Genomic DNA, 72,089 nt, shown 5'->3' with positions numbered 1-72,089 from the left:
TTATAAAATTATATTTAGTATTTTTTAATCCTCACTTTAATGACACTACGGTAAGAGGTCAGTGTCTTCTCCTTACAGATGTGTGAAGTAAAGTCTGGCAATATTAGGTAATTTTTCTAATCACATTGGAGACATAGGTGAGAACTTTTCCAATTATCTTAGGAGGAACGTGAGAAGACCTATAGCTTAAGAGACCCGAAGCTCACCTCTGCCTCCTAGGGTCTTACCCATCCATGTATAAACTGTTCTCCCACCAGGTGTTAGAAAGTGGTGGATTTTTAGAGACAAGGGACTTTGGCCAGGCTCTTTCAGCAATGTAGTGGCCCCATATTTGGTTAAGTAAATCAAAACACAGCATTAATAATATAAAGGTATATACTCAATGAGTAATTTATAAACTCTGCAACTCAAATGGGAAATGAATAAACAAAAGACTGATACTATGTGAACAAGTTAATAAATAAACTGAGGAAATAATAATCAGTGAAGCAAAGCTTGTATCATAACGAATGACCCTAATGACTATACCTCTCTTTACTGAAACAATTGCGTTATGCAAATGTTAAACATACTAACACATGCACGTGTGCACAAATGCATGCCACACATTCATGTCTAATAGAACTTACTACTCCTACGTAAGCCCTGCTAAACCAGTTAGGTCGATAACATGTTTATTTTTTATAGACAACAGCATCTCATTTCTGTTCTGATGTACACTAACATACATTAATAATGTAAGCTTCATGAACACCATATGCAGCATTCTTCTTGTTGTTGTTATTGTTTTGTGTACTATTCTATCTCTAATAACTAGAACAGTGTTGGAGTCATGGCAGATACTTGATAAAATGCTTATAGAATGAGTGAAGATGTCACTTTTACTTCAGACCTTTTAATTTTCTATCAATATGAATAAGCTTTATATCTTTTCTTTCTTTTAGAATTAGCCTCCCATCACGAATACCTGCATGCATATATACATATATATGTATGTATATATATATATATATATATATATATATATATATGTGTGTGTGTGTGTGTGTGTGTATATGTATATATAGTTAAGTAAATCAAAACACAGCATTAATAATATAAAGGTAAATACTCAATGAGTACTTTGTAAACTCTGCAACTCAAATGGGAAATGAATAAACAAAAGACATATATATATATACACACACACATATATATAAGACATATATATGTACATATATATGTACATATATATGTGTGTGTGTGTGTGTATATATATATATATATGCATTTGCCTAACTTCCTGTAATACTACCTTCAAATGCATTTCCAGTTGCTCTGTGTTTTCCATACCCAGTACTCATACTGGGGGAGGAACATCCCATTAGACTAGACTAGCCTGAAAATGGCCTCTTCTCCTTGAGGTTTCTGTCATGTGAGGATTCTTACTCTTTGCAAGACTACCCACAAAGAGGGATTCCTTAAATGAGCAAATGTAGTTGGAAGCCAGATAATACCTCCAAACAAGAAATAGCCACTATAGTTTTCTCCCTTCAGCTGGTATGTTTGTTTTTTTCTGTATTGGCAATGTTATCTTCTATATGGCAAGTTTCTTCGTTTGTCAGAAATGAAGACTGCCAGCAAATTCCAAACGTACACATTCCTCACCAAAGCGCAAAGATTCAGTTTTCCCTTTTGCATCTTTATAAATTCTGAGAAGCCCTTGGATTATCAGTATTTGGGTTGCATGCCTATCTCTGTTGCCAGGAGAGTCCCTATTTAACATCTCTCATTAAAACATGGTTAAATTGGGCATAGGATTATTTATTCTAAAGATATTAGTTTTCTATAGCTACCCATATTTACATTTTACTGAGGGAAATATTGAATTTAACAGATATTGGGCAAGCTTTATATAGTTATGAACATACTAGCTTCTGGAATAGCTATTAAAATTCATTTGCATATGGCTGTCTTTCGAATGAACCATGATGCCTCACACCTTTGTTTCTGAATGGGAAGTATGGTCATACAAGCAACATGGTAAGTACTTGGTGAAATAATGGACAATTTAGATGTTTTCAAAAGTGAAATGGCAGTAAAGATTTTAGCCAAATATTGAGAAATCAGCCACTTTGAGCATTAACAAAAATATTTGATTGAAAATTTCTAGTCAAGTTTTTAAAAATAGAATTAGCCTGATCTAGCAAAATATTTCTGGGGAAAAAAATCCTCTTACTTTTTGAAATAGTGATTTAGATATCCCATGACCTTTAATTATTTAGAAGTTAATCATCAAAGATAAAATGTCAACTCAATGATTAGAGAATACTGTCTCCTTAATGGTGGTTTAGGCAACAACAACAAAAATATATCAAATTATATAATAATGTTTTTGTATTAGGGGCGCCTGGGTGGCGCAGTCGGTTAAGCATCCTACTTCAGCCAGGTCACGATCTCGCGGTCCGTGAGTTCGAGCCCCGCGTCAGGCTCTGGGCTGATGGCTCAGAGCCTGGACCCTGTTTCCGATTCTATGTCTCCCTCTCTCTCTGCCCCTCCCCCGTTCATGCTCTGTCTCTCTCTGTCCCAAAAATAAATAAACGTTGAAAAAAAAACATTAAAAACTAATGTTTTTGTATTAAATAATTATTTCCAAAATCTGGCTAATCATCAGAATATCCTTGGAACATATTAAGTACTTTTATTAATACAAATACCTAGGTATTACCTAAGAGCTTTGAATTGTAACCTCTTGGGTTATTCATTATAGAGAAATCTATGTTTTTAAAAATTTCCATACACGATTGTCATGATTAGATGATATTAGATACTACAGGGCTATATGATATATTTAACAGTAAAGTTGAAATTAAGCATTTGCGGGGCGCCTGGGTGGCGCAGTCGGTTAAGCGTCCGACTTCAGCCAGGTCACGATCTCGAGGTCCGTGAGTTCGAGCCCCACGTCAGGCTCTGGGCTGATGGCTCAGAGCCTGGAGCCTGTTTCTGATTCTGTGTCTCCCTCTCTCTCTGCCCCTCCCCCGTTCATGCTCTGTCTCTCTCTGTCCCAAAAATAAATAAACGTTGAAAAAAAAAAAGAAATTAAGCATTTGCTTGATTTTTAGCTATTATTGCAAGATTTTTAGTTATATATAAAGAGATATCTTATGATTCCAAAATGTGCAAACTAAGGAGCTATTAATTTATTTGTACTGTTATTCAATTTCTTGAGACATTTGTTGATGATGAAATATTAACACTACAGGTAAACCTATACATAGAATTTCAGAGGTAATTGCATATTCAGGGAATAACATATGACCACTGTCTTGGTTATCAACAGCCAATGAGTTAATTCTATGTATTTTATTTTTCACACAAACTTTGAGCAACTTCTATCTAAAAGACAGTATTAAACTCTATAAATGTAGGGGAGAAATACAAAGGTAAAGTTTTTTCTTAAATGTTTATTTATTTATTTTGAGAGAGAGATTGAGCAGGAGCGAGGCAGAAAGAGAGAGAGAGAATCCTAAGCAGGCTTTGCACTGTTAGCACAGAGTCCGACTAGGGGCTCAATCTTTCAAACTGTGAGATCGTGACCTGAGCTGAAATCAAGAGTCAGATACTTAACTGGCTGAGCCTCCCAGGAGCCCCAAAGGTAAAGTTTTTAAACTGGATTAATTACATCAGCATGTGTGGTAAATATAGTTAAGAAAACAGGGAGGAAAGAATTGATGGTGAACACCATAATGTAGATTTTTCTGTTTAAATAATAAGTAAGCTCTGCAATTTTGGTAGAATTAAATGCACCTGCAGAAAAACAAGGTAGAGAATAAAAGAAATGAGGATAGAAGAGTTAAAAGGACCAAATCAGGGGGCACCTGTGTGGCCTAGCTGGTTAAGTGTCCAACTTTGGCTCAGGTCATGATCTCACAGTTTGTGGATTTGAGCCCTGTGTAGAGCTCCATGTTGAGGGTGCAGAGCTTGCTTGGGATTCTCTTTCCCTCTCTTTCTCCACCCTCAACTCATGCTTTCTCTCTCTCTCAAAAATAAATGAATAAACTATGAAAAGAAAAAAAAAGGACCAAAACAGAATTGCCATTATGATAGTATTCTGGAAGCCAGGTATAAGATTGATCAGAGTAGAGAAGCTTGGAGTTTGAATACTGGCCTCATATATGCCTGCAGGTTATAGGAGTCAGGGTTTGACAGGAAGAAGGATGAGAAAGTATACTAGGGTCTCCATTTCTGCCAATGTCTAGTATCTCTGTTGGGCTATCTCTAGACTTACAGCAACCAAGTACAAATGCTTTCTCTATATAATGGTGTAGGTGGGGTTTAGCCTACATGCCCTATACTTTAATGAAAGTTCAGATCCCTGATTGCTATTTAATGGGATTATGCTTATTATCGACACATAGTGTCGCCCAAGACAGAGTGAATGGTCCACATTCTATAGGATTTGTCTCAAGCTAACACTATTTTTCACAATCAGGGGAATGACAAACTGTCAGAAATGATCAGGCTATACGACTTAAAGATCACACTCTTTGACTATGCTCCAAGAAGCATACTAAAATCAAAGCCTACTGCTTCACAATGCAGCCAGTATGGTTTGTTCCCTAAGTTTTAATTACCTCTTGGTTTCAATGGAAATGTTTCTTACACTGAATAAACACTTCTTATGCACTGTCCATTTTCTACTTTTCTACCCTTCCAATTCTGTTCCTGTCTCCACATATAGCCTGGCTTCTCTTGCCATGTCTATTGGTTATGTCTTCCTAAAGGAAGTCTTTCTGTTTCATTTTTATCTACATGTAGATGATATCATGCCTCTGAACCCCCGACTGTGCTTGAGTTGTTGGAATAAACTTATTTCATGACTGAGCACTCTCTTTCCAGAAACTAACACTCATATGGATTTTTTTTTTCTGCTAAAAGGACACGATTGTTGGAGCTGAGAATGTTTGATTATTTATTATACCTTCCACTTTTTATTCTCTTTTATTCTTGGACATGTAGCAAGACTCTATCTGTAAGCCCTTTTGCAGTGAACTTTGATCTTGGAACTAAATTCTGGCTTGGAGAATATAGGGAAAAATGGCTAATAAATAGCAGCAGCAGCAACGATAACACACTTTCTAGTCCTTCATGTTCTCTCTCTTTCCTACTCGTCTGGCCTGATGTGGTGGACCTATTTGAAGAACCCAAATCTCTTGGAGACATTGGCCCCTGCAAGAAAGAATAAACAGTGGCCCTGTTAACTTGAATTATATTGGGAAAGTGAAAAATAAATAAATTCCCAATGATTAAGCCATTAAGATGTTAGAGTTATTCAAATAATGATTTCTCTTTGAATAATATATCTAAGCATGACTTGGCCAGCAGTAGCCTCCAGCTAGACCTCCAGTTGCTAGTAAGCCTTGTACAAATAACTAAACTTGCCTGAACCTGTTTCCTTATCTACAAAAATAAGAAGAAATAAAGCAAAAACAATATTTATTTAATCTTTCAGCACAATGATGATGTACACTGAATATCTGTGTCCTCTCAAAATTTGTATGTTTAAGCCTTAACCCTCAACACAATGGAATTTAAAGATGGAGACTTTGGAAGGAAATTAGTAATGAGGTCATGAGGATGGGCCCTCTGCATGGGATTAATGACCTTGTAAGAAAAAGAGATAACAGAGTTCATTCTGTCTCTGCCATGTGAGGACACAGAGAGGAAGCAGTCAGCAAGACAGGAAGAGGATCCTCACCAGGAATCAAATCAACCAGCACTTTGATCTTGGACTTCCCAGCTTGCAGAACTGTAAAAATACCTATTATTTAAGTTACCCAGTCTGTGTTACTTTGTTATGGTAGCTGGAGGTAAGACAGGTGATAATTAAATAATATGCTACTACTAAAAAGGTCCAGCCAAGGCCAAGAACACAGTAAGCTATCAAGTAATGTTGGTTTCTTTTATCAATTCCACCTTCCTGAGTCAATATTCTAAACCTAATATTTCATGCACATTTCCCTGGAACAAGAGTCAAGCATATTCACACTTATTTTCTTTTTCAAAATTAATTCATATTTCTATCTAGTGATTCTATTTCTATCTTCTTTCTTGCCACTGCCCTATTACTTTTTTTTTAATTTTAAAAATAGACTTAGTAGTAAAATTAACATAAGAAATTGAAAATCTCTTTCAACATACCATTCATGAATAATAAAAGTTTTTTATAGTCAGCATTATAATTTTTATCAAGAAAAGGTCATTTTATTAACTATGGTACATAATCTTCCACTTTTTTTAACTATTAGGATAAGACAGGATGGTGCCTGCTAGTAACTCACCTTCTATTACCTACATTAATTATTGAAAAGGGGTAGGTCTAGAGGGTAGATATGCAGATTATATATTTGGCTAAGTATAGTGTTTGCACTTTAACAATATTGTTACTTCCCTTATTTTTTTTTATTCCATTAAAGTTTAGGAACTGTAGATCAGCACTATTCTACCAGTTTGTTAAAGGAATGATTAGATCGATCGATCGATCGATTGATCGATAGGAAGGAAGGAAGGAAGGAAGGAAGGAAGGAAGGAAGGAAGGAAGAGAAAGAAAGAAAGAAAGAAAGAAAGAAAGAAAGAAAGAAAGAAAGAAAGAAAGAAAGAAAGACAGAAAGAAAGAAAGAAAGAAAGAAAAAGTCATACTTGGTTCCTCTGACCTCCATGTAACTCCATTTTTAAAAATGCTAGTGGGCTTTATTTTTTAGAATGAATTTACAGAAAAATTGTGAAGATAGTACAAGAGTTCCCCAGACCCTATACCAAGTTTATTCTATTATTGAAATGTTGGATAATTATGGTATACTTGTCACTATTAATAAACTAATAATAATACATTATTATGAACTGATGCCCACTTTATTCAAATTTCCTGAGCTTTTCCCACTGTCTTTTCTCTGTTCAACTATCAGATCAAGGATGTCACATTACATTTAGTTATCAAGTCTCCCTGGATTTCTCTACACTGATAGTTTTCAGGCTTCCTTTGTTTTTGATGTTCACGGGACTAGTAGTTCTAGTCAGATATTTTGTGGACTATCCATCAAATAGGATTTGTCTGATGCTTTTTTCTTTGATTAGACAGGCATTATGGACTATTGGGAGAAAGACAGCGGAGATGAAGTATCATTTTATCACACTGTGAGGAGGGTACATGCTAACAACATAGGCTATTAGAATTAATGTCCAACTTGGTCACATGGCTGTGGTAGTTTTTATCAGATTTTTTTTTTACTGAAAAGTTACACTGTCACCTCCCTTTCCATAATCTGCCTTTGGGAAGGAAGTTACTATGTATAGCACACATTTGAAGAGTGGGGAATTATCTTCCACCTCCTTCAGAATACAGTGTCTACATAAATTATATCTCCTCTTCATGGGAAAGATGACTTTTTTGTCTAATTTATTTATAATTAATTATCATTCAGTTATTTATTTTTGTGTTTATTATTTGAGAGAGAGAGAGCATGAAAGAGTGTGAGCAGGGGAGAGGGGTAGAGGGAGAAAGAGAGAATCTAAAGCAGGCTCCACACTCAGTGCAGAGCCCAGTGTGGGCCTCAATCCCTGAGCTGACATCAGGAGTCGGACACTTAACCGACTGAGCCACCCAGGCACCCCTATTCCATTACTTATTTATATAAGTATTGACTCATGGATATTTATTTCATACTTCAGGTTTAATACAATTCTAATTTATTTATTGTATTTTTAAGTATGTCTTTACTTCTTGGTACTTCAAGATGCTATAGGCTCATTTTATATGTCCTGTTCTAGGCCTAGAATCAGCAGTTTCTCCAAGGAGAGCTTGTTCCTTTTATTGGACAATGGTATTTGAAACCAAGGTTAGGGTGCTAGGTGTTATTTCTTCTATGCTCTCTTAGTTGAGAGAACAAGGTAATATAGGTGTATACAGGACAAAACTAAAGTGTTTGTTTTCCTTGATAATCCTGAGATCTGAACAAGAATAGTATTTTTCTAATTTTAAGTATGGGCAAGTTGAAGTTTTGGCATGAGAAGAATAAATCTATAGTTATATATTTTGTTTTAAAGAGTTGGAATTCAATTTAATAATGCAGGGAATTTATTCTAACACTGGGGCCAAAACTCTTCCTTGTGCACAATATGGCCTCTTGTCAAATGTAAGTCATTTGATGCTCCATTGAATCCCAAAGAGTTTTTTTCCTAATATGTCAGTTTCTCATACACCAAAACAGGTAAGAACGCAGGTGTGAGCTGATGTGCTGCTGGCACATTAAAAATACCCTAGGTTTTGGTAACCTTTTGTCTTCCTAAGGGAAAATAATGCATGTGTTATAGTTAAGCAGATACTTTATCAATTGTTCAGTTACCTGAGCAAGACAGTGGGTTCTGCTTTGAATGTTTATTGCACATTGTAAATGTTTGGAAACATTCTGATTAGTTGGGGGATGTACCTGCTTTAATCTGTTTTGAGATACATAGTAAGGAAAGTGAAAGGACTAGCTGTCTAAAACCCAGAAGTGCTTGGTTTCTATAGCTCCTGTTAATGGCGGTGGTAATAATCTCTTAGACTCATCCAGGGAGAAACAAAGCCTAGCTCAGTGGCATTATCAGGAGTGCTAAAGGGCTTAAACACCAAAGGAGAGATATCTCTTCTATGGCTGTATGTGACAGAGTTATGTGTGTTAATAGTATATTGTTATTCCACTATAGGATACGGTTTTCTTTCAAAGAGTAGGAAGAATAATTGGATCTGATTGTCTACCAACTAGCAACCGTTTTATGAATGAGAGGGCAGTGGAAGAGCTACAGAAATTCTGGGAAGAGAAAAGGCCACACTGACTTTTACTGGTCCCTTAAAGGTTATCCATTAATCTGAAAGGGAAAATGCGGTAATATTTACCTTATTACCCTGACACTTATTGCCTAACAGTGTGACCATACTTATACCATTAGAATAGTGAAATCATGACTTTTCTTTGTGGCAAGAAGTGTGGCATATTGCCAAGGAAACATCTGGCTTTTGTTTCAAAGAGACATGAGTTTTGTAGCCATGTGTTCAGGCTCAAGGCACCAAACAGTCATAATAAAACATACTGCATTTTATAATTCTTGTGTATCACTTCAAAATCCTCCTGGTCACCTGGTCACTCTCATGATAACTGGTTTCAAGTAGGCCTTGACTAGCTTTAAGTCAGAGTAACATGAACAATACATTGTCTTAGTCTGTGTTGTTAATATTTTTTGTTTTATGCCCTAAGGCTTCTTTGATGCATACAGATGGGACTCTGGAAAACTGCTAGAGAAAACTGCTCTGTAATCATTTCTGTGCAAACTAGAAGGGCAGGTCTATGGAGCCACCTTTGGTGGGAGTAAAGTTGAATGGATAAATATTTCTTTCTTTTAGCCTCTAGGCAGTAAATTTTGATAATGTTATGCAAAACTTTAAAAGTTCCCATTGGAATTTATCATTAGTTACCCATCCCAATGACCAACTTGATAATTGATATTTGCATCGGCTTTCGCTCTATGTTTCGTTCACCTGCTATATACTCCCATTTCCTCATATCATATTAATAAATAGTTTCACATAAGCTCTTTTCTTGGGCCCCAGTGGAAGACACTTGCTTTAAACTCTTGTTCTTTTTTTAATACTTTTTAATGTTTTTTTTTTTTTTTAATTCTTTGAGAGAGAGGGAAAGAGGGAGAGAGAGTGAGCATGAGCAGGGGAGGGGCAGAGAGAGGGAGGCACATAATCCAAAGAGGGAGGCACAGAATCTGTGTCAGCACAGAGCCCAACATCGGGCTCGAACTCCTGAACCAGAAGATCATGACCTGAGCTGAAGTTGGACGCCCAACTGACTGAGACACTCAGGAGCCCCTAACTCTTGTTCCTTAAGGTATGGTATGTGTACCATTAGCATTGACATACCTGGGACCGTGTTAGAATTGCTAAACCTGCTGAATCTCAATCTGTATGTCAGCAAGGTCCTAGACACCCATTAAAGCTTGAGAAAGATGGTCTTAAAATTCAAGTGTCATAACAATTTATATCAGATGGATATGAATCAAATCTGATCAAAAGCATCAGAGGCCAAATTATCTAAATTATTAAATGATATAATTAGTTAAATGAGTTAAATGGTATGATTATAAGATAATATGGAATGCTGTAAACTTTGAGTTGGAAAGCATACACATTCTATGCTGTTTCTAGCAGGAAAGACATGGCATGAGTATTGGAAACTGATACTGTAGAGTACCATAGGACCTTATGCTATATAGTAACATAGGTCCTTCTTCTTGCAAATTTTTTTTAGAGCTACAGTAAAAGGAGGCTGTTAAAACACTTTGGGGGCTTAACTAAGGCATCTAAAGATTGGGATTATGTTTTATAGGCTCCTATTTGGCATCCTTCTCTATAAACACTTATAAGCTATTGTAGTTATGAGATACCAAAGAGTGAAAAGAGACTAGCAATGAACAATCCACTGATTTCACACAGGTATCATGCCAAACCGTGATCTTCCACTCTAAGCTTACTCACATCTTCTTATGCTCCTAGTTGTCAATTCCATTTGTATATATTTCTGAGATTTCTTTCTATGACTTTGAAGGTGCATTGTGGTCTCGGCCTGATCTTATTCTATCTTTTTTACTCCAAAAAGGGCACAACTATCTTTTCCTCTTTCACCTTCCTTTGAGAGGGTATGTTATCATGAAACGCAGTGAAGCCAACCATGGAAATCACACCCTCAGACTTTCTGGATTTCCTCGATGGTCAGGAATAATTTGGATCTCAGAGAATTGTTTTAGTTATTATTGTTGTTGCAAATTATCACAAGCTTTGAACATTTTCCCACTTTTAAAATTGATCAAATAAGTATAACAATTATTTTTAAATAAATGTAATGTTACGTATTAGAAAATCCTCCAAAACATGGTGCCCATGTGGAAAAAACTGCAATCAAAATGCTCCTTCTCAGGAATCAATTTTTCCCCCTCAAGAGTGAAAAAAAATCACTGGACCATGTTATCACTAAGGATTCTTTGATATTTTATTTCTTATGATTTTCTCATTCAGTACAATTTATTTTTATTGTCAATTTACAAGGTTCTGTTGAACAGAAAAATTACATGCTCCATGGTGGGATTATTTCACTTTTCCCTTTTGATTATGAATTTTGTTACCAGAATGTATGCAAATTCTGCACAGAGCCCTATGATTTGAAGATGGATAATAAGAATCTGGGAATCAATACTTAGTAAAATAATTTAGGAAAAAAAACAATAAATTTTTGCATTTGAAGATTAACTTAGTTGTTTGTCTCTCCTTATAAAATTAGGTTTGTTCAAGGCCTACTGTGTAGGGAAGCCTTAGGGAAATAAAGTGGTGCATTTTTCATTGTCTTCAAATCTATTTTCTGCTTGAACAGAGGCAGCATTAAATTTAAAGCAAGAAAATCACTCGCTGATGGAAGTCTCAGCATAAGAAGCATGGTAGAAAGGTCCACTCGTTTCTGGGTGTTGATTTTTAAGTCACTCAATTGGACATACTTCTGACCACATAAACACCAGGCAGTTAGTTGACTTAGCACAGCTTGATCACCTAACCTATATTACAACAAGATCAAATATTTTTTAAAAAATACCAATATTACTATCTATCTGTAAATAATCTGATAGAACAAAGAGCTTCACCTATTATATCTCAGAGATCTGTATGTAGATCTTCACCCTTAATCTTACTAGCCGAGTGACCTTAGCTACAATACCTCATCTCACTGAGTTGTAGTTTCCCCATCTGTCCAAATTTGTATGACTCCTATAATCCATGCTATTGCTACTACATCAGAATTTTCCTAATGTATCTGTAGCCATACAACTATTATTGCTAAAAATTTTCAATACTGTATTTTCTTTAGATCCCACTATTATGTGCTATGTCCTTACAACCCATGGTGTATCTATTCTCATCCCATAATATTCCGTTTATCACAAACAGATATCCATCATGTTTAGCACTACTAAGTCTACTTAATCCCACTAGAGTGTTATATTCATAAGTCTGTCCTACATGCCTCTATTTCCCTAAATCAAATTATCCATTGTAGTCCCTAGAAATTAATATTGCTTTTTCTCCCTCTGAGTATAAATATAAGTAATGTAAATGTCACTAAATGCAAAAAAAAAAGTTTGAATGGAGGGTTATCTCCAAATTAACTTGAGCTTTGTAGTTTTCTGCTTGAAAGAAGGACAGAGAAATAATTCAACAAGTCCAACGGCATTTCATGTTCGAAAAAGAGCTGTAAACAAGCTGGTTCTGACTAAACAGTGTCCCAATTGATGGCTCAATTTTTTTCTCCTTTTAACTGTGTTCATTTTTCAGAATAATGTGTGTTGCTGGAGAAATAGAAAGGTCACAGTAGCAGAAGATGACATATGTCACCTTCTGTGTCATTGCTAGGAGAGTCTACCTTGCCATATTCACCTCTCAGCAATCTCCTGCTTTTTTTTCCACTTTGTGCTAAAGCAAACTCATTTCAAGTATACAATTCAGGGAGCAGTGCCATAGGCAGGAAGACAGCAGCATGGCTGGTGCTCAAATAACGTTTGAAAGCTTTCCATGGACAAATATTCAGTTTTGTACCCAACATCGAAATGCAGATCATCCAGCTGGTTGACTCATTGCAAATAGGCCCTGAAAAAGGCAATTCACCTCTTGCTTAACCTAATATTCTGCTTATCAAAGTTCCTCAATAGACAATGCCTGCACAGAATATTAATTTCTTAATAATAAGACAGGAAAATATAAGGAGGAGAGAAAATAACACAACTGAGATCTATTCATTTTTTCAACCAGTATTTAATGAGCAATTATTATGTCATGCACATAAATTATTGGATTCTGGAAGCCCATGATGTGATGAATGAAATTGTCTATAGTCAAAAGAGGAAAAAGAGAGCAAGTATACAAATAACTAAAATGTGCAAAAATATTGGGATAGTGGATACAAAGGACATATGGAAGGGATATAATAGTCGGTGACATGAGGGAAGGAAGGGGAGGAAAGTTCATAGCAAGCCCTATCTGAGGTGATAAAATTTGAGCTTGAAACTGGTAGGCAATATTTCTTCTTCTGACCAAGATGAAATAGGCACTGGATTTAACTTTGACCTGAAACAATAATAAAACAAATAACATATTTGAAATAAAGGTTTTTCAAGACATTGGATAAAACACAGCAAAGGCACTAGGTCTGAGTGTTGGCAAAAAGAAAGCTCTACTACTGGCTTAGCACTACTATTGGCTTAGTTGACTGTCTAGAGAAAGTTTCCAGGCTAGTAAAGCCCAGGAAGCATGCAACTGTCTCCCTGAATTAAAGGAGGATTGAAAATGTGGAATACATTGATGGATAAAGTTCACAGGACAGAGGAACTGAGGAGAGAGTTACATACAGAGAAAAATAAAACATATCTTCCAAAGGTCCTTAGTATATATCAGTGCATGCATGAAAAACAAACAAACAAACAAACAAACAAACAAACAAACACCTGAAGCCGGGGAAATGACCACCCAGAAAGATAAATTTAACAGTTCCTGGCACTTAAACAGAGGTCCACAGTATGCCTGTTCCCAACAGCCAGACTGGGGATCCTTATGATTAACGGGGCATTGGGTACAAATACACAGGGAAATAGCTCTACATTGAACATAGGAATCATAAAAGTGAAACCCTGAAACTTGTCCCCAAGTTCTCATAACTGTGTCTAAGAATAATGCCTAAACATATCTTTTGGGAACAGAGAAACAACTAGCACTCCACATGCTAAAATTCATAATGTTTGGTATATAATAAGATTATCAGGCAAGCAAAAAAGCAGGAAAATATGGTCGTAATGAGAAGATAAATAAATTAACTGAAACTAATGCAGAAGTAACACAGGTATTAGCAGAAAAAATTAAGATGGTTATTGTAACTGTATTTTATATGAGCCCAAAAGATAAGTAGAGACATTGAAGATATAAAAAAGATATAAAAAGACAAACCAAATTTCTAGATATGAAAATTGTAGTGTCTAAGGAGAAATATACATGGATGGAAGTTATGGAAGATTAGATATTTCAGGAAAAAAAATGAATAGTGAATTTTAAGGCCTAGCAATAGCTATGAATAAAAAGAAAAAGAAACAGAATTCTTTTTGTCAGTGAGTTGTGAGACAAGCTCAAGTGACGTAATATACATGCAGTTATAATTCCAAAGGAGGATAGGATACAGAAAAATGTATTTTACAAAAATGGCTGAATAATTTCAAAATTTGATTAAATGTAAAATTCACAGATACAGAAAGCTCAATATACTTCAAGCACAACTCCAAAGCAGATCATAATCAAATTGCTCAAAACTAGTGGTAAGGAGAATGTTTAAAGTACATGTTATACACACACACACACACACACACACACACACACTGAAAATGGCAGCAGAAATCTCACTGGAAATAATGCACTTGAGAGGATAGTAGAATAATCTATGTAAAGTGCTTTAAAAAAACCCAAAACTGTCAACCTCAAATTCTTTACCCAGCAAAAATATCTATCAAATGGAGACAAAATAAATACTTCTTCCAGTATGCAAAAACAGAAAGAATTAATGACCAACAAGCTCACATTACAAGAATAAAGATGTCCTTTAGACAGAAGGAAAAGTGTACCATTTGGAAATCTACATCTGCAGAAATGAACAAAGAACACTGGAAATGGTAAGTACCTGGTTAAGTGCATAAGATACTTTTCCTTTCATTTAAATTTCTTTAAAGACAATTTCCTGTTTAAAAAAATATAATTTAGTAAGGAGGAATTTTATTGACATACATAAAAGCAAATTATATAATAACACACATTTTGAGAGGAGAGAAATTAAGCACACTACTGTACATTTCTTAGATGTGGATGAATATTTAATTTGAAGGTAAATCTTGAAAGATCATGATGGATACTGTAAACCCTACAGAGACCCCTAAAATAACAAAATAATTATAGCTAATAAGCCCCAAAACAGAGATAAAGTAGAATCATAAAAAAATATTGAATTAATACAAAAGATGGCAGAAAAAGAGAAGAAAAGGAACCATAAGCAGATAGGACTGTTACAAAGTGAGTAATAAGTTGATAAGTGTAAAACTAATTATATACAGTTCAAATTAAATACAAACACTAAATAGCCATAGGTTAAAAACATGAGATTCAGCACTATGCTGGCAGTAGAATCTACTCTTTATAAAGACACAAATAGGTTAAAATTAAAATAATTGAAAAGGATATACCATGTTAATACTAATTTTAAGAAGTTGAATATTAATATTAATTAATGTTACATAATATTAAACCAGTAGATTTCAGAGAAAACATGTTACCATAGCCAAAGGAGGTCATTTCATAATTATAAAGGAGCCAATTCTTTACTGAACTTTTATGCACCTAATAACTGAACTTCCAAATACATGAATCAAAAATTATATTACTGCACAGAGAAAGAGGCAAATTCACAATTGTAGTCAGCAAACTTACTATCTCAATAATTGATTAGAACAAGTAGAAAACCAGAAAGGATATAGAAGATTTCAACAGCCGTATTGACTACCTTGACCTCATTGATATTTATGGACTGGTCTTTTCTAAAACGTGAAGGAAGTATACTCATTAAATTCCAGGATACAATACTGAGTAATGTTTGAGAAACAGACAAAAGTTAAAGTTTGGGATTATTTTAATACCTCCCTGAATCATGATTACATGCTTGTACCTCTGTAGTGAATCTCCTAGTTGGCCTCCATGGACTTTTCACGTTTCCAAGAAATGTCTCTTAGCCTCTTTGGTTTCTGAATCCCCCCTCCATTGGCTCATATTGTCAAATATATTTGTTCTAGAGCCAAACCACTGAAATCCCTCTCACCTATCCTACCCAAGAATCTGACTGTATCTCCTAGCATTAACCTTCCAATCTTACCACATTCTACCGTATTTTTAGTAAATTATTTTCATCCTGTGCCCCCACACAGTTTCTCCTACTTCTTCTCCACATGACTCTAGCACTTCCTTAAAATCTTCACTTCTGGATTGGGCTCTATGTATATTTATGGTCATCCAATGTGATATCCCATTCTCTATGGGGTCAAAAAAGAAGAAATCTAGTTTTAAGGCAAAAGGTCATGCTAAGTTGTCAGAAGTAACTTTTAATGCTTACTGAGTAAAGAAGAAAAGAAAATAACTTTTATTTATCCTTTCCTGGGATCCTGCAATGTTATGAAATCAACTCAATTCTTCAAAATTAATATGTAAAGACACATCTGGTTGTCATGATACTCAGACAACCATACATGCATGTGTATGCATATTATATATTAGATGGATACAGTTTCTGTCACATAAAAACTATAAGCCCTTCTAGAAGCCTTTCAACCTTCCTGAGATTCAGTTATTACAGCTATAAAATGACCATCCTAACCTCTGCTGTACTGCTCATAGGGTTATGATGAGGGGTATGAGAGAACGATGACGTGAAAGTGCTTTAAAAATATGTTCAGGCGCCTGGGTGGCGCAGTCGGTTAAGCGTCCGACTTCAGCCAGGTCACGATCTCGCGGTCTGTGAGTTCGAGCCCCGCGTCGGGCTCTGGGCTGATGGCTCAGAGCCTGGAGCCCGTTTCTGATTCTGTGTCTCCCTCTCTCTCTGCCCTTCCCCCGTTCATGCTCTGTCTCTCTCTGTCCCAAAAATAAATAAACGTTAAAAAAAATTTAAAAAAAAAAAAAAAAATATGTTCAACTCTTTATGTGCACGAGAGCCTTTTATTGTGTTCAGGGTTGAAGTGGAATGAAAGTAGTAAGTTAGTGATTTTCAAAGGTTTAGTTGTAAAACTTATAAATCACAGTATATTATATTTAATCAAAATGTTCAGTTTGTCAATGGTCCATGGGGAGTACTTTTTTTCTGACCCTACCTCTAATTGTTTATGAATATTAAGCAAGTTATTTAATCTTTCTGAACCTTAGTTTTCACATGAGTTGAATGTAGGAAATAATATCTGCTTCAAGAATATTTGTGAGGATAGGGTCCCTGGGTGGCTCACTCTGTTGAGCATCTTAGTCTTGATTTAGGCTCAGGTCATGATTTCATGGCTTGTGGGATCAAGCCCCACAGTGGGCTCTGCACTGACAGCCTGTTTGGGATTTTCTCTCTCCCTCTCTCTCTCTGCCCCACCTGTGTACACACACACACACACACACACACACACACACACACACAGAGTCTCAAAAGAAAGAAAAGAAAAGAAAAGAAAAAAGAAACAGAAAGAAAAAAGAATATCTGTGAAGATTAAATGTGATAATGTAAGAATAACACCTACAAGATATACATAATACGAAATCTCATGACAATATGCAAAGGTGAATTATTTAATACATTTCTTTGTTCATGTTAGATCTTTAACTCCTTTTGTAATTTTGTGGTTTTTATGGATGCTCCCAGGGAACATTTGGCAATGAATGGCATCATTTTTTTAATTGCCACAACCAGGAGACAGAAGGGAGCTAGTGGCAACTAGTAAGTAGAGGTTAGAGTTGTTACTGTACATGCAACAATGAACAGGACAGCCACTCACAACAAATCAGCTGGCCCCAGATGTCAGGAATGCCGAGGTTGTGAAACTACATTTTAATGAATAAAGAAAGCAAAGCCCATGCAGGATTCTCTTCTTCATATATGTATAGGTTCTGACAAATGAAAAATTTGTCTGTGTTTAGAGAGAGAAACAAAGTAAAAAGATGTATTCTATGACTTTTCTTTCTTTTGCTTCTTTTTTTGCTCATATTTTTTCCATGGGCATTTCTCTAGTTTTGTCAGTTAGTGGTCAGCAGGGTCCAATAAAACAACCACATCTTGTGCAGAAGCTCTGACTATTGTCATAATAAAACTAGAACATTGTGCCCAGTATGGTGACATGATTCCTGATTCATTTCCATCTTTTTTTTTCCTTTGGAAGACACTTAAATTATTTCTAAGAGGCTTTGTGTATTTCTGCCTGTATAAATTATATGCAAGATGTGGGCAGGTTTGGGTAGAGATAAGCAGTCTTCCAAATCTTGAGTCCTATTCCTAAAGACACTAGCAGGATCATAACTCTCAATTATGATTGGCAGGATCATCCATTTCTTGAGTAGACTGATTTTACCAAAATTAAAAAGGTAATTTATTGAAGGAAAACCTTAAAAATATACCACAAAGGTATGTATCCCCCATCTAGACTAGTAATAGTTTCTCACTGAGCAAGAGAGAGATCAGATTGTCATTGGTAACCCCACATCATAAATCCTGTATACATGACCCTTCAAGAGATGCTTGATCTCTTGTTGTAAGCCAGGGAATTGTTCTTCCCATCAAGAACTCATTCACGTGTGGCAGCACTAATGCACAGAGGTTCAAAAGCACAAAGGCAAGTGATAACATTGCACTCGGGGTGCAATAAATGGCCACATGAATGACATTAACACAAGTCCATAGATGAGAGAAGTTGGAGAGTCACCCCGAGAAAGCAAATAGGAATCTGGTGCTGGAAAGACATTTTATGTTATGTTTTAGCTAGAGAAGTCACTCTGCTTTGTTATTTTAAAATATCTCATGGTTGTAGTAGAGGGTGAGAACATTAAGACTGATCCGCCATAGAGTAGACCTTCAAAATAGTCACTGAGCATTAAACCTCGGGTAGCTGAGATGAAATGAGTGACTTCCCACTGTTCTTTTTTTTTTTTTAATATGAAATCTATTGTCAAATTGGTTTCCATACAACACCCAGTGCTCACCCCAAAAAGTGCCCTCCTCAATGCTCATCACCCACTTTCTCCTCCCTCCCACCCCCCATCAATCCTCAGTTTGTTCTCACTTTTTAAGAGTCTCTTATGGTTTGGCTCCCTCCCTCTCTAACTTTTTTTTCCCTCCCATCCTCTATGGTCTTCTGTTAAGTTTCTCAGGATCCACATAAGAGTGAAAACATATGGTATCTGTCTTTCTCTGTATGACTTATTTCACTTAGCATAACACTCTCCAGTTCCATCCACGTTGCTACAAAAGGCCCTATTTCATTCTTTCTCATTGCCAAGTAGTATTCCACTGTGTATATAAACCACAATTTCTTTATCCATTCATCAGTTGATGCACATGAAAAGATGCTCAATGTCACTCCTCATCAGGGAAATACAAATCAAAACCACAATGAGATACCACCTCACACCAGTCAGAGTGGCTAAAATGAACAACTCAGGAGACTATAGATGCTGGAGAGGATGTGGAGAAATAAGAACTCTCTTGCACTGTTGGTGAAATGCAAACCAGTGCCGCCACTCTGGAAAACAGTGTGGAGGTTCCTCAAAAAATGAAAAATAGATCTACCCCTATGACCCAGCAATAGCACTGCTAGGAATTTACCCAAGGGATACAGGAGTGCTGATGCATAGGGGCAGTTGTACCCCAGTGTTTACAGCAGCACTCTCAACAATAGCCAAATTATGGAAAGAGCCCATTGTTCTTACTATAAAAGCCAAACCCTTTGCATGGTATGAAAAGCTGGCTGTTAGTGCCTCAAATCTTGTCCTCCACATCAGGCCTTTACTCAAGCTCCTCGTCAGCCCAGATTTTATGTAATCAGCTCCTGTTCTTCCTGTAGATTGTAGCTTCAAGTCCACTTCCCCAAGTACATCTTTCCTGATCCCTGGACTGCAACACACATCTCTCCTTTACATTACTTGCCATGTTTCAATCTTACATTGATTGGTGTAGTTATTTGATGACTCTCCCACAAGATTGTGAATTCTATAGTAAAGACAGGGACTGTGATCATCTTTGTACACCAATTTATCCCCAGTGCCTTTACATAGTACCTGCTATATTGAGGCCTCTTAATAAACAATTATGGAATAAAGAAAAACATAAATGAATGAATAATTGGGCCTGAATGTCCTATGTGTTTTCTCAGACCACTCCAGGCACAGAAATATGATAAAAGTATAAGGTGTACTCTCGTGGAAGTATCTCATAATCTAGTAGGGGATTTTGATATTTGAGCATACAAAGCCAAATGGATATGAAAAATGGTTTAATAATGCTATGTAAAATAATTATAAGAACACTGAAGGAGGAGTGTATATATACATATATACATATATATTTTTTACCCCCCCCCCCTTGAGCAAAGTACCAGTTTCCATTTTCTCACCCCATTCTATTTAAAATATTTTTCTTTATGGTTTTATTTGCCTATCTTTCAAAAAGGACAGACTTGGTTCCTCTTAGGTCCTTTGTATTTTATTTTGTATATTTGAACCTCTGACTATATACCCCTCTCTTACTCTCTACTCATTCAGTTTTTCTCTCACGGATCATTTCCTAAGAGACATTTTCCTAACAATCAGGTTTGTGGTATTCCTCATTTTTCCCTGGCCTTTTTAACTGTTGTCCTTTTTTTTTATAGCATATGTTACCATTTTAAAATGTACTCCTCGTTTTTTGTTTTTGTTTTTGCTTTTAGTTTTCTACTTTTCCTCTAGAAGGTAAGTGCCAAGAGAGGAGAAAAGTGTGTCATTTTCAACACGTTCTCTCTGACATTTCAAAGAGGGTTTGGGACTTAGAAAATACACTAATATATTTTGAGCGAATAGATGCCTAGAGAGAAAGGATGAATGCAAAGGTGGAGAAGACATTATAGGAAGTCTCAGTCTGAATTTAATCTCAAAAGACTGAAAAGAATTTCCTAGCCAAAAAAGAAGAAGAGACACAGTTGAGGCAAAAAGAAGTATGTGCAGAAATACTGAGACTAAGGGAATCATGGTGGATTGGGAGATTTTTTTCCAATGAGGCATCATGTGTGTTGGTCAGAGTCCAGATATAGGTTGCAGAAGTAGAAAGGTGATAGAGAGTAAGGCAGATTAGAGAAGAACTTCAAAGTTAATAAATTCATTTTCTCTTCTCTGAGCAATAAGAAGTCACAGAAGGCATTTAGACTGTTAATGAAATGGTGCATTTTGCATTTTAAGAATATCAATTCAGCAGTTGGATGGGAATGTAATGGAAGAGAACATGGCAGCTGGCCAAGAGACCAGCTAGAAGACTTGTCAAACTCCAAGGAGTATTCCTTAAACATCTCCTATAAGACTTTCAGTTTTATTTTCTTTAAAATGTGGACCTGAGCATCTTAGTGTTATAGTAAGCCTTAAAGCTATCTATTCTCCTACCATTCTGTTTCTTTTGAAAACATTTTTGGTATCCATAAAAGTTTTTTATTCATAGTTTGTAAATGTAGGGAAATGTAAAGAGAAAGAGGAATAAGAAAGATCAGAGACATTTTCTTAAGCCTGTCCTACTTAATATGCATGTTACCAAAGGTTAAACTATATAAATGCATTTATAAATAGAGGATAAAAAGAGACCAAGATTATACACATAGAAAAGCTAAGGCCGGAGCTTACGGAGGGTGAGAGAAGGTCATTATTACCATTTGTGACTCAAATAGAGATTATAGGATGACATATATAGAAGAAAACCAGTGATATTAAAATTAGAAGTACTAGCAGGTATCAGAGTGACAAAGATGGTTCTGAGGGCAAAGACATTGATATAAATGCAGTGAACCAGGGACTCAGTCCCACCCAGGCTCCTGTTCTGACTCTGATCTTCACTAGCCAAATGGCATGGAATGACTCTATTCCTTACTTCCGTGAAATTCACTTCCCTCATCTCTAAAAAGAGGGCATTGGTATCAATGTGTTATTAAAAGCAGGGGTCCCCTGCTTCCTAAAATACTTCAAAGTAGTGACAGAGCCATGAAAACTGAACTCAATATTTTAGAACTCTAAAAGAAATGATCTTTTCCCATGATAATGCTACAGCAGTTATCCACAACAACAGAATTCTTTTCTGTCTCTGAAAATGTGACTCATTGTCATTTTGTGCTGTTAATGACTCTGATTAGTGATTATATGTTTTGGGTTCACAGAAATGGAAACATTATGACTACACTGCAACTATTAAATTCCTAAACAGAAGTTGACCAAAAGTACTAACAAAGAGGAAATGGACATAACAGAAGAAATGCCTGGGAGATAGGCTCAGATTTTGGGGGTTAAATGATGACCGGAGATCATTCCATTGAATTCCTTCTGTGATCTTTTTAGGGAAGGAAAACAATACCATTTTCATTTGACAGCCTCAAAGAGGCACTTACCAGATTTCCTCAGCAGAATCATCAGCAGTTAATATTATGAAGCGTTAATTTGTGAGAGGGAAAAACACAACTGGGAATCTTGGGGCTGTGTTTTCATCCTTTCTGTTGAAGTGTCCTATGCATTGTGAGGATCTGTCTGAGATTTTGGAAGCTCTGCGTGGATTTTTCTTATGCCTTCAGAACTAATTTGTTGACTTTACGCTTGAGATAAAATATTCTATTTCTGAAACTTCTCATTCTCCCCCAGTGGTGGAGGGGGCTTGCTTTCTCATCCTAGTTATCTTGCAAGAAATCCTATTTTCCTTTTGATAGAAAATAATTTAGAGCATGTGGAAATGTTGGCCTTTGGGTAAACAAACTTTGTAAATTTGTCTAGGGCACTATTTTAGGAGTAAAAATGACCCTGAGGAACTGGCAAATAGGATGGGTACTAACTGACCTCAGAACAAATTCTGAAGCCCTCTTAAGAGTGGCCCGGTGTTTTATATGCGTGGTCAACACACTTTGGGCTCTGCTGGAACAGTTCTGGCTTATGCCTCTGCTCCAAGTTTAATTATTAATAGGATAGTCTTTAACTCTCAGAAGTGCCCACTTTAAAGGATACACTATATACTCACCCTACTTAAATGGGACTGGATACAGAACCCAGATTTCAGAAATTTCTTACAGATCTGTTCCATGACTCAGGAGTGTACATAGGTAGGGCTGTTTCTCTTTAGTTTGTAGCTTTTTGCATGGTGCTGACTTCTACCTCTCTGATTCGCCTGAAGATTGGATTTGAGTTGTACTACATTGACGTGTAAATGCATATCTTCTTTTTTTCAAGGGGAGGTGGGGAGAAGGATAGTTTCTTATCCTGCAGATATTCAAGTTCTACTCTCTGTTCTCCACACTGTTCTATGTGGATCAGCTCTGATCAGTTAGTGTGGAGTTTGGTTGGCTTCTGGGAACCAATTTCTGCTTATTTTGGTCTTATTCTTCTCATTAACACATTTCTACTTGGGAGAGTTAGACTTGAGATCTTGATTATGTAACTAATTGATTCCATCATTTATTTAACCACTGCCCTGCCATGTGATACTAGAGCATATCAATTTTAGATAATTTTCCATATCTTCAACTGTAAAAAGGAGTAGTGAGAAATGACTTGGACGGGAAAAGCAATAAACATTGGGGGGGGGGAGCATTGCCCACTACAGTATGTGACATTTAGTAGATGTTGATTAAATGTTAGTTCTTACTTTTCCTAATCTGAAAATGCCAAATAAGGAAAATGATACCAGGAAACTGACATGTAACTCCTCAGAAGTTATGATATTCTTGACTTAAAATATCAGTTTCTATGACTTTGCCTACTGTAGATACTTCATATAAGTGGAATCATACAGTATTCATCTCTTTGTGAACTGGCTTATTGTACTCAGCATAATGCCCTCAAAGATCATCCATGTTTTGGCATGTCACAGAATGTCCTTTTTAAAGAGTGATTAATATTCCATTGTATGTATATACCATATTTTATTTATCCAGTCATGCTTTAATGGGCACTTAGGTTGCTTCCTTCTTTCTCTTAGCTGTTGTGAAAAATACTGCAATGGGCATGGGTGTGAAAATATCTTTTGGACAACTTGCTTTCATTTCTTGGATGTATATCAGAATAAAATATCAGGAAATATCAAATATATGGTTGAAATCTGAATTTCTTTAAAAAAATTCTGTTTATTTATTTTTGAGAGAGAGAGACAGAGCACAAATGGGGGAGGGACAGAAAGAGAGGAAGACACAATCTGAAGCAGGCTCTAGGCTCTGAGCTGCCAGCACAAAGCTGGACATGGGGCTCGAAATTACATACTGGAGATCATGACCTTAGCTGAAGATGGACACTTAACCTACAGAGCCACCCAGGTGCCCCCGAATCTGAATTTCTCAATGGGAGCATGACCAAAATATTTTGTATTTGTGAGGCTTAGAGTATGTGTAAAAGAATATAGTTGAATTATTTGGTAAGTGAAATTTACATGTACTATCAGGCACATAACATTTGTAAAAGATACCATTTTGTATCCTGTTTCCCTTATTGCAGAAGACACATATGATTGGGAGTAAAAAACATGCTAACTTGTAAAGCAGTAAACCAGGAAATTTTTGGTCCCTACATTTTGTCCACTCTGATTAAATAAGGTGTCCTCAGGTCTTTAGGAGCTTTTAACTTTTGTTATTTAAGAAAAGTGCATTGCCGATTGTGGTAGGGGATTGTCTGAATGAAGCAGTTGTGACTTAACACTAAATTCAAAACCTTTTAATGAAAAAGCAGGGAAATCAATGGTGATGACGAGGGAGAATACAAAGTCATATCACATAAGCCTCAGCGTTTATAAACACCAAGTCCTAAATAAATAAATAAATAAATAAATAAAGGCAAAAAGGAGAGTGCAGAGAGAGGAATAACCTATCTTTTTTCTGGAAATGAAATCTGTGTGTTCACTATCCCAAATGTTATGTATGCTGTTTCCCTATTTCAAATACAGGTCAGCTGTGCCCACTCTTTGTCCTCCCATAATCATTGTGTGCCATATACAGATATATGAGAAATCCAAAATCACTGAGGGCATTTATACCTCTACTTAAAGTCTCGATAATATGAATTTATTGCAGACATGGGTTAACAGGGTGGCAGAAAATTTGAAAATATAGATTCAAAGAAGGAAATTTTATTGGAACTGGGCAATAGAAATACAGTTGGTTTCAAATTCACTGGGGGCTCTCATTCTTATCTTAGTATCACATAGGCAGTATTTTAAAATGCATTTGAGAGGCATGTACACTATGCTAATTGACCCAATTGGTAGGGACAAGGCTGAGGCAATTCGCTCAATCCCCAGGTTTCAGTGGCCACTCAGACTCAGCAAGTGTGTGTTCATTCTCTTTCTAGCCTCCTTCTGAGTTTTTCTTCCATGTGTTGATGAAATAAGGCAAGGTGGTTTTCATGAACATATGGTTTATTTAAGATGTTCATGATTATGCCAGGGGGCCAGTGATAAGCTGGTACTATTTCCCAGATACTCAGTGACATGCGTTATCAATGCTCTCCCCATAGGTAGGTGGTGAGGGAAAGGCTGGAGTTACAGCATTCCCAGGGAAGAGTTCTGTTGTTTTATTCCGTGAGTTCTGAGTCAAATAAACAGACGCACACATGCGTGTGTGTGCGCGCGCGCACACACACACACACACACACACACACACACACACACACACTTATATATTTTTGTTTAGCTTTCACTGAAGTTTTATTCCTTTAAGTGTCTCGTCGTTAACACTTGACCTTGTCTGATCCATGGTATTTTCCATTTCTCCCTTGAGGCTCATTGGATCAGAATTGACAAATGACCCCAGGGTAGAGTGTCAATGCCAGTGTGCCACTCTGATTTTCAGCTTCTGCTGAAAGTTTGGCCCTTGGGAATTCCTCTTAATTTCTTGTAAGTTCAACAGTACAGTTTTGCTATGTTTATCCAATATTTTAAAGATTCTGTAATGCTGAGTTTTCAGTAATCTCATCTGCCATATTGCTAAGAAGGAAGTCATATTATTCTGCTTCTACTAACAAACCCAATAATATTTTCTTTTAATCCTGAAAAGACATTGCCACATATAGAACTTTTTACAAAGTAAAGTTCCTGAAAAACTCATTAGTCTTTTTAGTCAAAGAAATTCTCTTTTGGTGGGTAGTACCCATCCCTCAGCATGTATTTTTTTCCTCCTATTTTCCTCACAAATTGCAAGGTCTTAACAGAATACTGAAAGGCTTCCCAGTCTGCTCTGCTTCCCATTCCTGCCTTGTTCTAATAAGGACTTGCCTCAGTCCTGGTAATAGAATATTATTTCCCACTTCTGACATGTATTTCATATCTTTATTTTTATCTTGAAACCCCTTCTTGTATTTTATTATCTTGCCACTCTTCTTTATATATGATAGCTAAAGTAATTGGCATATATCCTACAAAGACTTTTTGGGTCCCAAACACTAACCTAACCGTCCATCCTTCATCTTGGACAAATAGTGCATTTTAACAATTAGCATGCAATTATACACAGTAAAAAGTAAATCTCTTATTCCAAACTTTTTAATCCAGATACAGTCTTTCAAAAGCTTCCTGGAAATCCAAGAGAAATACTCCAAACAAATGCATTTAAGTCATGATACTTGAATTTGTTAATCAAACTCAACTGCAGATTCCTTGTTACTATTTTTATTTCCTAGTTGTTCGTATGGAGAATGTTCCACATCACACAGTACTTTAGAAAGCAAGGATCATAATTCTCACAATGCATTTAATTTATCAGCTTATACATTCATTTTGTAAGTAGGCAATTTCCTCCTTTGAGGACAGGGGATAGCTTGCTTATCTGTGGATGGGGAACAGGGCAGTAGGCACAGGAACATTCAGTACATAGTTGTTAAACAAATGAAAGTGGGCATAGTTTCTCCTCATTAATGTAGTTTTATTTCAGTGGGTAATGTTTATACTGTATCAACATTGCTCAGGAAATTCTAATAACTATTATGCTAATGTTTCAGCTTTATGGGGACAATGCTATTCACCTTAAATTGTAAAATAAATTTTATTGAACTCAATGTGGTTTAAAAAAAAAAGAGAAAGACAGGCAGATTAGAAATTTGAAGTACCTCGAACACTGGTTCATTTAAGGAGAGAAGCAATTCAGAAAGCCATCGCTGACATCCTCCCGCACAGGCAATGCATGTGTAGAATCAGATTTGCCCTTTTGAAAATTTCTAGCTGACCTTTAGAGAAAGCTGAGCTTTTGGGGCTCAGCAGTAATAACATAGCATGTTGCTGCTACTATTACCAATTTTGAACAAAGGAAAGCTCATGAAACATTAACAAAGGTGGCTTTGGTTGCTTAATTTTTATTTTTTAAGCTCATGAATAGAAATAGACTTTTAAAATCAGTGAATATTTAAATGTAGATGTGTGTGTGTGTGTGTGTGTGTGTGTGTGTGTGTGTGTGTATGTTTGGAAGTCTCAATTAGCCACTTACTAGCTGTACAGTATGATCAATTTCTATAACTCTTTTCCCTGTTTCTTTACTTGCAAATAGTCATAGTCACTGTAAGGCAAACATCACAGAATTATTTCAAAAATTGAATACTGAAAGAAACACACAGAAGTTACCAAGCACACACACTTGACAGATGAATAGTGTGGAGGAAAGACCTGGATGGTTAATCAGGAGATGGGAGCTCTAGTTATGGTTTTGCTGCTAACTCCCTTTTGATCATTCTCCCCTTGTTATCTAATGAGAGATTTGTACTCAGAGAGGCCCTTTGCATTCTTCAAGTTTACTAAGCTCTCAGCTGTGGAACCTCATCATTTATGCTTTTTTTGTGTGCATCCTCTTAGAGGTCCGGCTTCTCACTGGACTTCATTTTAACTCTTCACCACGCATTTCTTTTACATGTCATGTACAATTTTCTAGAACTTATTGAGGAGTCTCATCTTCCAAAATTAAGAAATATTCTGAGAAAAAATAATAAAAGGGGGAATGTCTGATGAGAAAACTATTGTCTGAACAGAAGTGAGAATTCTAAGATGCATGGCCAGGCTTGGGAAGCAAGTAGCGTAGCCTGGAGCAGGAGACTCTGTGTGTGTGTGTGTGTGTGTGTGTGTGTGTGTAGATGGATATCTGGAGGCCAAAGAAGAAAAGAAAAGAAACTAATAAATTATCTAACTTTTTGACCATCTAATGAGTCATATCAAAAGATGATTTTAAAGAGCCATGGAAAGTATGGAAACATTTAGATTTTCAAAGAAAATTGAGAAAAGAGAAAAAGAAGACAATTGTTATATAAGGAAAACAAAAATACACCGAGAATTAAGTCATAGTACATTTCTTGGCTCAATAAAGAACAGTATTTATATAGGTACAGCAACTACAGCAACAACAACAAAATATTTATCTGAAAATCAAGACATAATTTATTCAGTAGGAGGTAGAAAGGACAGGACTGGAAACAGCTCAGTCTCCTTCCAAAATAAAATAAATGTGATTAGTCAGAAGGTAACAGGATGTGCATATTTTTTAAATGTATGAAGGTAAATTCCATATAAAAAACTAACTGAAGTAAGAAAAAATATGTGTTGGAGAGTTGCTTCCTTCTGGTAGCAGAATAAGGATGGAAGAAGTGAATTATTAGACTATGGTTTTATGTTATAAAAATTTTATCCCTACTTTTATTTTTTAGTGTTCATTTATTTATTTTGAGAGAGAGAGAGAAGGAGAGAGCAGAAGAGGGGTGGAGAGAGTGAGAAGAGAGAGAATCCCAAGCAGGCTGCACATTGTCAGCACAGAACCCGAGGCAGGGTTCAATCCCATGAACTGTGAGATCATGACCTGAGCCAAAATAAAAAGTTAGATGCTTAACCAACCGAGCCACTCAGGCACCCCGATGACTACTTTTTAACTAAATAGGTGTTAATTTTTTAAAGTATCATCAACAAAAACAAGAGTGTAGAATAGCAGATACAAAGGAATGGCACATGTAGAATGAAATTTCCACCTCACTAAACATTGATGTTATGAAATGCATTCTTTCACCTGTTTCTTATAGACACATTGTATAGAACACTTTATTATCAATCGCTACAATAGAGGCATAGAGCAAGGTTTAAGGAAATAATGATATCAAGAGACAGTAGTGAAAAGAATCACATCTGAGTCCTTTGACTTTAGCATATAATTGTCTTTGGAGAGCACCACCACTTTAAACACTAACTAAAAACTTCTAGTCCTCATTAATTGAGATACAAGGACTTTGCTGTTGCTGTCAACCCCTTCCCCTACTATTGCTACTACTCCTACTTCCAGATAAATAGGCCCACTTCAGATACAGCGGCCTGCACCAGTCCCTGGGGTGGTCTGGTGTTAGGGATACAAGCCCTACGAGCCTTCTGCTACCTTAAAGATATGGCAATAGCCTTGCATTTCAACAGTTTAAGAAAAGCTACAAGGAAAATAGAAGAGGGCTATCATATTACAGTGATTTCCATTGTAGCATAATTTTATTTTCTGCCCCTGGAAAAAAATGCAAATATATATTTTAAATGTTTACAAAAATGACCAGACCAGTAATGAGATAATAATTTTTCTAGTTGTGTGTTTTGACATTGACTTTACAATTTTATCCTCCAATGCTTCTGAGTATTCTTTCACGTTTATTGATTGCTGATAACAGTTGCTATTAACAAAAAGGTATTCCAGAGACCAAAACCTCAGCACCTGTGGCAAAAGAAGGAATTTCAGCATTAAAAGGAAACACATATATTTCTACATTCTTAGTACTGTTTCTGTAGAAATATTTCAAATAGGATGGGGTTGTGAGGGCATTTTCTGTCCTCGTTATATACTCTCTGATATCTGCTATCTTTAGGTTCTAGGGATAATTTATTATCATCATCATCATCATCATCATCATCATCATTATTACTAATGATAAAAATGCAAGAGGAAATGATAGGAAACTGCTATTGTTGTAAGGTGGTTTCTTGCCTGGAACACCTATTTGCATTCAAGGACCAACATAATTTTACCATGACCAATTCTTAGTAATATATGCTTTGTTATCTTCTCAATGGCACCATTCATGGCCTATCCAGGCATGGATGGATGCATGCATCTATTTAGATGCTCGGTAAATATTTACCAAATACCCACCTCATGCCTGACCTGGTCCTATACCCAGCGGATGCAGAGCTGGTAAGCACACTTCATAACCTTTATAGAAGGAGACAGAGCACAAGGACATGGTTTCAATAGGAAATGACAGATGGCGTAAGTGAAGTGAGCATGGCCCCAGCTTGAGTCCAGGGTAGACTCAGCTCAGTCTGCTACATTAGAATCTCCTGTACAGTTGGTTCTTCTGAGCATTCCTTCCCATAGGAGGGGAGAGAGCTAAGACTCATGGAAATAGACCTGGGTCCAAAGGAAGGAAGGGTTCTAAACATGTATCCTACCTCTGTGATTGTCCTCCAGCCTACCTCTCTCCAGTTCTTACTGAATACTAATGTGAGAAGTGGCTCTAGAATAATGAATAAGAATTATAATCTCGTTCTTATCTTTTGTAAATCATTTCCAGCCACCTCAATATCAAGAAAACTGGGAGAATCAAAAAGCAGAAGTCAGGCAGAAATCAAAGCCTAATCCACTCTATGTCCTCCCTGAGGAAGAAACTCCAAGAATTTTCATGAAAACACACTATTTTTAATAATATGCACTAATATCATTCTCTGAAACAGGCCTTAAATAAATGGTACTTGCTCTCTGAGCTGTAATTGTAGAGAAGGTGAAACAATGGAGAGTTATTGTTTTTTGGTGTTTTTTTTTTCCTTCCCTCTTTGGCCATGGGGAGGTTTAAATAATAGATGACTATCTAAAACAGATTTAGGCTTAGCTTGTAACAAAAATTTAGAACAATTTCTTCTTAAATTTAGCATATTATCTTACTGAACACTCTGTTAATTTTGGGACTGCAGGGAAATTAGGAATATGTCACTTAAATATTCTTAAGTCACAACAAGCCCTATGTTTTTTTGTTTCAACAGCTGTTAGAAAATAAAGATTTTAAATAAGTTGAATTAGAAGTATAAATTGGAGAAGAAAGTACTATTTCTGATGTTCCTTGTTTTTCTGATTTAAACACATTTCAAAATGTCTTCAAATATTGATGGCATAAAGCTATTATTTTTATGCTCCTAGGACAAAGAATAAAGATATTTATCTTATACAGATTTTTGCCTTACTGAATATTGCTTTTTCTTGACAAAAGTGTCCTTTCATTGCTTTAATAGCTGAACAAATGGCATTTTCAATCTTGTATAATTTGATCTAAGTATCTGTCATTTCCTAGGATTACTGCCAGATGGACCTGGGAATATTTCTGAGACTTCACTGCTAAATAATGGAGAGGGTCCAAATATGCACCTGGTCACAGGTGATGAGAGTGTGATGGGTAAGAGAGGTGTTTATTCAAAATGAGGATAGACACATGGCTTTGCAATAAAGTTCCAAGATAGGTGCTGACTTCTTAAAGCAAAATGCAATAAAACGAGAGCCAGAAGGCTGGTTTCGCTCTCTTTTTAAGTGACTGTAGAGTCACGTCACTAAGCATTTTCCATGTCCCAGATGCTGGACAAGGCCTAGTCCTTCCAGCAAGATTCCTGCTTCTGCTCATTTTACAGCATTAAATGAGGCTCTGGTCCAAGTGGTTGAAGAATGTACTTAATTTGCATATTAAACGCTGGCATAGGTGGGATTTTAATCCAGAGCTCTGATTTCAAACCTATGCATACTCTACTGCATTTTAGAGGATTATAAAATCTTATAATTCTTATAATTCTAGGGCTGAAAAACATAATACAGGTCATTAATCAACTACTTCTATCTTAAACCAGAATTGTTTCCACAGTAAAAGCAAGAGGTCATCTGACCTATATAAACACCTTTATGGCTTATGCCTGGGATAAACTTCTCAGGTATCTCTTCCCTTTCCAACCTTCACTTATTACCACCGTCTCCTTCACTCCTTCACAGTGTGGCCACACTCACCTTCCCAAATACAGACTACTGGAAAGCCTTTTCCCTTTTATCCACAGATGGCTCTCTAATTGCTTCTAGGATAAATTATAGAATACTTTGCATTCTGACAAAAATCTGCTTTCTCTAGTTTCTTGCCATTTCACATATGTTGAGAACAGTACTGAATATGGCTGCTAAATTCTAAGCAGTTTTATGTCCCTATGCCACTGGGTATACAATTTCTTTTGCCTGAAACTGAGTCCCTGGACTTTCACATCTGTGGAAAGCCTACTCATACATGAAAACCCATGGCAGTAATCAACTTGTTTGAGAAATATTAGATTCTTCAGTCACAACCAATCTCCCCAACTCTGTGTTCAGTTATTTGCTTCCAAATTTTATAACAAACCTAGCACATCCTGATTTGTTTGAAAATATTTTGTTTCACACTGGATCATGAACATTTTGAGGACAGTGTCCATATTATCTTCTCTGTCTCTCTTGTTGCTGTATATGCCTGGAACATAGTGAATGTTTAATAATTTTTGGTTGCATGGATTTAATATCAACCATAACGCTGTAGACGATGTCATCCTTTTCTCTCACTTTATTGTCAGTCTATCCCCTTCTATTTAGACTCTCATATCCTCATGTTTTCATCTCCCTTTGTCCTTAATTCTGTCTAAATCCTGCTTACATGTATTTTCCCAAGGTTTAACTCATCTGGGCATGGTTATCACATGATTATGCCTCTAAAGAATTCATGGACACACAGTGATGATATGGAAAATCTCACATTAATTCATGACAATTTCTAGACAATGAGAGGCAATGGATAGACAATGACTGCTTATCAGAAACTTTTGCAACATTGTTTAATTAAAACAAAAAGAGTCCCCATGATATGTAATTTTACAAAATTGCAGAGTGCCTAATTGTTTATAAGGATTGTATGCACATTTGATTTTTTAATCTAATTGATCAAATATTGTTAAATCATTTAAGAAATTTGATTTTTAGGAGATTTAAATATTTGAAAACTATAAAAACTGGCATCATGCTATAACATATTTGAGGAGGAATCACATACCCTGTAGATTTAAACAAAAGTCTACAACAATTAAGATGAATAGACAACATAAGAGGAATAACTGTTAGAAATAAGAAGAGTAAAATGTAATCACACTAATCAACTGGCAGTCTAGGTGTGAACAGTGAATAGCTACAGTCAATGTGAGAAGGCTCAGGAAGGAAAGATATGTTCCAAGTGTGAATATTGTCATAAAAGCTACCAGGGATGAAAGTTAAACACATGGAATGGATATTCTGAGTTTCCCACATGTGAACCCTGAAATACATGAATAATAAAAAGCAATTCATGCTGAAAATAAGAGCTTTTAGAATGGCTTAGTAAGACCAGGTTCAGACAGTATAGAGAATCTACATTATACCTTTTGTCTTCTCTTTATCTCTTCTGTTTTATCTTTATCTTCCAATTTTTCTTATTAAAAAATAAGACTCTTTTACATATTTGTATATGATTTTTTATATTATATCTTTAGTTTACAAATACTGTTTTGCTGTTGTTGTTAAAAGTAATTAACGGGGCACCTGAGAGGCTCAGGAAGTTAAGCGTCTGACTTCAGCTCAGGTCATGATCTCCCCATCCATGGGTTCAGGCCCCATGGTGACAGCTCAGAGCCTGGAACCTGCTTCTGATTCTGTGTCTCCCTTTTTCCTCTGTCTCCCCCCCCCCCCGCAACCTTGTGCTCTCTCTCTCTCTCTCTCAAAAATAAATGCATATAATAAAAATAATTAGTGCCAGCAGCAACTTTGTTAAATTCTAGGACGTGGCCTTTACAAACACACCTCGTGTCACGAAGTATGCCAGTCCTCATGGATGACAGACAACTGCTGAATTTAACAATTCACAGTAAAAGTTACAAGACTTGGAAAAGGCCTTCAAGATTATATAGGCCAGTGGATCTCATCCTGGCTGAATCTTAAGTTTACCTGGTACAATTTTGTAAAAAATACCAATGCCCATTCCCATCTATAGATATTCTGATTTAACCAATCTGGAGTTAGAACGATCTGTTTATCATTTTTTATTTGTTTGTTTGTTTGATAGGGGCACTATTTTATTTAAGAGATAAGGAAAATGAGAAATTGCATGGGAAAGAAACTTGCTAAGTTTACAAAGCTAATTGATGGCACCAAGAAGACCTAGACCTAGGTATTCAAGAATAGTGCTTCTCAAATTTAATGTGCCTGCGGATTGCCTGGGCACCTTTCTAAAGTTCAGGTTTTGATTCAGTAGCTCTGGAGTAGAACCTGACATTCTACATTTCTTTTTTTTTTTCTCTAGCTTTATTGGGTAATAATTGACACATACCATTGTGTATGTTTAAGGTAGATAGCCTATTGATTTGATATACTTATATAACGTGATTCTAACAAGCTCTCAAATTATGCTAATGTTGCATTGTATAGTTGCAGAGCCCTAAATCACACGTACACACTAAATGATTAGCGTAGATGCAGGTACTGTGGAAAATAATCCCATTGTCACAATTAGTTGCAAGATAGAGAAAGCTCTGATTTAGGAAGTGTTATGGTCTCACATGTTACCCTAAACACAACATACAATTGGTTTGCTGTGCTTTCTTCAGAAAGTTTTGTGTTTCAGTGAAGTCTGTAGTAATTTCATGTATAAAATACAAGTCACTGTGAATATCTCACATGATGTTGATAAAGGTGAAATAAATGAAAATATGTGAAAATATTTAAAAATGAGAATTATGCAAGAGAGAGTAAACAATATATACCATTTACATTTTTATATAATTTTGCTTTTGATAAAATTTAAAGTACTGTGGTTTTGTAGCATACAAATATTTCAATATGTGATGTTTTGAAATTCATTTTTTTCTGATGAGAATTGGAAGTAATAATATAGGTCAAAGCCATCAATTGTGTATCTATCACAAGTTTCAAAACAGATTAATTATCTTTCTTGTTCTAATCCAGCATTTGTTCTCCCTCCTTTAAAATTTCTAAATACTTCTCATTGTCATCATTGTTTAGTCCCAAAGCTAGATAACAGAAGGTAAGATTTATATCCTACCGTATTTCAATTTATTCATCTAGTGTCTATATTCTTGCCAAAAAAACTACATGCATTTATTCAATCATCAAAAATGTCATGACATGCCTGCTATAGGGATGTTACTGTGCCATATAATGAGAAGACACAGATGAATAAGAAAAGTCTCCATTCTCAATGGAGTTATAGTATCGCTGCAGCAGTTGACAGATAACTGAACATTAAGACTTAACAGAGGAATGCTGAAGCAAGTATTAGAGAAACAACAACAACAACAAATGTGCATTCAAATTAGACTAGAACAAGATGAATAAATGCTAGAGATCTTCTGTTAAATATAGTGCCTCTAATTAACAACATGGTATCATGCACTTAAAACATTGTTGAAGGATAGATCTCATGTTAAGTTAGACATGTGGAAGGGCATGGGAGCATAACATTGTCTAGACATATGTAATATGTCCAAACTCATCCAACTGTAGACATTAAATATGTGCAGTTTTGTAAATCTATTATATATAAATAAAGCTGTAAAAATAGATTAGAATGCATGTTCAGAGAATAAATTAAGTATGAAGAGATATTTGAGCTAATCTGTTTGAAACAAATGAGAGGTCCCTCAATGACTAAGTTAAAAAATATCTAGAAATGTGGAAGGGTGTGGGAACATAACATTGTCTAGACATGTGGCAGGGCGTGGGAGTTTTACTATTATTGAAATATGCAGCACCCCTTAATGCCTCCATGCATTTCAAATGCTGATCACTTTGGCTCTATATCCTTTCATCTCTTCTTCAATTACCCCCTATTAATTTATCAAGATCAAGTGAAAATATAAATTCCTATATGAGTTTTTTCAACTACATAATCTTTGGTATTGATGCCATATTCTTTGACCTGGTGGTCAAAAATATGACAGATGTTCTTTGTAGTGGATTCTGTAGGCACACAAAGACCCTCTCTTGAAGGCCAATGTCTTTAATCACCAGCTGATGAAAGAGGATATGAATGTGATGATGAAAGAGGATATGAGTACTTACAAAGGTTGACTGAGTATGTGCATGTGAGATAAATATCGATGGCTTTAGTATATTCCCACTAGTATGTGATCATGAAGCAGGGAGGGAAAAAAAGGAAAAAAAAGAATGGTGGGAAGATCTCTGGGTGTTGCACATGGTCACTTAATATGTGTGAAAAGTGTAATGGTCAGAGACAAGAATATACATGGACTCATAGGTAGTAGCAAATGGCTAACCTAACTGGTCAGAGGCCTAGAAATAAAATGATTGGATGATTATGGATAAGGAGATCTAGAGAGCAAGTATGCAATGGGCATATAAAATTGAACAGAGAATGATCTTTATGTTGCATGTAAACTCCTAGCAGAGAGTATCCAGTAGAGGAAGGACCCTAAAAATTAAGAAGATAGCGTGAATAAGCCAACTGACCTCAGTTAGCCTCCATTGTTGGTCATTTTGAGGAGGTGCATCTTAGTTCATGAATTTGGTAGTCAAAGTATTGGGATAGAGGCTATATGGGCCAATGGCATGGACTTCCATCCATTGAGATTGATCTAGGCATTATGCTGCTGAATGATGAGCATGCTGGAATACTGAGAACAGAGACCAATGCTGAGATTCTCAGAGAAAGAAAGCATTCAGTCTACACACTGCCTTTGGACTTGAGATTTCAACATCAGTCTTCTCTAGGTCTCTAGCATGGAGAACTGCTCTGCAAATTTCAGACTTGTAGGCTCCCTTAAATGTGGGAGCCAATTCCTTAAAATATGTCTTCTCTCTCCCTTCGCCTGTGTCCATCTTCCTCTCCCTTTCCCTCTCCCTCTCCCCCCTCACCATCTTTCTGTGCATATATCCACCTTATTTTTTTGTTTCCTTAGATAAACCTGATTAATATAGCTCTATAATAACTAGCATAACTAGAAATAATCCTAGAGAAGCCAAATTCAATTTTCTATCATTGTAACATATGACTTCATACTTTGATAAAATATATACTTTGACAAAATATATACTTTGATAAAATAATTGTAGTTTAAGCAAATATTGATGGACATTGTTTTGGTTTCCGTTTTAGAATTTTGTTTATTTTCAAAAGCACAGTAACAAAAAAATAAAAACCCCAATATCTTCATGATGCGCTGTCTGTGGCTGTCAGAAATCAATCTATTTTTAAGTAATCTGCTTAAGGATTAGAGGGATTAGTCAATACTTCTTATTAATCAACATTTCAGCTTTAATTTTATTGAAAAACCAGTTTCACTGGAATAGAGGGGTTTATTTTTTATTTCTTTTTAAAAACAAGAAAGGCATTTGGAAACAATGAAATTATTTTTATTTGTGTTCATAATTATTACTATTTGTGATTGCACTTTTGAAATTGAAATTGCTATTTGGCACAAAATATTAATATAGATTTGCTCTGACGTTTAAGAGCCAATCGTATTTTGATGCTGTATAGCTTTTTTTAGCTTGTGACTTATCTTCAATAAATTATTTTTTAAAAAGATGCTTAGCACATTTTTACACTTCCCCTATTTTCCTCTAGTAAAAATATAAGTTTATTTCTTCATTTTCTAAAGAACATGCAAAGAAGTGATTTTGCTTTCAGGGAGGATGAATCATTACTGATGTATATCATTGACAGTCAGTGGCAAATGGCCTAGTCCTTGATTCTTGATTCCAGCTCAGTGCTTTGGAAACAGGAGCAAGACTTATTTTTTTTAGCATCTCTGATAAGTTGAGATATATATTCATGGATTAAATAAATCAAACCATGACCACATGTCTAAACATATTTCCTTCCCACTGGTCAAAGCCAACCAGAGCATCTGTAAATGATACAAACAGCATCATTTGCCAACAACACTTCTTTGGTCATGAGAAGATGCTTGCCACCTTCTTAACAGTCACTCCTGAGTTACTGCAGTGGAATAAATTAGATAAGAAAGGAGCTATGAGAAATGACATAATTAATTTCCCTCAAAAAGGTATATTTCCTTTTACAACAGAAATATAGATGTTGTCTCTGATGGTTTCATTAAAGTAAGGTACAAAATAAGTGATTGGGTATTAACCTGATTATTGGCAATTTTGTTGCCTGACCTAACATTTTGATTAAAGTATTGACTTTGAGTTATGGGTTCTGGGAAAAGAGCAATTAAATGAATGCAACACATGAGCCGTAATGACAAAATATTTCTTTTGTATCCCTTCCTACATGTAGAAGAGTATGAGTAAGGTGTGCATAGTGATTTAGATTAGGGAGGGGATGGCCCTATTGTGGACCTGCATAGTGTGAATCTTCAGATCTGAATCTACATCAGAAGACACAGAGAACTAAGGTAGAAAAAAACATGTGCAAGTCTTTCTGAATCAGAAACTTGATATCCTGGAGATAACAAGTTGTCCTTCTTACCTAGGCAGTATATCCATAGGAGCTAGAGGAAGGTGGAATATGGATGAACAGTAAAACTATATCTTCTGACAGTCAAAGTATGTTTATTTAATGGCATTTTCAATCAATTATTCAGGGAAGCTAAAATGAACCTATTCTCTAAGTAGAGACTAAAGATACAAAATCATCTCTAAACTGAATGGATCTGACTAGATTAATTTTGGCCAATTAAAAAAATGAATAACATGCTTTACTAATTCTGTTTAAGGTATTTTGCTCAGTGATGTTATGTATCTCATTTCATTTTCAGAAAAGAGAAAACTCTGCAGGTTATATATTGCTTTTATATTCTAAATAAAAATTATAAATACTGGAGTGTATTTTGCTTGTATTTACAACACATATCCAGAATTCAAATCCATGTGTATTTTACCCAATATACTTGCTCTTTCCACAGAACAATAATGTCTTCCTATATAATAAATAAAATAATGGGTTAATATAAGTGAATGACTATGCTTTTCTAAAAAGTCTATGGACATGGTTACATGTCATAAGTGACAAAATTGGGGACAAAAGAAAGTTGTGCATCGAATGAGGTCAAGAGTATGTATGTCTCTTTTTAAGTGTATCATTCTATATAACTTGTATCCTAATATAATTTTAGAGTATTGTAATTGTATATATTCTTATGTTTCTAATTCTTATTCCTCTGAGAGAACACAGGAAAATTGGAAATTTCTAAACCTTTGAAGTTGGGAGTTGTTAAGTATCTAATTATGTCAGGGAGTATTTGAAAAGAAATGGCCTTCACTTCCAGGACAAAACATTTAATTGTCAGTATTTGATTTTTCAGCTCTTTTGTCCCATACCACAAGGAACCCAAAAACATTTGTGTATAAAAGTGTATCATAAAACGACATAGGGAGAATGTATGGGCACAAACTCACCACCAACTTGTGTGGGTCTTATAGCATGGATATGAGAAATACAATTTAGTTATGTTAACCTATGAAGATTTTTGATATTGTGTTATAGTGACATAGTTTAATCTCTCTTGGGTGATTAAAATATGATAGAATACTTTTGATACATTGTTCTTTCCTCACAAAGTAGTATAGTACATAAAGTAGCTTATTTGGAGGGGGCGGAAATACCAGAAGTAAGAAGTTGGTTCCACACTCATTATTGCATTTTATCTTCCTACAACCTATTTTGTATCATCCTATTTTGTAAGTAGAGGGTATTCAGGTATGTGGGGGTAAAGGGATGTGTTCTGTGTCCCTGGAATCTGGATATAAATGCTCCAGCTTTTAGGCCACGATTTCTTTCTCTTGTCCCTTGCCAGTCCTGTTCCTTAGTGCCAAATCCAATAAATGTGCTTCAGATCTAAATTGACTCTTTTAATAGGCTTTTCAGCTGCATTTGACATTATTGATGTTGGCCTCCTCAATATTCTCTATTCTTCTGGCTTATGTGACATCATTTTTCTTTATTCACTCTTTTATCTTTCTTTTTTCTTCATTGACTTCACTTCCTCTGCCTGTCTCTTAAATATTCATATTTTTATGTATTCGCAGATATTTTTTTTTCTTTTCTCTAACATCTCCAGCTCAGTGATCTCATCCACCCTCATGGTTGTAATTCTCATTTTTATGCTAATGACTCTAATTTATAGGTAAGTATGAACTCATTCTGAAATGCAGAGCTCTGTATCTACTACCATAGATGCATCTCCTTTAGGATATCCGCAAGACAACTTAACCTATCATACCCAAAATAAATGCATCTTTCTTCCCCACCTGCATGTTACATGGTTCCCAGATTTAAAATAAATGTCATCATTCACCTAGTAACTGAATCTAGAAACTTAGACATCACCCAAAACCCGTCCATCTTCATCATCACAATACAATCGATCAGACTTCAATATATATGTTCATTTTAACTTCGGGATAATATGGACATTTTTGAGCTCATTTCCATCCTTCTGCCAAAAGCTCAGCTTAGGTTCATTTTTTTTTTTTTTTTGCCTTTTTTTTTTCTTCAATGTTTTATTTGGTACTTCACATTGAACTTATGTACGGACAGTAGGCATTCTGCCTTTCATTTTCATCCTCTCCTCAGTGAACTACATTTCTTTGCTCCTAAGGCACAGTGTTTATTATATCCTAAGTGGTGCAGGGTTGAGAATAAGGTAATAAGGAAATCTCTCCACTCTGGAGGGGCTGGAACCCTAAGTCCTTAGACCCCATCCTTCTCTATGCACCATCTCTCCTATCTTCTCCTGCTTTCAACCGCATAGCAGCCACTTTCTGATCAACCTCAGGTGGTTCTACTCTGCCCATGTACATACAACCCAGCTGTCAGCCACACATGTGCAGGACATCCCACATGGACTTCTGAGACCCTTCTCTGATGCTTCACCTCTCAGATTCAGCTGCCCTTATCTGAGATGTCTACTTCCTCAGTTCTGTGGACAGCTGTGCTCTGCTCAGACTTTGTCCTTGTCTGATGAGAGGTTTTCTCTAAACAAATATCTGGACGACAGGACTCACCTTGTGAGCTCTCCTTCTCTCAGAGAGATTGTCGCCCTGCTTAAGCCTGAGAAATGTCACCCCATGTTGTTGTCCAAGTCTATAGGTTTCATAGTGGAAGTGCTAGCCTGGGATCTGGTACTACCTGGAACATATATTTTTAGTATAATTTTGGCTGTGTCATCCCCATGTGAAAAAAAATAATTGTAGGCATCACAACCAGGTCAGCATATTTTTCAAGGCACTTTATGCCTGGCTTTTTGAGTTTACTCTGTAGATTTTTTTTTAAATTCCTCATTTCTGAAATTCTAAATTGCCTAAAAACAGCAATGCTGTTGTTGCCCCCACCCATGCCAACACAAATTTTTTGTTGTTGGATACCCCAATTTATACATTTGAAAAGAGATAGCATCCCCAAAATGCTGTGATATCATTTAAATTTAATGTTTTCCTCATATATCGATGGTAGGCTTACTGAAGTATATGCATCCACTAAGTACACAAAAGTTCTTTGAATCCCACAGAGGGGGGAAAATACACTTTTAAATACTTTAAGTAGTAAATGACCAGATGTCAATCAATAGTATCTATCAGATAAACAAATGATGCCAAGCTTTCCTATGTTCCAGGGAAGGAGCATGATTATTCTTTTGAAGAAATAAACCAGGTATGAGAAGAAACATTTTTTAATGTTCTTTTAAAATCCCCAAATGAGACAATGGAATGAAAATGGATAATTAAAAATTTTTAAAAATAGTAAGTTTAGAAGAATATACTTTTAAAACAGTGTTTATTATCTTGATTGAGATAAAGAGAACACAAGCTGGGGAGGGGCAGAGAGAGGGAGACAGAGAATCCCAAGCAGATTCCACACAGTCAGTGCAGAGCCGGAAGTGGCTTGATCTCATGAACTCTGACATCATGACCTGAGCTGAATTCAAGAGTTAGATGTTTAACTGACTGAGCCACCCAGGGTTCCCATAGAGGAGTAGACGTCTACGGTCCTTAGACTACCATGTAAGGCTTTATAAATTCCATTCATTTATCTGTCAAATATTTATGAATCACTTCCAATATGTAGTCAATACTGAAGATGCACAAAGACGAATGAGGTATTTTTCTCCCGAGAATGTCCTTTCAAATTATTTCCTGACCACCTCCTAAGGAAAAAGAAAAAGGTAATTTTAAAAAAACCCGAAAATTTGTCTTCAACTGAAAAGTCCAAAAGTATATGGCTTGAAAGACAAGATGATAAAGGAAAATGTCACGTATCTCTTGTTAGCTTAACAAAGATAGATGGGATGAGATATGCTAGATTTTGTCATCATGTATGGGAAGTACTTAAGGTAGTTTGGTAAGATTTACTGTAACAGGACTAATGATTTTACCAAAAAGAATAACAAATTGAATTTGCTGTAAGATTTTTCTTCAAATCATTTTTTCATATTAATTTTACTTATGTTTTAGTAACAACTAAGTAGCACAGAGTAAGGGTTATTATCCTTATTTTCTTCATAGGAGGTTTGAGGCTCTGTGAGTATAGCAGATGTTGTCAGTGCCCCATCCACAAGCCTTCAGTTCTCATCATTTCTGTACACATTAATGCTTCTCTTAGTCTATAACCTGTGATGTTTTAACTAATTATTTTCTCTGGTAATTGGAACAGGTGTCCCTCCACAGCACAGACCAGAAACAGCAGGGGTTAATGTCTATAGTGTAGTCCTTCCCCAAAGAGGGACAGGAGTTGGTAGATAAATTTTCCAACTTCTTCACTTTTTTCCAAGATGCAGAGCTCTGGTGTGTGTTCTTTTCAGTCTCCTAGAGAGCTCAAGTGGGACTGAAGCGTTTTTGCCCACAATCAGGTCTTTTTCAATGTACTCTGTATTGACTTCCTTCTTTTTTTCCCATATATCTTCCCTATTTCCATACTATCTCCTAGAATTGCTTCTTAAGTAGAATACTTGAACACACATCTCTGTTACAAGGTCAACTTCTTTTTTTTTAATATAAAATTTATTGTCAAATTGGTTTCCATACAACACCCAGTGTTCATCCCAACATGTGCCCTACTCAGTGCCCATCACCCACCCTCCCCTCCCTCACACCACCCATCAACCCTCAGTTTATTCTCAGTTTTTAAGAGTCTCTTATTAGTTTGGCTCTCTCCCTCTCTAACTTTTTTTTCTTCCCCTTCCCCATGGTCTTCTGTTAAGTTTCTCAGTATCCACGTAAGAGTGAAAACATATGGTATCTGTCTTTCTCTGTATGACTTATTTCACTTAGCATAACACTCTCCAGTCCCATCCACGTTGCTACAAAAGGCCATATTTTATTCTTTCTCATTGCCAAGTAGTATTCCATTGTGTATATAAACCACAATTTCTTTATCCATTCATCACAAGGTCAACTTCTGGGGAGAAAAGTTCGCAAAGATCAGTGACTACTTTAAACTTACACAGGTAAGAATTGATAATGGTGAGGAGAGGATACCTATATCCCAAACACAAAACTGTAGTTTTGAACATCAATATTGCACTGAGATAAAGGTCTTCCTGTGGACTTTTGTTTCTGCCATCCTCTGATCACATGACCATTCAGTCTACAATTAAAGTAAGGCCATGGGCTCACATAGCTCAATGTATAGACTAGCTCTTTCCTGGTAACATGTGCCAATTAATTAATATTTTGGAAAGACTGTATAATTCAAGGAAAGATCAAGGTCTTGGAGTGAGAAAGATCTGAGCTTAAATCTCTTTTCCACCTCTTATTTGCTGTAAATATTAATCTGCTATTCCAAGTTCAGAGGCATCTTCTAAAAATGATGCTAATAATAACAGAATCTTAGTTATAAGGTCTTTCCATGGATTAAATAAAATAATATACATAAACACTTAACATAGATTTATTGGCACTTCACACGGGACCTTCTGTTATGATGATGAGTTCTTTGAAAGTAAAACTTTTTCATTTAATCTTATGTTAGTGGCAAATGAATACTTAGAATAAAATCAGAAACTTGGATTTATTGATCTCTTGGAGTCAATGGACAAACTTAAGACTTCTTATATAAAGAAGCTACTCTGACTATTTTAGTGTACAGGTAAAAGGCTCCAGCAGAGCGGTAATCCTCTCATGGGCTTTGGGAAATCTGCCTGTAGAACTATCATTTCACAAGCCCAAAGACACTTAAAAAGCAAATAGCCCTATCTATTTCTACCAGTTGCTTTCCCACTGATATTCTCCCTAGCCCCAGGTAACAATATATGAAAGTTGAGCTTATCTGGAAGGCACTAAATTACTTCACTACTTTTGTTTAAAAAACAGAATAATAATGTGGCTGTGTCTAGGTAGGATTGTTTATTCCTAAGAATCTGTAATGTGCTCTATGAATAGCCAAGCCTATAACCTTTGTCAATGCCAACACAATAGCTATTAGCTATTAGGTGTTTTCAAGGTGCCAGGTCCATTATATATTTTATATGAATTTTCATGTCAGTGCAATGTAGGTAGACAAAAGAGACTCTAGTTTGTTAAGTTATTTCTTCAAGGTCAAACAACAAGTGCTTGATGCCAAAGATTGTTTGTTTGTTTTAATGCTACTCTGTATGACTGTATATCAGCTCCTACATTTTTCCAATGAATACTTTCTGCCTTTATGTGTGTATGTATGTATGTATGTGTGTGTGTGTATTACATATATATATATATATATATATATATATATATATATATATATGAGAAAGAGAGAGGAATTTTAGTTGAAAAAATGAAAAAAAATCCCTGCTTAATCAGCTTCACATATGTCGACAGATGTGCTGATTAATTTATTTGTTCATTTGGATTCTGTTTTGTGAGCACTGAATCTGTGTCCTACATTTTGTGAGCCACCAAGAATACAACAGTAACTACGTTAGTTTTCATTTCAAGGATTTAGTCTTTGGTTGAGGAGACAGGCTATTATAAAACAGTGCTATTGCACCATGACAGATGTTTCAGAATGTGCTTTGGTAAAACATATGAGGAGGAAATGAAGCTGACTTGAGGATTCTAAGAATTCTTCAAAGAAGCACTGAAGTTGTGTCTGATGATACTGAATATGTTTTGAGTTCATATGACATGTCTGGTACTCTTCTAATTGCTTCATGTGCATGAACTCTTTTAATTCCTTATAATAACCATGTGTCATTAATGATCAATGTAAATTTTAGTGCATTAAGATAAAAAAAATAGATGCCAAGAGAGGTTAAGTGACTTTGTCAGTGTCTCACTGCCACTAAGAAGCAGAAGCAGGATTTGGATCCTGGCAAACGGACTCATGAGCTAGCACTCCATGTGAAACTAACTCTTAATAACAGTGTATGAGGAAGAAAGGGTAGAATTCTAATGAAAAGAACAAGCATGTGCTGCAATTGGGAGAGTCCTGAACATACTGGTGGTGTTTCCAAACCATGTTCTATGATGTACTGTAAGATAAATTAGCATTAATATCAGAAAACAACTAAATACACTGAAGTCATTTACCTGAAAGCATCCATGCAGTTCTCAAGAGGCACCACACTTTCTATAAAGTTTGAAAGGGATCCTATGCATCTTGATGGTTTAAAATGTGTGTTATGTCTGCTAGAACACAAAAATGCAAGAACTAGCTCTTTCAGCCTGTAGAAAACTGATTATTTAGATACTGGTTCACTTGACTTACATACTTACTTGCCTCTCAATCTAATCATCTATCTGACTTTCCTTCCCTCCTCCTTTCCTGCCCCCTCCACTTCCTTTCTTGCATGCTTGCTTCCTTTCTTCTGGAGTACTATCCTCCTAGCTAATACATAAAATAAATTCTCATAGTACATATATGTCTTTGCTATGTTGAAGTCTCAAAACACCAGCATTCGTCAAAACTAATTTTAAAATGTAGAACTTAGTCTTTCCATTTTGTGAATGAATAATCATTTTATTCCGAGTCTCCATCTAACTTGAATCATAGCCTGAAATACTGCCTTGCACCCCCATCATCTTCCATGGATTTCTTAGGAACCCAAGATCACCCTTGCCTGAGATCTTACATAGTTATCACTTGCATGGAATAAACTACTTGAAAACTTAACAGCTTAAAGTCATGACCATCTTACTCTATCTTATGATTTTGGTGTTTGGCAGAATGAAAGACATGCCACATACTCAGTGACAAAAGTAAATAAACAAACATGTATAAACCCACATGTATAAACCTAAATAATGACTATTTTTATCTATCATCTCTCTGTCTAATCTATCCATCCATCCATCTATCCATCCATTCATCCATCCATCCATCTTTACCCATGTCATCTAATTGAATCAATCTTTTAGTTCTATGAAACAAATATTTATTTTACTACTCTTTTCTTTTCTTTTCTTTTCTTTTCTTTTCTTTTCTTTTCTTTTCTTTTCTATTCATGAACTAACCAAATCAGCTGTATTACTGGCATTGTATTTCAATAAGGCATTACTTATTATAGAGCAGGTAGTTGGTTTTTAGCTTTCATACATTAGGTCTTAGATCCTTTCTTTTATTTCAATTTATGTTTTCATCATTACAAGTGTGCTCTTTAATTCACATTCCCCATTTCTGCACCCAACCCCAACTCCACTCTGATAGCCATCATTTTGTTCTTTATAATTAAGAGTATATTTCTTGGTTTCTTTTTCTCTCTCACACACACTTTTTTTTTTAATCCTTTGTTTTGTTTCTTAAATTACAGTTATGAGTGAGAGCATATGGTATTTTTTTCTTTCTCTGACATATTTCACTTAGCATTATACTCTCAAGCTCCATCAGTGTTGTTGCAAATGGGAGGATTTCTTTATGACTGAATAATAAATTTAGTGTGTGTGTGTGTGTGTGTGTGTGTGTGTGTGTGTGTGTTTGTGTGTGATATCACATACCACTTCTTTATCCACCATCAGTCAGTGGACAGTTGAGTTGCTTCCATAATTTGGCTATTGTAAATGCTGCTGCTATAAACATAGAGGTGCATGTATTCTTTTGAATTAGTGTTCTTGTATTCTTTGGGTAAATACACAGTAGTGCATTTACTAGATCATAGAGTAGTTCTATTTTAAATTTTTTTGAGCAATCTCCACACTGTTTCCCAGAGTGGATGCAACTATTTCCATTCCCACCGACAGTGTACATGTTTCCTTTTTCTCCACATCCTTGCCAATACTTACTGTTTCTTGTGTTTTTGATTTTAGCCATTTTGACCAATGTGAGGTGATGTCTCATTGTAGTTTTGATTTCTATTTCTATGATGATGAGTATGTATGTATGTCTTCTTTGGATAAAAGTTTGTTTATCAGGTCTTTGCTCATTCTAATTCCATTATTTCTTTTTGGGGTATTGACTTGTATAAGTTCTTTATATGGTTTGGATATTAATCTTTTATTTGTTATATCATTTGCAAATGTCTTCTCCCATTCACTGGCTGCCTTTGTGTTTTGTTGATTGTTTCCTTCACTGTGCAGAAGCTTTTCATTTTGATAGAGTCCCAATAATTTATTTTTGCTTCTGATTCTCTTGTCTCTGTTTCTCAGGAGACCTATCTAGAAAAATATTGCTATAGCCAATGCCAGAAAGATTACTGCCTGTGCTCTCTTCTAAGATTTTTATGGTTTCAGGTCTTAGGTTTTAGGTCTGTAATTCATTTTGAGTTTATTTTTGTGTATAGTGTAAGAATATGGTCCAGTTTCATTATTTTGCATGTGGCTGTCCAGTTTTCTCAACAGTATTTGTTGAAAGGCTTGTCTTTTTCCCATTGTATATTATTTCCTGCTTTGTTGAAAATTTATTGACCATATAATTGTGAGTTTCTTTCTGGGGTTTCTTCTCTATTCTATTGATCATTGTGTCTATTTGTGTGCCAGTACCATACTGTTTTAATTACTAGCACTATATCATATAACATGAAATCCGGCATTGTGATACCTACATTTTTGTCTTTCTCTTTTGATTGCTTTGGATATTTGAGGTCTTTTGCAGTTCCATACAAATTTTGGGATTGTTTGTGGTAGTTCTGTGCAAAATGCTTTTGGTATTTTCTTCTCCTCTGCTCTCCTTTCCTCTCCTCTCTTCTCCTCCCTCAACATAGAGGGAGTACAAGCAGGGGACAGGGGAAGAGAGAGAGAGAGAGAGAGAGAGAGAGAGAGAGAGAGCGCAAATGAATATTAAGCAGGTTCCATGCTCAGCATGGAGCCCAAATGTGGGGCTTGACCCAAAACCCTGCAGTCATGACCTGAGCTAAAATCCAGAGTCAGATGCTCAAATGACTGAGCCAGCCAGGCACTCCCCCTTTTTTTACTGTTGGCATTTTTATAAGGATTGTATTAAATGTGTAGATTGCTTTGGGTAGTATAGATGTTTTAATAATATTTGGCATTCCAACCCATGAAGCTGCAATGTCTTTCCATTTCTTTGTGTTATATTGATTTTTTGTCATCAGTTTTTTGTAGTTTTCAGAGTACAGGTGTTTCAAACATTTTGGTTAAGTTTATTCCTAGATATTTTATTGTTTCTTGGTGCAATAATAAATGGGATTGTTTTCTTAATTTCATTTTCTGTTGCTTCATTATTAGTGTATAGAAACACAACAGATTTCTGTACATTGATTTTGTATTCTCCAACTTTACTAAATTCGTTTATCAGTTATAGTAGTTTTTTTGGTGGAATCTTTAGGGTTTCCTAGATATAGTATCATGTCATCTGCATATGGTGAGAGTTTTCTTTCTTACTTATGAATTTGGATGTCTTTTATTTCTTCAAGGTGTCTAATTGCAGTGGCTAGGACTTCCACTACTGTGTTGAATAAAAGTGGTAACGGTGGTCATCTTCATCTTTTTCCTGACCTTACTGGAAAACTTTCAAGAATTCACCATTGAGAATGGTGCTGGCTTTGGGTTTTTCATATAAGGCCTTTATTATGTTTAGATATGTTCCTTCTAGGTCTACTTTGCGTATGGTTTTTATCATGAATGAATGTTGTACTTTGTCAAATGCTTTTCCTGTGATCTTTTGAAATGAATATGTCATTTTTATCCTTTCTCTTATTGATGTGATGTGTTACAGTGATTATTTTGTGAATATTGAACCACTCTCATAGTCCAAGAATAAATCTTACTTGATTGTAGTGTATGACTTTTTAAAATATATTGTTGGATTTGGTTTACTAATATTTTGTTGAGGATTTTTGCTCTATATTAATGGGAAGTATTGTCCTGTACTTCTCTTTTTTGTGTGTGTGGTATCTTTGTCTGGTTTTGGTATCTGGGTGATATTGGCTTCATAGGATGAATTTGGAAATTTCCCTTACTCGTGTAATTTTTGGGATTAGATTGAGAACAATTGAGAACAATTGAGATTGTTTGTCTGAGAAACTTTTTATCTCTCCTTCTATTCTGGATGATAGTGTTCCTCAATAGAATATGTTTGGCTACAGATTTTTCAATTTTAGCACTTTGGATGTGGCATGCCACTTTTCAGGCTTGCAAAGTTTCTGCTAAACAATCCACTGATAGCTTTATGGGTTTTCCCTCCTATGTAACTGTCTTTTTTAATTTTTTTACTTGCTGCATTTGTTTATCAAATTCAATCAATTGCTACTTTTTGCCATTTTAATTACTATGCGTTTTGGCATGGACCTCCTTGGGTAGAATTTTTGGGGAGATTTTTGTGCATCCTGGATCTGGATATCTGTTTCCTTCCCCAGATTAAAGAAATTTTCAGCTATTATTTCTTCAAATAAATTTCCTGCCCCCTTATTTCTCTCTTCTTCCTCTGAGATTCCTATAATGTGGATGTTATGTATGCTTGATGGAGTCACTGAGTTCCCTAAAACTAGTCTCAATTTGTATAATTTTCTTTTAGCTCCTTTGCTCAGCTTGGTCATTTTCTATTACTCTGTCTTCTAAGCTGTTCATTTATTCCTCTGCTTCATCTAGCCTGCTATTTATTATATCCACTGTATTTTTAATTTCATTTATTGTTTTCTTGACCCCTGATTGTTTGTTTGCTTTTCATTTTTGTGTAAGGGTCTCACTTATGTCCTCCACTCTTTTCTCCTGGCCAGTGAGTGTCTTTATGAACATTACGTTAAATTCTCTATCAGGCATGTTACTTATAATTGTTTCACTTTGGTCTGTCCCTGTGGTTTGGTTCCATTCTTTCATTGGGAAGATACTTCTCTGTCTCCTCATTTGTCTGGCTTTTTGTCTCTTTTTCTGTGTTAGGAATGTTAGCTCCTTTTCTTCCTCTTAATGGTAATAGTCTTATGAAGAAGAGATTCTTTAGTGTCCTGCCATGCAGTGTCCCTTGTTCCCCATTGCCTGGTGCTTCAGGAAGTGTCTCCTATGTGTGTTGCATAAGCTCTGCTTTTGAGTTTTGTCCTGTTTTGCTTCAGCCCAGTTGTCTACAGAGGCTCTCTTTGCCTATTGGGGGCAGCAAGTTATGCAGTGGTCTGCTTGCAAATTTAGACATGCCCCTGCAGCCGCTGAAACTGAGGTCTGGCAAAATGCACAATTCAGGAGATACAGTGTTGGCAGAGTTTCCACAGGTCTTCTAGGGGAGGGGCGTGCAATGTCAGGATTGAGGGGAGTTTGACTGGAGAAGCCAGATCCCACAAAGCACGGGCGGGGGTGGGGAAGGGACTTGGTGCAAGCAAGTTAGGTAAGGACTGTTGGTGCTGTGCTGATTCATGCAGGTAGCCATTTTTTATGCTGGGAGTGGGGTATTAGGGGAGAGAAATAGTGCTTGCCAGCTTTGTTCTTCCTGGAGGGTTTCTCCCGGTGATCCTTGTTACTCTGGACAGTATCCTTAGATGAGCAAGTCATTCTCCTTCCCATCTGCCCCAGCATTTTTCAAATTGCTCATTCTATGCCATATCTTCACAGTCTGTCTGTCATTCTATCTCTTTAAGGGTGTGGGCTCTGCTTCCTAACGCAGTCCAGGTTCTCCCAGAAGTGAGCCCACCAGTTTTTAAATTTCAGGCTTTAAGTCCCATTATTTTAAGAACTCATGAAATTTGGCCGCCTTCACCTTCAATGGCAAATATTATGGAGATTATTCCTCCCTAGTTGTGGACTCCCCAGTGTGAAAATCTGTTTTCCATCCTTCTCCACACCTCTGGCTCCCTCCCCGCTAGAGATGGCCACGTCTGTTTTGCTCCCAGACCATATCTTTGTCCTTCCTACCTTCTTCAGTGTGGCTTCTTTCCTGACTGTAGTTGTGGGGTTTGTTCTTCCAGGCTTCAGGTCATTTTCTGGATTATTTACACTGATGGGTGTTATCTAGTGTTATCTGTGGGACAAGTCAAGCTAAGGGTCCTCCTACACTGGCATCTTCCCACCTACTGGAAACAAATATTTTAAATCCCAACATAGAGTATGGTAAGTAGAATCAAATCCTTCTCCCTAAAGATATTCCGATTATAATCTACTAAACATGTTACTTTACGTAGAAAAAAATACTTATTCAGTGTCATTTGAATTATGATTATGGACTGTGACATAGGGAAATTCTCCTGGTGAGCTTTCTAATTACATGGGTCAGTGAGCCCAATGTAATTACATGAGTGTTTGAAAGTGGAGAACCTTTCACAGCTGTGGTCAGAAGGAGATGTTACTGTGGAAGAATGGTCAGATAGATGCTATGATATGACTTTAGTATAGAGAAAGAGATCTAGGAACCAAGGAGTGTGGGTGGACTCTAGAAAATAGTATAGTCTAGGAAAACAGTTCTCTGCCAGAGCCTCCAGAAAGGAATGTCATCTTCTTGATAACCTTGACTTTAGTCCAATGAGATCCCTGTTTGACTTCTGACTTACAGAACTGCAAGATAAGTTTGTGTTGTTTTAAGCCACTAACTTTGTGGTAATTTCTTATAGCAGCAATGGAAAACTTACCCATTGAGAATGAGACAAAAGGTCAGAGAAGGATGCACACACATTCACTCACTCCAGACACAGACTTATGAGAGATCTGACTCTAGTCTCTGTAATCTGTCCATCACACTAACCTGTGTTGGAGAACTATATTTTCTCCAGATGCCTCTCTTTTGTGGATCAAGGACAGATTTTATAGGAGGAGGAGACATAATTTCTGGGTCTGACATGAAAATACTTACACACAGTAAAGATATAATACTACAACACCAGATTTTATGGAAGGTGAGTATAAGAAACATCATTTTGAAGAACGTGTCTATGTCTTCTGTAAACTTAGGGTAAAATCTATTGTCCATTATGCTTGGCAATGCCAGTTATATTCACATATGGCTGATAAATACCATCTTACTTAAAATAAGAGAGATTGTGCAACTAGAAGGGACTTTAATATTACCACAAAATAGCAACTTTATAACACGATGTATTTTATATCAGTTTTATTTTCCTGTCCAAAAAATGAAGAGTGATAACAATTTTTAAAAGAGGAGAACCTAGCAACAAAAGTTTTTCAAATAAAACTCTAATAGTAAATCTAATCACATCGGCTTAGTCAAAAGTATTTCACTGCTTTTTTTATCAGCATTTTCTATTTTAAATTTCCCTGTTTTATGTTTTATCCAATATTATATGTCATATATATATATATATATACACACACACACACACACACACACACACATATATATATATATATATATATATATATATATATATATATATAAATGAATGACTGGGCTTCAAGTAATTGTATTTCATATATTGTAACAAAACATCTCATTATACAATTAAAATTACACCATTTTTAATGTATATAAGGATAAACATATTGTCGAAAATGTATTTTGTGTGATGTTCTCGTGTATTGTGCATGCCTGTGAGTATATATCTCCACCCACTTCTACCACCACACAGATTGCATTGAAGCTATATCATACAGTGTATACTGGGAGGTAAACACAGTTTTTATTTTCATTGTCAAGTCTGAATATTAAATAGCTATTTTCTGAAATGCTATTTTGAAAAAGATTCAAATGGCTCATCCAACTACCATGGGAAAGGATATGCATATTAAAAGATAATATGGTCGCAGTAAAAGAAAATTTCTGGAAGTGTATTTCTCATTTGCCACTTCTCAAATAAATATATGCAACATAGACGCATATACAGTTTTATATCATGTGTTTTTGAGTTGGTGTGTACGTACAGTTAGCTTAGTTTTGGAAGTTATCCTAGACCTTAATAGTGAGGAACTAGACAGGAAAAATAAGGAAGAAGAAAAATCCCGTCTGAGGGTACATTATCAAACTGGTCATCATTATAGGCACCTGGGCCTGTATTTCCTCGAACATTTAAAGACTCATGTAGAATGCACCTCAGAGTTGTGCATCTGGGGACAAAAAAGGGAGTACTCAGTTCTTCTACCACATTAGTCAAGAATTGATCATGGGTTGTTATTGCCTTTGATCTTCCAAATGTGTGCATTCGTGGGATTAAGTTCCTGCAGACATCCCCTCCTGTGATATCAGAGAAACCTTAGGGCCGCAAGAGAGAGAAATGTAGTTTGGCTGAGACAAAGCAACTCTAATTTGCAAAGCTTGTTATCACAGCACTGGCTGGAATGAAAGGTGGAGTGTGAGAGATGGCTAAAAAGATACTTCAAGATAGATGGATGGATAGATACACAGATATACATCTATATACTTATATAGATAAGACCTTCATATGGGAGAATTTGTTGCCATCCAGTCTTTTTCCAAAATGATTTGTCAACATTTTAAAATACACATGTATGCATCCCTATATGTACATACAAAAATGAAAATAATTTCCCATGAGAAATAAATGATTTCCCATTGTTTAAACCAGAGATAAGCAAACGTTTCAGATAGTATTTTTTTTTAATTTGTAAAGCACATCATCATTTTCCAGGGCCATGTTGGTACAATCAAGCGAAGAAGCCAAACAGGTATAGTACACCCATACAAGGGCTGTGTTTAGAGTCAGAATTCTCAACTCTGTGGAAAGCCCCTGGAAAGCACTAATGGTAAATATTTTAGGCTGCAGGCCATAAAGTCTCCAAGTCTCCACTGCAACTTTCCAGCTCTGCCATTAGAGGACAAAAGCAGCCACAGGAAATGAATGAATGAATGAATGTGGCTGTGTTTCATTAAGCTTTATATACAAAAGTAGGTGATAACCTGCTGACCCCTAGTTTTAATAATGGGAAAATAACTTTCATAGTATGAGATTTTATATATATATATATATATATATATATATATATATATATACACACACACACACATACATATTATATATATTATGTATAGGTACATATATATGTTAGTATTATATATATATGTACCTATATATAATATAATATATATATTATATATATATACAAACACATATTTGATGTATTTATTAAATTAGTTAATAAGACGTTTGGAAAATAGAGATAAGGAACAGAAATTACTGAGCACGAGCTAAGCATGATGTGCTAAATCCTATCAAGTAAATGCAGAATGAATAAGAGGTCGTGCTGAGATCATAGGAAATGACATTAAGAGTAGAATCAGGAAACCCAGTTTCTAATCCTTTCTTTACTATTTTATCTTTGTGATTTTTGGCAAAATATACTTAGATCATCTGTGTTTAAATGTCATCATCTTTAAAATGGGAAAAATAATAGAAATTTCCAAAATTGCTGTGAAAGTTACATGTAACCATGTGGAAATGCATCAGCTCTGTACCTGCCATATAAGCATTCAATGAACCCTAGATAAATCTCAATCAGCAGGCTTACACAGAAGTATGATCATTCTGGTCACTGAAACTGACCTCTGTCCCCACACATTTTGTTATCTATGGCAACAAGGCCATTTTGCCTAAGATCACATATCAGCTGTGTGATAGCAGCACTACGTCATGTCAATGGTAGCACCCTAATAGAAGCCTCACAGAGGAATGTCTAGGCAGGAATTCAGATACACTGACCACTGTATTCAGATACAATTACCACTAGGTAATTTCTGAGTTTTCTTTGAAACACACAATTCTGTGATCCTGAATCACATCTCTTGTTGCTGTTAGAAAATATAATTAACAAAAATATACTTTCTAACTTTTTTTTTTTTAACATTTATTTATTTTTGGGACAGAGAGAGACAGAGCATGAACGGGGGAGGGGCAGAGAGAGAGGGAGACACAGAATCGGAAACAGGCTCCAGGCTCTGAGCCATCAGCCCAGAGCCTGACGCGGGGCTCGAACTCCCGGACCGCGAGATCGTGACCTGGCTGAAGCCGGACGCTTAACCGACTGCGCCACCCAGGCGCCCCACTTTCTAACTTTGATAATGGCTGAGTTATAAAGCAGACACTACCTTAAGAGATTTCAAAACAGAAATGTTAGCAAGCAACTTATTTTGGCAAGTGAGAGCATGGCCATCTCCCATCCTTATTAGATTATTTGCCTAATGGATCTGCCTCCCTAAGAGATAGATGACTCTGTGACTCTCTCAAAATGAGCTGACATCCTGGAAAAAAGCCTTTCCAGGAACACATCACTAAGGGACAGGGAAGCCTCATCAATTGTTTTCAATAGAGTCAGTGGGTTAGGCACAACGTCTTTGAGAATGGGCTTTAAACTTCAATATCATGGAGTGAGAATTCACAGTTGCAACATTCGCTTATCAAGGATCAATAAGTTTCTTTCTGAAAACTCTCCCATCATCAGCAGGGAGAGGAATCTCCCTGCAGTTGCTGCCTTTCTTGGCTGCTGTTTTGGAGTGCCCACTGTTTTAAGGGATAGTGTAAGCCCCTGTCAGAAATGAGTTCAATTCAGCATGAGATCATTCTTCTCACAGTATCACTTCTTTGGGAATGCATCTCCAAATTCATTAAAGGTTTACTGAGTGCCTCCTAGGATGCTGCTTACATGAGAAGCAGTAAAGAGATGCAGAGACATAGATAGGAGAGAAGGAAGAGCTGGTATCATCCTAATTAAGCTAGGTCAGTAAAACGTTTCAGTAGAACCTTCTGGGAAGGATTCTTATAACTATAATACCATTCAGTTATTTAGGTGATCTTCTTGTTGCTACCTGTTGATGATTTTTCATTTATTATATTAACTAATATTCATTGCCCCTTAGTGTGATTCAGATCTCAGCTAAATACAGAATTAACATGATAATTAAAACATCATCTCTATCCCTGGGCTAGTCAATATGGTAGCCACCAGTCACGTGTCCTGCTGAGCACTTGAAATGTGGCTGGTCCCAATTGATGTGTGCTGCAATTATAAAATACACACTGGGATTTGAAATTGAGAACAGCAAAATGTAACATATCTCATGCATAATTTTTGTGTAAATCATATCTTGAAGTTATGATCATTTAGACATATTGAATTAAATGAGCAGTATTATCAAAATTTAAAAAAAAAGTCATCTCTATTTGCAAGGAGATTATATTGTATTTGAGAGAAATATGTGAATTAGGGATTATAAAATCCACCATGAAGATGGTTATGTCAAGGAAGTATTTCTTTGCTATGTATCTCACTGTCTATGTGACTCTAAATGTGGACATTTCTCAACAGCTGGACATAGATAAGGAGGGGGGGACAGTATTTGCAACAGAGTTCGATAATGTTAGGTTCAGAACTTATCTACACCAACTGGTGATTACCTCCTTCTGCCAATCTATTCACTTCACTTTCCTGGTTTTCTCTCCTTAGCTAATTCTTTTGGCTCTATAACTTAGCAACTGTGATCTTCTCAACCCTATTATTTAGACTTTGGGCTTCCATTAATTTTTTTCTGATTTTATTCTTGGCACAATTTCATGCATATTTTTAAGTATGAACATGTGGTTTTATATGCCATTTTTTGGGGGGGGCACATAGAACACCCTCCCCTCCTCCCCAGGGCATTCATTCTAGGACTCCCTAAATTCATCTACCTCCACTCAATCCAGCTGAAATTTTAGAGGATCACGGTAAATACACATGACATGTGGGAAATGTAATCTCACAATCTTCCCTAAAGAGTCTGTCAGATCTTCCCAGGGGAGGAAATATTTGAGATGAGATGTAATAAACAAAAGCATTTGCAACTTAGGTAAGTTTAAAAAAGTATTCCAGATGGAGAGATTTGCATATTCAGTTGTCTAGAAAAATACAAATTATACTTCAAATAACCATAAAGTCATTGGGAATTTCAAAATTATCAAGTGAAAGATGAAGCGGTTAGGGAGGCATGGTTATTTTATGAAGAGGCATGCAAATTATAAGATATATCATTATGAACTACCAAAGGAGGACAGTGAATTAACAACTGTGTTAGGATCATCATTCCAAAGAAGATGGGTTAAGGAGAGCAAAAAGCAGAAACAAACAATGAATAGAGTCAAGAGGCCACATGATGACAACAGTCAAAAATATGACACAGTTATCAGGGATGGAGAGCATGAAAAAAAGTGGGTTTTGAGACTCTTGTCTGTGGAGCTCGTGTCATAATGGTAGACAGAAAACTGGCACAGCTACATATAGATTCAGAGGTCATACAGAAACTGATTAAAGACCTTTATTTGAAATTTATCTGCATTGGCATAATACCTTGAGACCATTGCCATAATTCCAATTACCTAAGAGGAATGTGCTGGATGAAAACAGAATATCAGGGATACAGTCTAAGGACTGTATTGAATGAACCACCATTCATTTAATATTATTGATGAGCCTTTTTTAGGCCTAAGATTGATATACCTTCAAGCCTCCAACAAAAGAGGAGTGGGAGATGCAAAAGAAAGAATTTCACATTTAACATATTTTGAAAATAGGAACAAGATGCAAAATGGCAATACTTAAATTCACTTATTCATTTTTCAAATTATTTTACAAAAAATATTTAGGAATCATCTTTTATTTTGTCAGGCACTATGCCAAGTAATTTGGATGCAACAGTTAAAGAATCACATATACTTGCCTCTCAGCCTCTTGGTTTTTTACCTTGTTCTCTGTACTATTATATTACTTCAAATTACAATCTCTGGCACATGCTACTGACACAAAATGTCACTTGTAGACTAATGGGAGCTATAAATAATAACTAGAAAAATAAAATCTGACAACATAATGAGGATTATGAGAGAGACACAAAAATACACAAAAATCTGCATTACATATCTCAGTGCTAGGGTTACATGAGCAAATTCATGCTTTCAAATTTATTTTATCTTGTGGGATAATTCACCTCTTCAGAGAGAAAACTAATCGATTGGGAACAGAATGAGTATGATTTCAATTGCATTGTCCTTTAATCTTTACTAGAGAAAACACTTGATTCCATAAGGGATTATAATGTATTCTGGATGTTCACCCTCACTGACATGAATACTCTGTTGTATTCTATAGATAAATAACACACTCCTCCAAGATACAACTTTACTAACATTAAATAAAAATCTCTATGCATGGCTTCCACTTGTCTCTCTTATGACACAGGTGAAAATTTTATCCTGTCTCAACCTCTACTAATGAAAATGGTACCTTGTTTAATGGAAAGTGGAAGAGAAGAAAAACAAACAAACAAACAAAATTGTTGGTTGATTATTTTGCTCAACTGGTTGATTATTTTGTCCAACTAGATACGCTCAACACCTGTGGTTTTCCAAGTTTATTCTAATATCATGTATTGGAAATATTTCAGGAGGACTTGTTAAAATAAACTTAATACAGATAAACAATCCAGGTTGCTAAGTTTCAAGAGATCATCTGATATCAAGCGCAATTCTAAGTTTGTACTGAGCCAGAGTGTTATCAGTGGGGAACCAGGAAGTCCTATCTAAGGAAGGGCACTGCAAGAAAAGAAAATTCAAATGGATGGGATATCTGAAAGTCCAGAGAAACAAGTGAGGTAAACATCTGTGGCAGGTGATAGCACTCCAAATTGAGAAAATGACTATTTGAAGACTATGTATTTGGTGGGTGTTTTTCCCTCTTTGCTTTTCTTCATGTCTCTGTCTTTGTGTATGTATGCATATTTTAGGGGTGGAGAAACAGGTATCAAGAAATGCAGACAGATCCCTCATTTCACAACTGGGTTTTACCTTTGTTAGAAGTTTGTTGTTGTTGTTGTTGTTTTGTTTGTTTTTGTTTGTTTCTTTGTTTTGCCACAGATCACTGCAATATGTCCAGATCAAGTACATTGGATAATTAAAGGGTTAGATTAAAAGGTTAAATTTCAATCAGAACAGAAACACATTAATGTTGGGCATAAAAACATGTAGTTTCAGGGTTTATACATGTGAGCTTTGTCTGAATATTTTTAGAAAAATATTTATTTATGTGTTTATTCATTAACATTTTAATTTTTATTCTCTTTGAGAGAGAGAGAGAGAGAGAGAGAGTGTAAGAGGGGGAGGGACAGAGAGAGAGGGAAACAGAGAATCAGAGGCAGGCTCTGCACTGCCAGTGCAGAGCTCGACAAGGAGCTCAAACCCACAAACCTGAGTTGACACCAAGAGTTGGACACTTAACCAATTGAGCCATCTAGGTGCCCCTATTTATTTATTTTTGAGAAAGCTAGAGAATGTGCGTTAGTGGGGGAGGGGCAGAGAGAGGGAAACAGAGAATCCCAAGCAGGCTCATGCTATCAGCATGGAGCTCTACTCAGGCTAGAACCCATGAACTGTGAGATCATGACCTGAGCCAAATTAAGAATCAGATGCTTAACCAACTGAGTCACCCAGGCAACCCTGTCTGAATACTTTTTGACCCTAAATGAAAAACTAAATAATTTTAATATAATTAATATAAATAATAAAAAATATTATTTCCAAATATTTCTAAACGAGGTTATGTAAACAAAGCATTTGGTGATTTTGTTTGTCTGTCTCTCCATCCATCCATCCATCCATCTATCCATCCATCCATCATCACCATCACCATTATAATCTGTCTTCCCTTTAATGCAGTATCCTACGGAAGAAAAAAAAAACTATCATACTAAAACATCATACTTAAACATCATAAAAGTCATTTTTGAAAATCCCACAGCAAATATCATCCTCAATGGGGAAAAACTGAGAGCTTTCCCCCTGAGATCAAGGATAGTGTTGGAAGTTCTAGCATCAGCAATCAGACAACAAAAGGAAATCAAAGGCATCAAAATTGGCAAAGATGAAGTCAAGCTTTCACTTTTTGCAGATGACATGATACTATACATGGAAAACCCGATAGACTCCACCAAGAGTCTGCTAGAACTGATACGTGAATTCAGCAAAGTCGCAGGATACAAAATTAATGTACAGAAATCAGTTGCATTTTCATACACTAATAATGAAGCAACAGACAAATAAAGAAACTGATCCCATTCACAAGTGCACCAAGAATCATAAAATACCTAGGAATAATCCTAGCTAAAGATGTAAAAGATCTGTATGCTGAAAACTATAGAAACCTCATGAAGGAAATTGAAGAAGATATTTGCAAATGACATATCAGATAAAGGGCTAGTATCCAAAATATATAAAGAAATTACCAAACTCAACACATGAAAAACAAATAATCCAGTGAAGAAATGGGCAAAAGACATGAATAGAAACTTTTACAGACAAGACATCCAGATAGCCAACAGACACATGAAAAGATGCTCAATGTCACTCCTCATCAGGGAAATACAAATCAAAACTACAATGAGATACCACCTCACACCAGTCAGAGTGGCTAAAATGAACAAATCAGGAGACTGTAGATGCTGGCGAGGATGTGGAGAAACAGGAACTCTCTTGCACTGTTGGTGGAAATGCAAACTGGTATAGCCGCTCTGGAAAACAGTGTGGAGGTTCCTCAAAAAAATTAAAAATAGATGACCCAGCAATAGCACTGCTAGGAATCTACCCAAGGGATACAGGAGTACTGATGCATAGGAGCACTTGTACCCCAATGTTTACAGCAGCACTTTCAACAATAGCCAAATTATGGAAAGAGCCTAAATGTCCATCGACTGATGAATGGATAAAGAAGATGTGGTTTATATACACAATGGAATACTACTTGGCAATGAGAAAGAATGAAATCTGGCCATTTGTAGCAACATAGATAGAACTGGAGGGTATTATGCTAAGTGAAGTAAGTCAGGCAGAGAAAAACAGATACCATATGTTTTCACTCATATGTGGATCCTGAGAAATTCAACAGAAGACCAGGGGGAGGAAAAGGGGGAAAAAAAGTTACAGAGAGGGAAGGAGGCAAACCATAAAAGAGTCTCAAATACTGAGAATAAACTGATGGTTGATGTGGGGCAGGAGGGGAGGGGAAAGTGGGTGATGGGCATTGAGGAGGGTGCCTGTTGGGATGAGCACTGGGTGTTGTATAGAAACTAATTTGAAGTAAATTTCATATAAAAATAAATAAATAGAATAAAATATAACATTTGATAATTTTAGAATTTGAGAGGTTACACTGATTGAACCTTAGTTTCACGCAAACAATGTTGTTTGGAAGGTATATGTGTGTATAGAGAGCATTTATCACGTTAGATTTGGTAGATTGGTCTTTTGTGAGAGATTTTTGGTTGGTTTCTGCTTTAGGGACATATCAACAGACTTTTCTTCATATAACCAATTAAATGGTTTTAGCCCCCCCCCCCCAAACAGGAAAGGAAATTAAATTATGTTACACGGGAAAGCTAATATTTATTCTTTATTATCCTGAACTGAAGATGATGGCATTTGTAAAGTTAATCCTTAGGGTACTCATTGTGTAGGCTTCTCAGATTATGTACATAGTCTTGAATTGTGCCAGAGCTCTTAGAAAGACTACATGCATTTTCTGTGAAAGAACAATATCAATGCTTTTCTCCCAAGGGGACTTTACTCATCTGTTCTATGATAAGTAGATAAGGATGGCTGCACAATCCTTAATGAGCTTGTGTATGTGTGTCTGTGTGACATGTTTATATCTTTCAAGAAACATAATCAAAAGAGACAAGTATTATATATGAACTTACCTGTTGTAGAGACAACCGAAATTGATGTCATTGGCTCTTGTTTCTTTTCTCTCTATGAAAATATAACGCATCAGTGCTTCAAGGAAACCTATAGATCACTAGTGTAACCATCTGCCATTATATAGTTGAGAAAATTAATGTCCAATCAGTAAACTGATTGTGGAAAGTCCAAAGCAGGACCAGAATGCATTGTGCCCAATTTTCACTCCAATCACCCCCCTATTAAGCCATTTTCCTCATAAACTTTATCTGTGATCTACAATTACACTCTATCGAAAAAATTTCTGAAGCACCTATTCAAGTCACTTTGACTTTTTATAAAGCTGAGTAACTCTAAGGAAATGAGGAAAAGTTTTTAACACTTTGTCATTTATAACCTGAATTAGGATCCAGCAAAAGTTCATACTTTTAAAATAAATCCTGTTGCTGGATATTGAAGAATCATAATGGAATTCAAGCAGTTTTATTTTCTGTCTCTTATCTTTTACTGCCTAGCAGAGGTATCGCTAACATTCTTTTAATGTCTACAAAGGAGTAAGCTGCTATGGAATATAGGTGGATTAACAGAGAAATAGTAATGATAATAACAATGACAACAATAAAATAATAATACTTATATTAGTTTGCTAAGGCTGCCATAACAGTGCGAAGAACTGGGTGGCTTACACAGTAGAACTTGTGATGGTTTTCTGGCAAACTTTGGCAATCTTCAGCTTATAGAAATATTACTCTGATAGCTGCCTTCATCTCCAGGTGTTTTTCCTATGTGCTTATATGTTTCAAAACTTCCTTCCTTGATAATGACATTGATCATATTGAACAGGGGTCTGCCATAAAAATCTCATATTACTCTATTACCTCTGTAAAGACCCTATCTCCAAATAAGGCCACATTGTGAATTACTGAGAGCTATGACTTCAACATATACATTTTTGAGGGACATAGTTCAAGCCCTAACAATAATTGTAGAAGAACAATAATAGTAATTAGAATTTCCACCGGCCAGATTATATGCCAAGGTATGTTAAACATGTTTAACAATTACAACTCTGAGAGTAATATATTAATAGCCTAATTTGTAAAAGGAAATCAAAAGTTGATAACTTCTCTAAAGTCCTGTAACTAGCAGGGCATTAATTTGGAAATAATGGTGAGTTTGTACATTAGGGTACATTTGGCAATGACTGGAAACATTTTAGTTGTCACTAAAGATATTCCACTGAAATAGAACAATGGGTAGAGTCCAGGGATGCTGCTAAACTTTCTGAAATGCACCACACAGCATCTCTTCCCCAATAGCAAAGAGTCATGGAACCCAAAAGGTCAACAATACCAAGGTTGAGAAATTTTGGTATAAGAGTACAATCCAAGTCTTTTTTTCCTCCCCTTTATTTTATTTTTTTAACTTTTTTAATATGAAATTTATTGTCAAATTGGTTTCCATACAACACCCAGTGCTCATCCCAAATACAATCCAACTCTTAAAACAAGTTAGACTAACCTGAAGGCCTGTGTCTCAACTACTAAGGGATGAAATTAGTAGTGAGAGGGCTTCTTGCCTGAATAGGAACTAGTGTTGTGAGTTTATGTGTAAGTGGTCAGGAGAGCAGTGGCTCAATATGGTGGGTGTGGAGGCCTACTTTTCCTTAAAAAAACCTCACAGGATTTTTTCATCCTAACACTATTTTTTTTAATTCATTTTGCTACTTCAATGTTAGATGTAATCTAGATGTTCAGATGATAGTGTAAAATATGGAAAAGCAGAAAAATAAAAACCACTCACTTATTTAACTACACAAAACCATCCATTGGGTATATTTTAATGTATTTCTTTCTAGGGTGTTTCTTAAGCACTTATTCTAATGGCTTTGGTCATATTACATGTGTGCATAATTTAGTGAGTAATTTTTTTTAAAATGACAGTAGTACATAGTTTTTTTCTTATATGTGAAAACACTATTTTTTGTTTTTGAAATCACTATCTTTTTAATATAATTTATTGTAAAATTGGCTAACATACAGTGTGTAAAGTGTGCTCTTGGTTTTTGGGGTAGATTCCTGTGGTTCATCGCTTACATACAACACCCAGTGCTCATCCCAACAAGTGCCCTCTTCAATGCCCATCACCCATTTTCACCTCTCCCCTCCCTCACCCCCCCACATCAACCCTCAGATTGTTCTCTGTATTTAACAGTCTCTTATGATTTGCTTGTCACACTCTCTGTAACTTTTTTCCCCTTCCCTTCCCCCCATGGTCTTCTGTTAGCTTTCTCAAGATTCACATATGAGTGAAAACATATGCTGTTTTTCTCTGACTGACTTATTTCACTCAACATAATACCTTCCAATTCCATCCATGTTGCTGCAAATGGCACTATTTCATTCTTATTGCCAAGTAGTATTCCATTGTATAAATAAACCACATATTCTTAATCGATTCATCCATTGATGGACATTTAGGCTCTTTCCATAATTTGGCTATTGTTGAAAGTCCTGCTATAAACATTCGGGTACATGTGCTCTTATGAATCAGCACTCCTGTATCCTTTGGATAAATTCCTAGTAGTGCTATTGCTGGATCATAGGGTAGCTCTTTATATATACTTTATTACCAAATTGGTTTCCATACAACACCCAGTGCTCATCCCAACAAGTACCCTCCTCCCTGCCCATCACCCACCCCCCTTCTACCCTTAGTTTCTTCTCAGTCCTTAAGAATCTCTTATAATTTGCCTCCATCCCTCTCTGTAATTTCTTCTGCTTCCCCTCCTCCATGGTGTTCTGCTAAGTTTCTCTAGATCCACATATGAGTGAAAACATATGGTATCTGTCTTTCTCTGCCTGACTTATTTCACTTAGCATAATACCCTCCAGTTCCATCTATGTTGCTACAAATGGCCAGATTTCATTCTTTCTCATTGCCAAGTAGTATTCCATTATGTATACAAACCACATCTTCTTTACCCATTCATCCATAAAGGGATACTAGCGCTTTATCTGATATGTCATTTGCAAATATCTTTTCCCATTCCATCGGTTGCCTTTTAGTTTTGTTGATTGTTTCCTTTGCAGGGCAGATGCTTTTTATTTTGATGAGTTCCCAATAGTTCATTTTTGCTTTTAATTCCTATGCCTTTGGAGATGTGTCAAGTAAGAAATTTCTGTGGCTGAGGTCAGAGAGGTTTTTTCCTGCTTTCTCCTTTAGGGTTTTGATGGTGTCCTGTCTCACATGTATATCTTTCATCCATTTTGAGTTTATTTTTGTGAATGGTGTAAGAAAGTGGTCCAGTTTCATTCTTCTGCATGTTGCTGTCCACTTCTCCCAGCACCATTTGCTCAGGAGACTTTCTTTTTTCCATTGGATGCTCTTTCTTGCTCTGTCAAAGATTAGTTGGCGATACGTTTGTGGGTCCAATTCTGTGTTATCTATTCTATTCCATTGGTATATGTGTCTGTTTTTGTGCCAATGCCATACTGTCTTGTTGATTTCAGCTTTGTAGTAGAGACTAACGTCTGGGATTGTGATGCCTCCCACTTTGGTTTTCTTCTTCAGTATTACTTTGGCTATTCGGGGTCTTCTGTGGTTCCATACAAATTTTAGGATTGTTTGTTCTAGCTTCAAGAAGAATGCTGGTGCAATTTTGATTGGGATTGCATTGGATTTGTAGATTGCTTGGGTAGTAGTGACATTTTAACAATATGTACTCTTCAATCCGAGAGCACAGAATGTTTTTCCATTTCTTTGTGTTTTCTTCAGTTTCAACAAATTTATATTTCCCATATACAAGTCATATTATTTCTTTGTAGTAAAATGCCTTAGTCATTAGGTGGTGTCAAATCTTTTTTTTTCTTTTTAAAAATTTTATTTTTGTTTTTTATTTAAATCCAAGTTAGCTAACATATAGTGTAATAATTATTTCAGGAGTAGAATTTAGTGATTCATCACTTAACTATAACACCCATTGTTCATCCCAACAAGGATGTTCCCTAATGTCCATCACACTTGTAGTCCAGCCCCCACTCAATACCCTTCCAGAAACCCCCAGATTTTTTAAAAGATTCTTAAATACTGAGAACTGAGAGTTCCAATAGTCTTTCTTTCTTTCTTTCTTTCTTTCTTTCTTTCTTTCTTTCTTTCTTTCTTTCTTTCATGTTGCTTTTCTGTATTTCTATCTTACTTTCTTCACTCATTACATGTAATTTACTTATTATTAAAATATTTGTCTCTTCCTACCACTCTATAAAATAGATTGCCAGAAAAAAAATAGATTGCCAGAATCAAGATTAATAAAACAAATAGTAGAAATTATTCCTGAATCATTTTGTCATATTATTTTTCCAAGTGTTTAATCCATCTCTCCATATCAGCATATGCATGTCTCTTCTTTATCCTTTTCAGTACTGAATATGATGATTTAAGAATGGGAAGGCATATTTTATTTTCCTAACTTAGAGAAGACAATCAGGTCTCGTCTGGTAATCATTATATTTTCACATCTATATTTTGTGTGTCTTTATGCTTTCTGTTTAAGAGAACATCTGTGTGGCTTCTGTGCACCCCATTTGTTAATTATATTTTAATATTTTCCTGTCTGAATTAGTCATATGAGACTGAGTTCAATGTATTGTTTTTCCATCACTTGTGCATTTTATGTAATTTTTCTTATAAATGTAATACAGGATAGTAATCACATGCACATTAAATTTTTCTCCCTCCTAAAGCCTCACTGCATTGATGATAGAGAGTAGGTAAACCTTGATATCAAAACCAGATAAAGAAAAAAAAGAAAGAGAACTACAGGCCAATATCTCTGGTGAACATAGATGTAAAAATCCTCAACAACATATTAGCAAACCGAATCCAACATTATGTTAAAAAAATCATTCACCACAATCAAGTGGGATTTATTCCTGGGACTCAAGCATGGTTCGGTATTTGCAAAACAATCAATGTGATACATAACATCAACAAGAGAAAGGATAAAAAACTTATCATTTCAGTAGATACAGGAAAAGTATTTAACAAAGCACAGCATGTATTCATGATGAAAACCCTCAACAAAGTAGGTATAGAGGGAAGACACCTCAACATAATAAAAGCCACATATGAAAAAACCCACAGCTAACATCATCCTTAATTGTGAAAATTGAGAGATTTTCCCCAACAATCAGAAATATGAAAAGGATGTCCACTCTCACCACTTTGGAAGTACTAGAAGTTCTAGCTACACCAATCAAAAACAAAAACAAAAAGTAGAAAAGAAAAGAAAAGAAATAAAAGGAATCCATATTGGTTAGGAAGAGGTAAAACTTTCACTATTTGCAGATGACATGATACTGCGTATACAAAACCTTAAAGACTCCACCAAAAAATTGCTAGAACTGATCAATGAATTCTGTAAGGTTGCAGAATACAAAACCAATATACAGAAATCTGTTGCATTTCTATTAACTAATAATGAAGTAAAGAAAGGTAAATTAAGAAAACAATCCCTGAGGGGTGCCTGAGGGGTTCAGTCAGTTTAATGTTCAACTCTTGTTTTTGGCTCGGGTCATGATCTCACAGTTTGTGAGATCGAGCCTTTCATTGGGCTCTGTGCTGACAACATGGAGCCTGTTTGACATTTTCTTTCCCTCTCTCTCTCTCTGCCCCTCTCCCACTTACATTCTCTTTCTCACACAAATAAATAAGCTGTAAAAAAGAGAAAACAATGCCCTATACTTACTGCAGAATTATTTATAATAGAGAAAATATGAAAGTAACCCAAGTATCCACAGATAGCATCAATACACAAATGGATAGAGAAGATGTTTATGTGTGTATGTATATATATGCATATATATTATATATGTATAATATATATAATATATATTATATATGTATAATATATGATATATATATTATATATATATCATATATATGTACATATACATATATATGTATATATATATATTATACATGTATAATATATATTATATATATATTACTCAGCCATAAAAACTAATGAAATTTTGCCATTTACAACAATATGGATGGATCTAGAAAGTATAATTCTAAGTAAATGAGTCAATCAGAGAAAAACAAATATTACATGACTTTACTCATATGTGGAATTTAACAAACAACAAAAATGAACAATTGGGAAAAAAACAGAGGAGACAAACCAAAAACACTCTTAACTGTAGAGAACAATAGATTGCTACTGGAGTGGGGGGAGATGGGTGAAATAGGTAAAGGGAATTAGGAGTACACTTGTTGTGAAATATAGAATTGTTGACTCATTATATTGTACACCTACAACTAATATAATGCTGTATGTTGACTATACTAGAATTAAAAATACTAATAATAATTTTTTTAAAAGTTGGGTAAACTTACTACTTACTGAAATGACAAAGAGATGGGTAGAGAAAGAAGAGCAGACTAATTTTTTTTTTTAACAAATTTACCAGATGAAGGACTTGTAGCTGTCATAGAAGGGAAGGAGTTAAAACAAAAATGAATTCTGAGGAGGAAGACCATTAAGAAGTTGGATAATTTGCCCTGCAGGTCCCTTGAGGTGCACAGAATTTGGAGGTGAGGAAGGTGTAAACACATGGGGATTCCTTATGTATATACTTCTTTCTTTTACAGAGCAGTTGACATCTTTCAGGTTTCCTTTTCATGCCACATTCATGGGAGATTACTCTTTCCTCTCCCACTGACTCTTCCTTCTCACCAAAGAAAAGAAACTTGCTACATAGAAATATTATACCGTGGGGCACTTTCCTCATTACCCATCCTAATCACAAAATTTAAGAAGCACAGTATGCACACCAAATCACGAAATTATAGAATTTTTTCTGTAGAGAAACTGAATGATCCCAGTGAATACCTCTACATGTATATCCCCAAGATAATGCCAGGAATCTATATATAGATCATAAACAGGTGATCCCTGGCCACCAATAATTCTCCCATGTGCAAGTTTTAGTACTTGGTTGAATGGGCAGCCAAAAATCACCAGATATTTGAGGAAATTCCCCAACATGAAAAATACCAATATAAGCAAACAGAAACTGATAAAAGGCAAATAACAAATAAAAATGGAAAAAAAAACTTGAAATATGAAAAATTTTTATACATAAATAAAATAAAAGCTGTATGTCCTTAATCATTAGAAAGTTTAAAAGATAACATTGTAAGAATTTTCAAAGAGCAAGCCAAAAGAACAGAGATATGAAAAATAGTAGAGACAAATAAAAAAGTTTATCAGCAGGCTCAACATTTAATAAGTCAACAAGTTTTAGACAGAGAAAACCATAAAAATAAAGGGTAGAAAATTTGAAAGGATCGACATGCGCCTAAAGAAAAACAAACTATTGGGCACACACACATACACATAGTCACACGCAAGTGTGCACACCAAAGATAAAAAAGATAATTCTTAATACCTTCTAAAGAGACTAGCAGGTCATGTACAAAACAATGTAAATGCATAAAGTATTGAACGTGTCAAAAGTAAAATTGGAAATTAGATAATAAAATATATTGCAGCAATGTCTTCAGAATTTTTATGAAAAAAATAGCTGCTTCCTAGATTTCTATATCAAACCCAATTCTCAATGAAAAAGAGAACAAAACATGGAAGGGCTAAAAAAATATATCTATGTCTGTATCTATATCTATAGATATATATTAATTACATGATTTTACTAAGTATTCAAAATGTGTGAATTCAGCTATTTTTAAATAAGGTTTTTGTTATTGTTATGATATCCTCATTTGTATTATAAGCTACTACCACCCCTTATTCAACATTTAGTTTACATCACTCACTATGCTATTACTTCATCTACTTATTACAGAAGCATCATAAAGCAAGTATGAATCATTCTGCTTTACATGAGAAAGAAATGCCCAGACTAGTTGAGTAACTTGTCAAATTTTACACCACAGAAAGGTAGAAAAGCCAACAGGATGTGAACACCAGATCTATCTGATTCAGAACCCTTGTTGGGAGTAAGAAGAAGTTAAGCATTAGGAAGCATTGAACACCCCTTTCCAGAAAGGACCCCAACCACTTGTGGTTGCCACTTATTACAGTAACTGTTTCTTTCCTCATGGTCTAAGGACATCATTTGGCCAAGTGGACATTTCCATGGGGACATAATGCTGAACTAACAACAATCTGTTCAGAGAATTTTTCTTTGGCTATCTATCTATTTATCTTTCTATCTATCTGTCTCTCAAACTAAGAGTGACGGAGGATGCACATCTTGAACTCTTTTGTCTATTTTAATTTCACCACACTTAAAAAGAAACCCTGCTGTATAAAAGTGGTTGGCACCGATATTCTATTATCTAAACTGTCTAGGAACAGGGTAGTCTGCTTACTGAGCATTATCAGCTTATCCTCTCTTCAGCACTCAGTCAGAAGTAGGGTAAGCTGTGCCAGCTGGCCCTCAACACACAGAACTCATCCACTATTAATAAATTTTTTTTCAGGCACTTAGTTTCTTCCAGTGAAGTCCCCATGCAGTAGTGGACTGAAGTGAAGCACAGAATTCAGCCATATTCTGTTATCTTACATACAACAAAATAAAGCTTACAGTATTCTTCACAGATCAAGATTATTTGGTGCTGGAACAAAAACAAACAAACAAAAAAACCTGAAATCACATTTCTTCCAAATGCATTTTCTATCATTAAGCTTATTTTTTTTTAATTTTCAAGTATGCAAAGTATACCTTCATGTTTTGTTTCCAATCTCTATTCATACAAGAAAGAGAAGGCTTGGCATTGAGAGGCAATATAATAAAAGAGCAAGGAATGGGCATTGTATGCCAAATCTCAAGACTAACCATGAGATAATGAGTTATAACACATTTTAGCATTATTTGGCCAGCCTTGTTAAGCCACCCAGTCTTTTTGGACCTCAGATTTTTCTGAACAAATGAATGACTTGGGTGAAGTCAGTATTTTCGAAGATGGAACAGTGCACTATAATGGTGAGATCATTTGTCAAGGGTCCAAAGATAATTAAATAACAATAAAATAATAGAAGTAAAACCGTCAAGACTTGGAAATGGTTTTTACTTTAAAAAATGATTGGATTCAATTTTCCACTTAGAAAAATATGTTGTTTGAGATAATAAGAGAAAACTGCAAGTTGGCTCGCAAAAAGGGGGTTTTTATTATAACTTATATTTACCTCTTAATTTCATACACTCCAGAAGCCGGGAAGTCCTACAGCTAGGGGATTTAGTAACTGAAACACTATCACTGATAAGGCATTTTCTCTCTCTCTCAAGACATGAATTCCACCTTTTCTTTCCATAATGTGACTCTTTCTCTTGTCTTGCACTGCATAAGTTCATATATGGCTTAGCTCCTTATTCTATATATATCTGAGTATACAACTTAGGTTACATTCTAGTAGAGAGAATTATATAGATACCTATTAAATTAATGAATTTTCTGGTACACAAAGATGCCTACATAGGACCTGTAAAGTGGACTTGAAAAATTAAATAGGTAATGCCTGGCCATTCTGATATGGTTTCTTAATAGGTAGATCTAAATTAAAATTTAAACTGTGAAAAATCCAAAATTTACTTTATCTAGGTCCAGTTAACATAGTGATATTATAAATGAGTGTGGTGGTTAGATATTACTGTAGTAACTTATAATGCTGTTTTCTTATCCAAATAGATATATCTCATATGTGATGTTTGCAAATGTGGTTGTTATTTTTGTTGCAAATGAAATGATTGACAACCCCTCAATGCAATGATCCTTTGGGGGTTGGAATTTTAGAAATCTGCAAGACAACTTCTGTAGAGGGGATATCTCAGTTAATTTTTTCTTCAATTCAGCCATCAGCTTGTACCAGGCCTGGTGTTTAAAACTGGTAATGCACAGATAAAAAGTGTGAAACATACGTAAGAGGTCTACAATGTGGTAGTAGAGACAGACAAAATAAACACTGATGTTTTATTATAATAGCCATTACAAGCTTTAATAGTGGAACCACTGAAAAACCTTCACTGAGGGAATTCCTAAAGAAATAATGCAGTATTATATCCTAATAAGGAGTTGAATTCCATATAATGAATATTGTAGGGAGAATAAACACTATGGATAGAAGCATAAATGCTCTCTTGAACAGGGTTGGCCATACAGTGTTAGAGA

This window comes from Felis catus, chromosome E2 (genome assembly GCF_018350175.1).
Source record: "Felis catus isolate Fca126 chromosome E2, F.catus_Fca126_mat1.0, whole genome shotgun sequence".
NCBI lineage: Eukaryota > Metazoa > Chordata > Mammalia > Carnivora > Felidae > Felis > Felis catus.
Note: the sequence above shows the minus strand (reverse complement) of the source record.